The following is a 68,284-nucleotide window of genomic DNA, read 5'->3' on the forward strand; positions in this document are numbered from 1 at the left end:
GTCTCTGTCAGGTTTCTCCACTAACAGTTACTATTTTTTATTTTCCACACATTCCCTCATTAGAAGGGAGTCTTTTCTTCTCCTCCTTATTCTTTTGGCACCACCTTGCAGCTTGTGGGATCTTAGTTCCCTGAGCAGAGACTTCTACTTTGGCAGCTGGCGGACCATTGGATTTCTGCAGCAAGGTGCACTTGAGTGCTGGAGGAGAAGGGATGAGCTCCAGCCTCATCTCAGTGGTAGCAATGTGTTCCTGAAGCTGAACAAGCTCAGGCCAGTTTCGTTCCACCCTCAGACACCAGCACCAGGTGAGCAGCATCCACCCCGAGGCACCTCCTTGGTTTTGTCTCCTTTAGGTCTTTTTAGTGGCTGAGTCAACAATTGGTTCATATTGTTAAAATAACTTGCCTGGTTTATGTTTCCACTTGGACATGACGAATAGACAGGAAATTTCTATTGAAATGCAGTCTCAAAACTACACTTTTAAATCTTTTGTAAGGCTCTGCATTAAGTTTCATTGTCCCTTGGTATTTCACATCAGCAATGGCCACTGGAATGCGCTACATGCCCACCTTTGGGCTAAATAAAACATTCCAGGCTAAGACCCAGGGTGGTTTCTTACTTCCAAATCTAAATCTTTGAATTCCAACACTCCTCATTCCAAATTCAGAATTAAAATTAACAACTATATTTTGGTATTAAAAATGTAAATTAAGTTTTGGCAATTAATATCAATTAGAGAACAGCTTTCTGATATTACATTCATGTAAATGATACTGGCAGTGTCCGGACTCTTCCACGTATTTTGTTCTGGAATGTACTTAAAACAAAGACTCACGTGCTGAAGGGCAGAAGCAGCAAGCAAAACACTACTAGTATCCCCATTTTCCATTGTATTAAAGAGTCCACAACCAGGTCCTTGCTGATATTTTCCATTTATTACCGCAGTAGACAATTGCTCTGAAAGTGCAACACTAAATCACTCTTGTCACAGCCTCTGCTCCTCCACTGGCAAATACTTGGAAATTCATTCTTGGAGCATCGTGGACCACAAGCGTCTCTCTGGGTGGAAAACTGTCACTGCCAATGTCACAGGGCAAACACACACACACATGAACAGGAGGGTAAGAGGAAAAGAGCACTGGTGAGGCGTGGGGCCAGTGTCTGGGGGTCCTGGGAACAGCCCACCTGGGCACACTGGACACCCCACCTCCAGCAGCCACCCAACACGTCTGCTAGGTTGGCAAATGCCTGGTGCACCTTTTTTTCCCTTTTTCTCTGGAAATGGTGATACCATAACTGCAACTGTGTCCTGTCTCAGCGTCACAGAGGTCCATGGAGTCATTAGGAATTGAAAAGACCTCGTAAGCTAGTGTGGAAAACAGGTGGTTTGGAGAACTGACTCTTTGATCTCTGATTTAAAGCTGTTAGGCAGAAGATCTGGAGAGTTCTAGGGAAAGACACTGCTTAGCAGAAATAACTCTTGTTCTAGCCAGCATATTTTTGATGGGGAAAAAATAACTTTCAAATACTGCAAAGACAAAGAGGAATGTGGGGGGCGGGGAGTGACATCAGCAGCTCTAGAAAACACAAGAGACTAAGAAATTAAAACGAGACCCCCCCCCCCGCCCCCAAAAAAACAAAAACACAAGTATGGACAACTAAGCACTCGATCTGACAAAACCTTCACTTGTGAACATGTAACAAACATATGCACCCACACACACATGCTAACAGTCAGTCAGGTAGATGCCCAGAGGGCAAATCCAAACGTCCGCTCTCTTTGGGATTTTCAGGGCAAATCTGAGTTTAGGCATAAGTGAAGACCTCCCTGGTGTCTAAACTCAGGAGGCAGCGTTTGTTCCCTGCTTGGGCCAACGTTGCTCCTGTATTTGTCTGAGCCCTTCACAACTGTCTGGGCACTAGAGTTCACTCTTCATACTCCTGGAGTTTAAATTGCTGCTAGACTTCTCTGATCTAATTTCACCTGCAATGGAAGCACCTCCCTTCTGGCCCCTATACGCCTCTGTTCTTTTAGGAATAAGCACCCCAAGACAGTGGTAATGAGAGTGTTCAGGAGCTGGAAAGTAGGAAGAGTTAATATAAATACCAGAAGGAAATGCCTGTTACTCTCCTATGACTTCTCTGAGACCAGGTGGCCAAGGACCCTGGCCTGCAAGGATAGGTTTTAGGGGAGGCCTTAATTTAAGGTACTGCAATCTGTGCTCACAAGAGCCAAGTAAGATGGCACTCCTCGGAGGCTGCTGAGGACTGGTCCTTGGCACTTGGTCCAACCCTAGGTGTTCTCTGACCTCTCTGACTTCAGTCCTTCTGGAGTCAGATCACCCGGCTTCTGTGGCGTGTGCCTAGTCATTTTTAGAGCCTGCCTGCAACACCCAACAAGGTTTGTGTTGGGCTTCCTGGATCAGCACACACCAGCTAACATATTTACCAGATGATGAGGACTGACAGCAGATTTCTCTACCACTGCAGACAGGCAGAGCTGTGCAAAGAAAGCCGTCCATCACGGTCACCTTTTCTGCAGATGTCCTAGTTTTGAGATCACAGAACTGACCATGTTAACACCTGGCAGCAGCCAACTTCTGCTTCCCTTCTTGCATGAGGGGAATGCAAGAACCCACAACAACAGGCTGGACACAACAGGTCCTGCCCATCTGGGAACCTGGGTCAGAAACTGCCCTCAGCTCCAAATCCTGCCCTTGGAACCCCTAATACAACCTCGCTCCTCATCAAACTGCAGTTTGGTGCAGTTTAATTTACAATCATACCTTCTAAGCCGCCTCAGTGAGACCTGTGTGGTCCACTGGTTACAATTCTAAGTGCAGCAGTGCCTAAAAGGAAAGAGTCCCACAGGAGGGAAGACTGGAGGGCATAAGGCAGGAGACTACAGAATCAGTAACACACGTTCCGAAAGGGTGGCCTTGGGGGACAAAGGTGTGAAATAAACAAAATGTCCCAATAATTTAGTGGCAGATCTAGAAGAGAGCATTTATAGCTATTCTGGGACTCTCCAACAAAATGCTTTTCCTGGATGCACAGACATTCGTAATACTGCTCACTCTCAGTCGACAGCTCTGGCTTGTACACATGGTCACGACACCCTTCGTACAGCAGAGGCGAGCACGACAGAGTGCCCGGGAGGCACCTGGACAGCGCACATCAAGACAAAAGGCTGAACTCCCCCCCAACAGAACCCCGTTAAAAAAAAAAGTCTGTCTATTACAAAGTCACGTGTTCCGTTTTTTTCCGCTTTATAAAGTCAGCGATGCTGGAGGGTGTCTAGCGGAATCCGTCCTCCAGGAATGAGTGCAAAAGGGGAGCACGCAGCTCGGGGACGTCCCTTCAGTGAGCAGATGGAGGGGCCAGCCGGAGACCTCCCATCCACTTCGGACAAACACACACATACAGGAAAGGATTATTGCCAGCTTGTGTACTCTCACAAGGTGATTTTTGTATTTCGAAAGCTTGAATTGTCCCTGAAAGAAAAAATGGGAGAAAAGAGAGCATTCAATACACAGTGTCGTCTCTAGGCAACACACACACACAGGGGGAAACCTGAGCTCGGCAGCTCTGGGGCCCACCTGACACCCTGGGACATTCCTTCCTTGCTCATCTAATGCCAGCATGGCCACCTGCCCCACAAGTCCCTTCAAATGCTTGGGCTCAACTGGTTGTAATAGCAAGAGGTCAGAAACAACCCACATGCATGTGAACAGGGGACTAAATATTAATGGGATACTGTGCAGCTTTTAAAAAGGGAGAAAGAAGCTCTCTACTGAGACTTCTGTAAAGAAGTCTTTCTCCTAGAGAGACCAATAGGGTAAGGTGCAGAATAGCACGTGCACGTGACACACGACTGTCTGTGTAAGCAGAGGTGGAGGAAATACGGTTTTTATTTGCCTCGAGTTAAGCCATACATACTAAAACGCTGTAAGGCTCCATGGGAACCAGTAACAGTGGCTACCTGGGGCGTGTGCTGGCAGAGGAAGGGGACTCTGGAAATTGGGCCGATGGAGAACGAGTGGAAGGGAAACCTCTTTTTTGGTTTTCTTACACACACATATGCACACAGAAAATGTTTTAAAACCTGAATCATTAATTTGTATTATATACTCAAAAAAAAACCAACCAACCAGAAATCCCTTGGTTCAAAACTGACAGCTGCTTACAAAAGGATATTCCAGGAGGTGAAATCTGGACACCCTTCACTTTAAAAACTTGGCATGTACATCCATGTGTGCATGTGTGTGCAAGTGTGCGTGTAACAGATCACAAGACATCTTCTTAGTTGCCTTCTAGGGGATGCAGACAGGTTTGGCTGCCCACTAGTAACCTCTCCTGTTTCAGCCTAGAAATCCAACACCTTAGCCATTTTAATCCCAAAATCTCAGGGCTAGAAGGGGCTTTAAAAGTCATTGCACCTACTGCTCTGGCCCCAGGCTTCAGACTTAAGTTTGTGTGAACTTGTGAGACATAATTTCTCATTAATCTGATTTTGGAATCATTTCTTCCATTTAATTTTAATGGCACATTCTAGAAGCTCTGGTTTTCATTGACCTGTCGGAGAATTGCTACAATTGTCTGGGTATCTGGCAACTGGACTGGAGAGAGTTAATACTGACGAAAACGTACGCTCAGCCCAGCCAAACAGCAGCGTCTTCCTGCCAATGGCTAACCAAGTCTCCCCCGTGATGGTGGCAGGCTGACAGTAACTTACAGCCCTCACTACACAGACAAGTTAACTGCAGATAAGAACACCGAGAGGGAAACCGGAGCTGGCATGGGTGAACTCTGGCTGGGAAGAAACTGATATTATCTCAAAAGCCCACTGGCAATTTTGTAACTGACACGCATGACCATGCAGCTCCATGATCAATGCTACTAGAGTTTGAATGATTCCCATCTAAGGAGTTGACTGAACACAAAGAGAACTTAGAGGAGTGATCATCTTTTTAAAGGGACGTCTAACAGGACAGACTCCCCTGAGGTGCCGCAAATAGCTAGCGAAGAAGGAGGCGTCTGATAGTAAGACAGAAAAGCAGGAGTCACTGAGGTGTGCCAGTTGAGTACCCCCAGGAACACTGTGCTGCAATACTGAGGGCTGTATGATGGGAACACCTCTAAAAACAAAGACGTGGTTGGGAGGGAAGGATTTGTTTGGCTTCCTTCTTCCCCTTTGATGCCATCTCGATCCCCATGGGCCACCTGGTGGCTCAGATGGTAAAGAATCCTCCTGCAATGCAGAAGACCCAGGTTTGATCCCTGGGTGGGGAAGAGCCCCACAGATCAACTGGATCACAAGTCAATCAACAGGGAGATCAGAAAGGCAGAGCTTCAGGAAGGCAGAGTCAGAGAATCTTCTGACTATGGGAGAAGGATCTGTCTTGAAGTGGGAGAAATGGCAGGCAAATATCTGGACTCAGTCCTTTCACAGCTGTTTAGTGATGTAAAGAAGAGCATTCTCAGGATTAATTGTTCCCATGAGCAGGGCATCTTATCTTCTGAGAGAACTCCTGTGCTGTGCTGGAGCTGGGCCAGAAACAAATTCTCTCGGGTGGCAGGTAAACTAAGAGCTCTACAACGCATTCCCATTCAGAAAGAGGTAATATTTAACTCTACTGTCATAGATCTCTTCACAGAAATCCTAAGAAGTCAGAAGCATTTTAAAGTTTATTTGCAAAACAGAAATGGGGAAGAACAGAGTAACGGAGCTAAGAGAATCCAGCTGTTTTTCCTCCAGAATCTGATATAAAAGAAAAACAGAGAGGAACGAGGGTGGGCAACAGGCTCCTGATGACAGGCTGAGGCAGGCCGGTGGCAGTGGGCCCCTCAGGTCCAGCCTTTGTTTTTTTTTAAAAAAAAAAAAAAAAAGTGGGCTGAGAACAGCCTGGTGCCAAATTTAGTCTGAGGAATGTGTTCACCTCAAAAGCAGCTGGGAACTAACCCTCAGCTGTCCCTCACCCCAGACTGCAGTGCACAGAGAGGCGAGAAGACAGGAAGGGAGAAGGTAGACAGGAAGTGGCAGAGGCCACAAGCAACTTGTTTTCCCCCCTAAAGATGGGTTTCTGTTCTTTTAAAAGCAAATTAAAATTTAGACAATTAAGACTGAGCACTGGAAAGTTAGACCCTACAAGCACCTTGTGATGGGCAGACTGGGAAGGTTTATTAGTTTTGTTTTTTCAGTGGTTTTCAATAATATATAAGACTGTTCAGAAGGAAATGATAACACTTTTTACATCATGGTCTCAGAGGAACATTCTCTGGCTATTCAGCTGCCAGCCCAGGCCAGCTCTGGCTTCCTCCTCGCTCCCTCCCTGCATAGTAAATCAAACGGCAAACCACTTAGGTTCACTCGGGTAAACTTCAATCTCTCATCTCTGCCAAGTGACCACATCAACTTCATTCCCCATCAGTAGAGACCACTGCTCTGCGCATGCCAGTCTAGACATACAGGGCCCAGAATCTCCGCCCCTATTTCCCGGCAGCTAACCGGGACTTCTGCTGAAGCTATGGTTAACAGTGCCATGCTTATTTGTAACGCTAATAGAGGTCACATGACACAGTCCTAAAATATCAGCAGCTACATGGAATGGCACAAAACAGCAGATAAATTGAGGAGAAGTATTTGTGGTTTAAGAATTATTTAACTAGCAGTTTACTCCTTTTACTTGGCTGGAGAAAAGGGAGGGAGGACGAGAAGGCTAAAGTCCTAGGGGGCCTCTGAAACGGCAGCTGGTATGTACTCCTTCTTGGAACACCCAGTTAAACACTTTCAAGGTAAAATCAAAAAACATGAAATAAAAAAATCCTTCTCAAGTCTGTTGTGACAGGGAAGTGAGCTGGGTTTTTTGTTTAGACTCGAACACTCCTCTCATTCTCCCAAGTCTGTGCTTCAAGGAGAATACTTAACCCATTGAAGGAATGCACCCTTCAAGCCTGCCCCATAAAAATGACATGGGGTGGGGTGGGACAACAAAAAGAACAAAGAGCCTACAAAATAGCAATTATGCAAATTTCAAAAAAATTCAAAGGTATTTTTCCTGGGGAATCTAGTGCCAGCTGAAGGGAGAAGGAATAATTTTAAGTTTTCTTCTATTCTGTCTCTTCCAACTTCATTTTAAAGCCCCCTCCCAGGTGCCCATGGAACCTAAGATGCTGTTGAATTTTAAAGGTACCATCATTCTATGTACTTTGAGAAGTAAACACTGCCATTAAACTATGACAAAAACCTTTCTTATCACATTCAGTGTAAAAATCCTAATTTTAGGGATCTTCAAAGCAGGAAAAAAAGGAATTTTATATATGGTAATGCTGTTAAAGGAAGTCCTGTATCGCACCAGGACTCTGGAAATTTTACTTACGGACGTATTTTGAATGTCTGCTATTTCCCAGCCTACAAATCAACGTGTCGGTATTAGAACTAATACATGTTTTCATCCCTCTTTGATATACTAGCCACCATCTTAGAATTCTATATTGAGTATACTTTACAGAGAATTCCTTTGAATTTCAATTCTGAAAACCTAGCATTATCATCTAAAAACTGAATTTGTGATGAAGGAATTAAACTATTTGAAAAAAAGATATGAGTGGCCTGAGTGTACAGGAACTCCAGGACTGTTTGTTACTCAGACCCCAGACACTCGCTCTGTCCCTCACAGGGTCATACTCTTTGGCTCATCTAGGGAAGAAGGCAGGTCTCCTTTCCTTGAAAAAGTCTCCCTTGCTTCCTGTTCTGAAGCGGAGTTCTGAAACAACTATTAGAGCTGGCATGTTCTTTTCCAATTTGAGAAATTCTCCATTTCTTAGGGATGGGGTCGGGGGGTTGGGGGCGGGGATAGTTAACGTCCAGGGATGTGCTTTTGGGCCAGGCACATGCAGACCCTGTCCCTGTAGCCATTCCTCTCATCCAGAATAAATTCATTCAATTCCTTCTGCTAAAGAGACAGACATGGACTGGGAACTCCCTTAACTGAAATATAAATATTCTTAAAAGGAATGCTTCGCTGACCCAGCCTTTGCTATCCCAGGGCCCCTCTCTGCCAGCAAACACGTGTTGGTCTCACCATAATACCGTCTGGAACCATGCTTCCTACATAGCCCTGAAATCTCCCCCATCCCCCACCATTCACTTTAGCCTTTGAAACTTGGAGGTTCCATCACTGTTTCCTCACAATTGATAAATACCACCAGCAAATGAGACACACCTCTCGCCTAAGTCATACAGGGGCCAGAGGAACTGCCCTATTAGTCACAGGACACTGCCAGATAGCTTAAACATGGTCATGTCTGGGAATTGAAAAAAAAAAAAAGACTTCTGGTCCATTTATAGTCATGAAATGTCAGGATCCAGAGACCAGAGATATTAGTCTGTGGAACCTCACTTTCCAGATTAGAAAGCAGAGGTGCAGTGAGGCTCATCGACCTGCCCAGGGGTTAACTGGGAGACACATGACCCAGGGAGGATGGTAAGTCAGCAGCTCTGGACTCAGTGTTTTCCTCCAAGACGGTGGGTGCCTGGAACAGGCTCAGTGTTGGCAGAGATAAGCCTGGGGACAGATGGGGAGGGGCAAGCCCTTGGGAGGAGGGTCCTACGGTTGGGAGGGACATCACAGGGTTACGGAGTAAGATAGACGAGGCCCTACCCTGAGTGTGAGAGACAGAGGGGGAGCGTCCGATCAGCGGCCGCTGCTGTTCACCAGGCCATGAAACTCCTCCCAGGCCCTGGCAAACCAGAGACAAAAAACACAACAGCACATTCAGATCAGAGGCTTTTTAACAGAGAGCAGACAAGATAACCCCACACCCCAATTCAGATACCCTCAAGGTCAGGTGGGGCCCACTGATACCTGGAAGCACAGCAGCGAGGGTCCCCGCCTAGACTTTCCGGTTAAGCAGGGTGGCTGACACCTTTCAGGGGCACCTGGCACTTCTGGCTCATGCTACTGCCCATCTGGCCCTCACTGTCCCCGAGAGGACTTCCACGTCCTTCCAGCCACTCCTTCCACAAGTCTACTAGGGAGGCCACGGAGGTCAGATTAAATTCACACACCATGGGAGACACTTCCCATTCACCGAGGTGAGGGGCAGCAGCGCTTTCTGTCTTGGGGATGTGAGGAGAGGAGGAAGAAATGATTTTTCTCCATCAGGCCTCACCCTGATGAGGTAAAGGCAAGTACCTAACAGCATTAAGATGCTGATGCAAAGACGTGGTGAGGAAATAAGACTGCTTCATCTGCTTCCATACTTCAAACCTTTCAGCTCAGACCCCAAATTCATATCAGGTTCCATGCGTTTCTGATAATACACAAGTAATGATTATCTTAAAAAGTTGTATGTGCCACAGCATTTCCAAGGACCAAACTCCTTTGAAATTGCCCAGGACCAATGCTCAACGCAACTTTAATGCTTATTACCTAAATTTAGAAACTGGAGCTAGGAAGGGATAAGGAATGTGACTGAGGGGCAGAGTCTCTTGGATGACGTTCCACAGAGAATGAGCCTTGGTGGCTGCAGGCCAGACACCAGGAGAAAGGCTCCCTCGTGCCTCCAAAGCCCTGACCCACCTTAAGTTCTCTGAGAGGAGCTGACGTCCTTCCTTTTTGCCTGAGCCATTTTTCAGCCACTTAGGGACAAACTGTCAGGTAACTTCCCTGGGAATTATACATAAAATGGGTAATTTGGGGCCTTCGAATCTAAAATCCCTTACCGTCAATTATTCCATTTGTGGCTTAAAGGGGTGAAATACTCATGGCAACAACATATAGGGTTTAATATGTTAAAATTATTTGCTCACTACAGGTTTAATATTATGGTCACTAAACTACACTTCATCACTAGGTCTCCTACAGATAGCTTTTCTTCTTTTTTCAAATAGGAAGGGATGAAACAAAGACCTGGCCCAATAAATTCATTCTTGCATGCAATCATCACATCAGTTTCATTAGTTATTTCCCTTTTGAAGAGCAACACTTATAAATTAATGACGTAGCTCTCAGAACAAGAGACTGATCCACAGTTAATGGTTTCTTCAGAGTATCGCCAAAATCCAGATACATGTATGTTCACTGAATGGAAGGAAAACGTTAAGAGCGCTCAGTAAGCATGTGTCTTGTCAGTTCACAAACTCAGTTTCCACGGAAAGACATGTTTCACAGCTCTTTCTGGAGAGATGGTAACACGATGAACTTTGAGTCCATCAGTGATGGCAGGAGGTCATTTCACTCTTCAACTCCAAGTGAAGATAAAGAGAATGCAAAATCTGACACCCAGGCAATGACCCAGGAAACCCCTCTTCTCATTCTAAGAGTGAGGTTTAAGTTATATTTAAGCAAGTTAGGTGTCAACAAGAAACTGCATGGCTGTGTTGAAGGTTCACCTCATTTATCCTTTAGTTTCCAGAAAGGCCTACACTAGTCCAAACGGAAGTTCTCTATGTCAAGAACTTACAGAAATAGGGATTTCAGAGTTCCCCTCTAATCCAGTTTAGCATTAAACTGCCCTCCTATTTTCTTCAGCAGTATATTCTTTACATGGAAAACTTCAACATGAAGAATCTGGGCAAAGAAATTTCCTCAGGTGGATTCAGTGGAGATAAAATCACTGCTCACAGTCATTGGTACAATCACTGGTTTTCAATGCTTGACTAAGTAAACCAACCGCCTGAAACTAGGTGCGAATGTTCTGGCTATTTTCCACCTGGCATCCCAGGCATATATGTAATTTTAAAACTTGTTTCTTTGAAAGGTGAACAAAGAACAAGTTAAATGTTATATCTGGCATGTAAACTGAGTTTCCTAAAAACACTTTTTCCCCCTATTATCCTAATACAACCTACAGGGAATTCTAAACAGATTCAAATGACAGGGTAACAATGAGTCCTTTCAAGACCACTTTTTACCAGCTGGCTTACCAGCGAGCAAATTCTAAGGGCAGAAATCTCATCCCTTAACTCTGCATTTGCCCCCACTCTGGCCCAGCCCCACTTCACAGCATTGCCCTCGGCTGGCCCTCATGCTTACAGATGAGCTGGGCCTCCTGCTGATTTGGGCTTTACCTTGCACATCAGCGTAGAGGGACATTTCCCAAAAGCAAAGCCTGGCCAGCAATGATGCTGGGTGATGCAGCGCCCCCAGCTACAATTTAGCTGTGGCAAGAGAAGGGATGGTTGGTCCCTGCCTACCAAGTTCAATATTTAAATACAATGAAATCTAGATGTGGTGGAGTCCCCACAATTTGACCCATTTCTCCTCTAAAACAAATGAATAAAGACAAGTCACCTACCCTCAGCTCTCTGTGCAGAGGGGCCTGGTCAGTCTTCCCAACACTGTGGCCCACCGAGTGTAACAGGCCCTGTCTTCCCCTTCCCATCCCAGGCCAGAGGCACAAAAGGACTCAACAGACTATTCCAAAGAGGAATTTCCTCACAAAAGACACTGCTGTTTTATACGGCCCTGTGGTCGACCCAACTCTTTTCCTGGTGGTCCCATGATTCTGGGGTGCAAGTCTGGCTGTGTTATGAGGCTGTCCGCCTGCAAGGACCCAAATCTCTGAAACCTCAGCCACACACCTAACACCTGATTTGACCATTTTCCCACTTCTCAGTGGGCCCGTGCACCCTTAAGGGACTGACTGTTAGCAGTAAACAAGGGTGTGAGGCAGCAAGCAGTGTTCCCTCTGCAGCAAAGCAGCTCACCATGCCCCTTGCGCAGCGGCAGCAGTCACCTCTTAGCTCAGCAAGGGGTGCTAGCAAGGAATGCAGCAGGAAAAGGCCATGAGCAGTGTGATGAAGGAAGGCTGGGGAACGAGACACTTGAGATAGGACGCTGGAGACTGGATGGAAACACAGCAAGGGGGAGGGACACCTGACTGAGAAAGCTGAGCCACCCCTAGAACACTCCCCTCACCATTTCCAGGACCCCTCATCTCCAGAGTACGTGGGAGAGAATAAGTGTTGCTCTTTCCTCCTCATGTCCCTTCAATTCTCAAGTCCAAGCAGTTGTTGTTCCTTGGCTCAAACACAGCCACGCCTGTGGAAGAGCCATGGTGGAAGGACAAAGCAGAACAGTCCTGGCTTCCGTTCAGATGTGGCAAGGCTCAGAGGGGTCAAGGTCAGTTTGGTGCTTTCTGATCAACTCTTACACTGGTAGGTGGCATCAGGCTCAACCTCTGGACCAGCTATATTAGCTGAAATTAAGATCAATACATGTGGACATCACAGCGGAAGGCAAGAGGGAAAGGGCCATAGAACGTCATTCTTTGACAAACGCTGAAAACATAGAAAATATGTATTTCCACACATCAACCATCTCCATCTTTCAGGAACTTTTAAGTAATTTGGGGTAAGTGATCACAAAAAGCAGCAATGACAGAGCCACCTCCAGGATGCTCAGCTCATGTGCTAGTCCTGATGTGTGGTCTGTGGGATCCCAGGCCTCATGGAGGCGGATGGGCGGTCAGATGGCACAGCTCAGGGCGTCACTGCCAAAATGGAGCAGCACAGCCACTTCGGAGAACTCCACGCTATGCCCACAGCCATCTTCACAGATGCTATCAGGCCACGTGGCCTAGTGTGGGCAAAAGTGGTTTATTTATGGTTTGGGTGGAAGCTCTACAGAAAACCTAAAGTCACATTAAGCCTTGCTAGATTTCTCCATGCAGGTTAGGGGCTTGAAGGCCAAGTTGCAGCACATACATGCCGAGCCTCAAAAACACATGGGGGGCTGGGCCATGCTGTGGTCAGATGTCCTAAGGAGCAAAGTCACACAGGACAAAGACACGTCCCCACCCCCAGGTCCTGGTGCACGACAACCCTAGGGACTGGGCAAAGGGAAGGGCTAGAACTTTGCGAAGTGTATGCAGGGTGAGCTCAGAGAGGAAGATGAGCTGGCTCCAAGGGGAGAACAGAAGGGGAAAGGCTGGCAGAGAGCTTGCGGTTGGGAGGCTTTGGCCGGTGAGGAAAGCCCACTTACACAAAGCAAGGAAGCTCTACACACACAGCGGCACACAGACGGAAGCAGGGCTTTACCTCCAAGCAAGAGATGTCTTTGAAGTAAGACAAATGAAGTCAGCCAAGCGAAGGTCAAGGATCCCCCTTTCCAACCTGATGGACTTTTGAGCTGAATTCTAAATCAGAAATCACTCTGTTCCTGTCCTCAGCATGACTGGTGGAAACTTAAATACCAAAAAAACTGGGGTCTCTTTCTGAGAGCCAGATGTCACCTCAGTGTCAGACCTCAGCGGAGATGGAACAAAATACCGTGTGATGTGATACCATGGGCTTATGGAAATGAGGCTGCATTCCCCAGATGGCCCTCCACGGAGAAGTCTGTGCCATTCCTTAATATGGTGACAGTCAGTCTGAAAGGCCACTTCTTTGATGCACCATAAAGAGCAAGAGCATGAGACAAGCTAGTTTAGCACCATTTATTAAGTGATCTCAGCTGTTGTTGTAGCTGCTGCGTGTCAGCCTGTTCTTAAAACATAAAATGCTCTTCCAATTCCTCTTGTCCGGGACGGAAGGATCTTCCAGGTAGCACACCAACAGAACAAGAGACTCCGATGACGCCGGCTTCAATGACGGTGCCATCCAGAGAGGGAGAGGGTCATGGCACATTCAACCGCGGCTTCCAGAGGTTTTGAAAAAGGAGCCTTTGGGAGCCCAGCCTGCCTGGCATTCTAGTGGAAGTGCAAAAGGTTGGCATGTTGGGAGAGAAAGAGAGGGAGCCGCGAGGGGAAAGTGGCATCTAGGTGTCAAGGAGGGGTTTCTGGCCCCTGTGGCTGCAGGGCTGGAGGACTAGGCAGACCTCTGATAAAGCAGCAAGCAGCAGACTAAGGCACCAAGCCCCAAGGCTAGCCTAGACTCTATGGACCTGTATACATTGCTACAGAAGTCAGGAAGAGCTGCTTCAGGGTATTTGAAAGGGAGAACAGTGGAGAGGGGAGAGTTGAAAAATATCTCTTTCCCTTTCCTATCCGGGTGAAAAGGTTGCTTAGGGGTGGAGTGGGGGAATTGGGGCGGGGCATTTGGGAACACTGAACACAAGAGTCCTAGTAAAAGTAGGTGTGGACCTCTCCAGCCTAGACTGAGTCTGGCTGGAGGACAGAAACTACTTGTATTCCAGAACAAATAAGAAGAAAAACCTGCCAAGAGAAAAACAGTGCTGACCCAGGGCTGCCAAGGCAAGCCCTCAGGGTAGTAATGGCTAATAACTGCTGGTGGCTGTGATGAGCCACACCCAGCCATTTCAGACAGACCACCTCCTATGGCAGCATTCCCAGTTAAAAACTGGAGCTTAGCTGGTATGAGCCAGTTCCACCCACAACATGATCTGTAAATGCATGGGAAAAGATTCCCAAACTATCTGCCTGAGCGCCATCGTTGGGCTCATTACTATAATGCTTGTAATAACAGCGTGGTGATGTTATTACTAACAATGATGAGAGCAATAATCCTTGACCCTGTGAGAGCATTCCCCATCTGAGGACCTTCAATTACAAAGACTGAATCAGCCTCACAAACAAACCTGCTCAGTAAAGCCCTCATACCCCCCACTTTTCCGATGGGACAGGTGAAGCAGAGTGGCAGAGACTTTTCAAAGGCACGCAGTGGTATCTGAGTCAAAGGACAGAACTACACCCATAGGTCCTGACTCCTAGCTGGCTTGCTCTCCCTTCACATGTGAGAAAACTCTTAACAGCCACTCCCCACAATGTGTCTATAACACCCTGAGTTTATTTATGATCTTTGGTCACTGAAGGAGCAACCCCGGCCAGTGATTCTCACTTGTGGACGTCCAGCTCCACTCCCCTGAGTCTCAGGCAGACTGCTGAGCTAACTTCCCCTCTGGCATTCCTGCTCCCCTTAGAGTCTACTCTCACACACACACTGTTCTGCTTCCACTTCGACTTCAGCTCTGCACACAAGGAAATAGAGTCATCATTCCTGGTAAAGAAGTCAATTTCCCGGGACAGAGAGCAGACTGAAGCTAACAAGTTAAAAAGACATGCAAAAGTGGAGTGAGAGACAGACAGGGAGGAGGGCCTCACTGTTCAGTGAAATTATTTTAGAAACCGCAAGAAAAAGAGCACTTTGTCTTTCATTTTGAGACAGTGGTTAGTGAAGTAAAGACAAGACAGCCTGTGTGAATACAGCAAGCCCAGGTGGTTCAGCTGGGACTCTGCAAAAGGGATCTCTCATCCAGAGCACCCAGGGTGCAGGCAGGCAGAGAACCGCACCAGCAGAGAACGGCTATGAGTGGACAGAAGCACTGGGGGAAGACTGGTCTGTCCCTTCTCCTTAAGTCAGTCTCCTGGAAGACCATATTCCTCTGGACCCGACTAAGGACCTACTTTTGCTGAACTCAGGGACACGCCCCACACCCCCCCAATCCCCCACAACACATACTTGATGCTGTCGGTGTGGGTTTTGTATTCCATAATGGTGTTGGGAGGTAGGTTAAGCACTCGCCGAAGCGTATCCCGTATGCGGGCCGTGGTGGCTTGATCGCTGGCAGTCTTATTCCATATGGAAATAATGTCCTCCTATAGGAGGGACGACAGAAGGATTCATCAAAGGAAACTGGAGGCAGTGAGAAGAGCAGAGGTGACACACATGAAAGCAGACCTGCCCGCGAGGCGGCTTACCTGAAAGCGGACAGAGACCACAGCCCCGCAGATCTCCTCCCCAACCATGAACTGTTCCCCCAGCATAGCCAAGATGAGATTCTCCCAGCAGCGGGATGCCAAGCCCTTCCGCAGTCGAATTATCCACTTTCCGCCATTTTTATTTGCATCATCCTGTAAAAAAAAAAAGTATTAAAAGTTAAAATATGGTCTCATAGCATTAGGGCCAAGGATCCATGATCACTGAGAAGTCTTGCTGTTTTCCAACTATTCGACTCTATAGGAAAATGTGGTAGGACTACAGGAAGAAACGAGAAAAAAGAAACACAAGGTGGGGATCCTTGCAACCAGCCATTAAAGAAAAACAGCCACACAGACCCTTTAAACCAATCCTCTTTTGGGAACTCCCTGGCAGTCCAGAGGTTAAGGCTCAGCACTTTCAGTACCAGGATCCAGGTTCAATCTCTGGTCGGGGAACTAAGATCCCACAAGCCATACAGTGTGGCCAAAACAAACCAACCAACCAACCCTCTTTTTTGAAAACTACATCAAAATGAAATAATGTCAGATTTCAAACACAGATCATTCCTTACTTCATTTGCTAAAAGTTTATCAAGTGTCACCATGTCCCCAAATACAGACATGACATCACAGTCTCTACCCAGATCCAGTCTAGTGAAGCAGACAAACAAGAAAACTAATTGCAGTAGTGCAGTCTGACAAGTACTGCTGTAACAGAGATACATACAGGAAGTTTATGAAGAACAAGACAGTCAGAAACACCCAGGAAAAGGAAAACATTTCAGCTGGGTTGTAAGGGACACAGGAGTTAGCCAGGTGAAGGGCTCTGTGGGCACTGGGAAGGACATGGCTATGTGCAAACACTGACTGTGAGGCAGAGATGCAAAGAGGAAGATCTAGCTACACTGAAGGGAGGGTCTGGAGAGGACAAGTGACAAGTGCTGAAAGGTAATTAGGAGTAAGATCATGTGTGCAACAGAAAACTGCATAAGATTTTTAATTAAGGTGTGTTTGTGTGTGGCAGGGGCGGGGGTTCCCTGGTGGCTCAGATGGTAAGGAACCAGCCTGCAATGCAGGAGACCTGGGTTCGATCCCTGGGTCAGGAAGATCCCCTGAAGGAAGGAATGGCTACCCACTTCAGTATTCTTGCCTGGAGAATCCCTGTGGACAGAGGATCCTGGTGGGCTACAGTCCGGGGTCGCAAAGAGTCAGACAGGATGGAGTGACTAATGACTAAGCACAGCATAGCACATGTGTGTGTGATCATGTCTGTCTTCTGGAAGAATGCTCTGGCATCAGCATAGAAAAGATGGACTACAGCAAAGAGATCATAGAGCTCAGCTCTGGGTCTCCGGTGACTGCCCCTAAGCTTATTTTTACTCACTTTAACCATATGTATACTATGGTAATGTATAACACACACATAAAACTAGTCTATGGGAAGTTCAGTTCAGTTCAGTTGCTCAGTCGTGTCCGACTCTTTGCGACCCCATGAATCGCAGCATGCCAGGCCTCCTTGTCCATCACCAACTCCTGGAGTTCACTCAGACTCACGTCCATTGAGTCGGTGATGCCATCCAGCCATCTCATCCTCTGTCGTCCCCTTCTCCTCCTGCCCCCAATCCCTCCCAGCATCAGAGTCTTTTCCAATGAGCCAACTCTTCGCATGAGGTGGCCCAAGTCCTGGAGTTTCAGCTTCAGCATCAGTTCTTCCAAAGAAATCCCAGGGCTGATCTCCTTCAGAATGGACTGGTTGCATCTCCTTGCAGTTCAAGGGATTCTCAAGAGACTTCTCCAACACCACAGTTCAAAAGCATCAATTCTTCGGCGCTCAGCTTTCTTCACAGTCCAACTGTCACATCCGAACATGACCACTGGAAAAACCATAGCCTTGACTAGACAGACCTTTGTTGGCAAAGTAATGTCTCTGCTTTTGAATATGCTATCTAGGTTGGTCATAACTTTTCTTCCAAGGAGTAAGCGTCTTTTAATTTCATGGCTGCAGTCACCATCTGGAGTGATTTTGGAGCCCAAAAAAATAAAGTCTGACACTGTTTCCACTGTTTCCCCATCTATGGGAAGAGTAATCCCCCCCCCAAAAAAAATCCTTCAATGTTGCTCTAACACCATGTTAGTGAGAAAACAACCTTTGAAAACCATCCACACGAACAATGGAATCGGGGCTTTTTCCTAGAGTTCCCATTTCCAAGGATGTACCAAACTGTTATGCAGCTTTCAAAGAAGACTTTAACCAACACCTGGCACTAACCCCCAAACCAAACAAACAAAACCCCCCCGAAAGACAGAAAACTTCCTCAGAAAAACAGTCTAAGGCTCTCAGTTCTCACCTCCCACATGGGTTTAATTCCTTCTTTGAAGAGATGGAAGTCGCTGTGGCCTGTCAAGTCCCCGGGACGCACCATGTGGCTGTAAAACCTCCAGAACTGCTCCACCTGCAGAGAGAAGACAGCAGAGTCAAGAGAGGCACCTTCTTTTTCTTTGGGTGAATGTGAGATTTAAGAGAAGAGCATAACCACGGAAGACACTCTGCTAGAGGCTCTACTTTTTGGAGGACAGGTGTTCATTCTGGGGATTGTGGGGGAAGAACAACATCTAGAAGGGAAGCAGACTATCTGTTTTGATAAAAGAATAATGTCATACTGTTGACACAAGAATAAACTCTTTAGGCGAGAATTGCCCAGCCTCAGCCAGGAGCCTTAGTTGGTAAAATGTCAATACGCATCCTCCTGTGGAAGCCGCAGGAGAATCACCACATGCTGTAGGAGGACTTTGTTTTACACAATAAAAACCACTTAGGTTTGAGGTATATTCAGGGCCACATAACCTCAGCTTGAACCAAATCACTTAAAAAAAAAATACAGTATTATTAACATTGTGAATTAACTAGTCATTGTGCTCTATAGTACATGCCCAAGACTTATTTATAACTGCAAGTTTGGGCACTTCCTGATCAGAGGTTTACTGCCAAAATACAGCATTAGCTACACTAAAGTACACTTTATTTCTATAGAAATAGTTATTGAGCATTAAGTGACAGAATCAACCACAGGCACTACTCCATACCATGGTGCCCTTGCTAAGGCCCAGATGGTCCAAAAACCAAGCAGGCCTTAGCTTCCTCACTCAGGGTTTAATTCTCTCTTCTTAGCTATAAAATTTCTCTTTACTCCTCCTTCACAGTCCTGTTAGAAAATATACATATTTCTCTATAAAATGTATGCTTATTTATATTTATCACACTATTTCTGTTTTTCTCACTAGTGATTTGATAAGAAATTACTTCCCTGTGCATAAGCATGCGTTCATGCTAACTCACTCAAGTTGTGGTCAACTCTCTGGGACGTTACAGACTGTAGCCCACCAGGTTCTTCTGTCCATGGGATTGTCCAGGACAAGAATACTAGAGTGAGTTGCCATGCCTTCCTCTAGGGAATCTTCCCACCCCAGGGATCGAATTAACATCTCTGACATCTCCTGCATTGGCAGGCGGGTTCTTCACCACTAGCGCCTAGTGGCGCTTCCCAATTGGGAAGCCCTTGATTACTTTCCTATTCCTCTGCAATTCACAGAGAGCACCTACAAAGTACTTGGCAGTCAAGTGCACACTTTACAAGTAAAGAAAAAATGTGTAACAGTCTGAAGAAAACAGCTGGTATTTGCCAAGAAACTGCTGAAGATGCTCTAAATAAACATGAAGCAAGATTCCATAATGTGCAGGTAAAAACAGGTACCATGCAGACAGAGATTCAGGTCACACTCCCGGATGTGGATAGCAACTGAGGAGAAACCCTAGACTGTGTGAAATGGCTGTGCCTCTCAATCCTCTAGAGCACAGAAACACGGGAAACATCTCATGTTACAAGGAAATTAGGAACAAAGCCATCTGCAGGACTTCATCACAGTATTTCACCTCAGCGAGTGCCATGCTTAATGATACCCAGGGATCTGGGTCAGTGAATGGTCCTATGCATACAACGAGCAATAATCTTTTCCCCACTCTAACAGTGCAAAGAAATGAAGCTCGCCTTCTAGAAACTGTAGCTCACTGTGAATAAGGACTTGATGGAAGTGGTGGGGACAGAGCATACCAATCACCCCCAATCCTCCAGTGGAGCACTGCTTTATTAACAGTTTGGTCTCCACCAATCTGAGAGCCATTCTCTACAATCTTATGGCCAGAATTCTATACCCAAATCACAACAGAGATAAAATAATAGGCAGGTTGAGAAATAGTATTAAAACTTTTTTTTTTCATTCTCTTAAGGCAACTTGCATTTTTAAAACTTTCAACTGAAACCAAAAAATCAATGTTTAGATTCAGAACATGGAATGCAGAAAAGACTTTAGAAATCATCTCGACTACTTTCTTTGCTTTATAATTGAGAAAACGGTTTCAGAACTTGCCCCAGCTCACAGTCAAGCAGCAGAATGAATGACACTTGTGATCCCCAAGTCCAACGCTTTTTTCATTTCAAGATATAGTTTTCTTAGTCACCTCAAGAACTTTTAAATAGTGTCAAATACTAGGACCGAGGACTAGTGGGAAATACTTTAGCATCATTAGTTTCAAAATGTAACTACTTTTCTGTGAGGAATATTGTGGGACACTTCCCAATGCCTCGACTTACATGACACTGGTGAGTATAAAGCAGCATTAACCCAAGATGATGCTGATGATCGAACTGTTCAACTTAGCATATATGCCCAAAGAAAACAAAAACTCTCCTTGTACAAGCTGGGAAAATTCACACATATTTTTTTTAAGCGGGAAAGAAAAATGCTAGAAGTAGTTATAATTATGCTAAAATAATTGAACAAAATCCTGAATGAAAGCTGATTCCCCAGAGTTCAGTTTCTTCTCTGATCCTAAGTGCTTAACCAGTTGTTCATAACACTATGGCTGCCATTTTACCTGAAATGTCTAGCAAGCTATCAAAATTTTTGTGGATTCAGGAATGTTAGGATGACATGGATAGTTTTTTTAATTCTATTGTTCTCTCTTCCAAGAATTCCTTCCTTTCATCACTTGTTCAAATTTTCTGAATTCAATCTTAAACCCATCTCCTTCCCAAAGAGGCTTCTCCAGGCTGAAATGAATCCCTTTACTCTGAACTGCAAGAGCACTCTAGCTATTTATGCACCTCCTAAACTGCCTCCCTGTATTAGAAATTCCTGGGCATGTCTTATTTCCCTAAGGGCAAGGTTTTTTTAGTCATTTTAGAACACTATTATGCCCCAAATTCATTCAACAAACTTTTCTTGAACCAAATATGTACCCGTGCACAGCTACTTCTAATAATTCAAAAAAGTCTTAATTTAACAGTAATAAGAGAGCACAGGCCAACTAATACAAGATCTTTGCTTGTGGCTGAAATATCAACTCAACATAATCAGATGATATGATTATCATTATATATGCATCTGTTTAATAAATATAGCCTGTCTGGTAAACAAACACTTTGAAAAACTGGAGCATCCTGGCATGCATTTGGGTATACAGAAGACTGAAAGAATGTAGGCTTTGGAAGGTGGTTTTTACAGCCTACCCAACCTGAGTCTCAATACTGGTTCCTCCACTTAATCCAGTCAATTATAACTGACTTGAGACTTCAGATCAGATACTTAACCCAAGTCTCATTTTTCTCATTTGTAAAATATGGATAACATCACTGACCTCATAGGGCTATCATAACGATCAAAGGAAACTATATAAGTGACTATTATTGTGTGTCCTTCCTCTTTACTAATTTATTTTAAAGTTTACTGTCTATTATTGTTTCCTTTTCCAGTGTCTGCATTTTAAACAGAACGAATACCTTAATAACTTCAAGAAAATAACGAATCCTGCATTTGATTCTGCCCACAGATCAACTGTACGAAATACATAACAATCTTCACCAAACAAGACTGGCTTTAGTCGCAGACAAGCCTCTCACGGTTTACAACTCTAGTTTTCTGTGAGGAAGATGAGACAGTGCGTGGGCTCACTGTACTGACAGTGCCCACAAAAAAACAGAGACTTGCTTTTCCTTCTGAACACAGAACAAAGACGCTAGTTTATGTGTAATCACTGACATATCTGAAACCCGATGTGAGGTTATTAAAACAAAAACTTTTAAATTTTATTCTCAATTTTACTGACAAGCTTCATGAGGACACCATGTACTATAAAATTTTGTATCTCCCATAACACTTTGCACACAGAAAGGACTCCATAAATACCTACTTAAACAAACCAGTGTTTTTGTACTGTCCCCATCTGATCAATTCCATGATTTATGCACTTATTGATTCTGACATATGTTGCCTACGGATATATAATGAGAAATAGAAGAATGAACCAATTTAGCTTTACAGACTCAGGTCAGTCAACTAAGGAAACCAGAGTCCTATGTAGGTTACCAGGAGGGTAGATAAACACAAAAATGTAAATACAGACAAGAATGTACTACCAAAGCTTACTATGTTAAACCACCCAGTACTCACAGAGGCAAAGGTGCCAATCTGTTTGATATTCTGTTCATAGCTCTGTGAGCTGGTGGGACGGCCGGGGGTTCTCCTGGAGTACCAAAAAGTGTAGTTATACTGCAGTGGGTGCTCGGCCGGCCCAGGGACGACAGCCTGTGAATCAAAGGAGGCGTGTTAATCTGGGCATTTTCCACATGCTCTGAGACTGAGAAAACATTTCCCAGTGTTACCCCTTACCACCTCCATTAAAAAGGATACATCCTCAATTACCTGCAATGGGCTCAAGATTCCACTTACATGGTAAATTAGTGGTTAACTCTAAGTTCCTGTAACACTTTCTGTGTTCTTAATGCTTTCGTAACTTTCTACCTCCTACCATGAGTATTATGCTTATATCTCATCTCAACATATTCCCAGGCCAAACACTGCCTCCTCTATGACACCCTATCACTTACTGGCTCATGACACTGGGCAAGTTGCTTAACCAGTTTGTGCCTCAGTTCCTTATCTGTAAAATAGGGAAAACAATAATGACCACCCTCATGGGGCTGCTGAGAGGATCAAATTAACAGCTGTGAAGTGCTTAGCACCATGCCTGACACATAGGAAGTACTCAAAAAATGACAGCTCCTAGGATTACTGCTACTGTTAAATGTAAGTGCCTTGATTCAGGCTCACTCACCTGTGTCCTTCTAGCATGTAAAATGCCTGTATTTGGAATGTAGTAAATATTGTGCAATAAATGAATTAGTAATTGCTTTAATATTTCAAGAAAGAAACTGAGAGATCTATCTCTCGTTCGCTAAAATTCCTCTCTTCCAAGTCACTTTCAGCCTGAATTATTACCGACTAAAGAGTCGAACATTCTAAGTGATGGGCAGGACTGAAATACGGAACAGCAGCTTCTGAAGCAACTAACACCCTTGCTAAATTCCAGGATTAATCTCCCCACCTCAGGCTAGGAGAATGTTGGAAAGCAAGGCAAGAACTCAAGATCCTGTGGCAAGGGGAACCTTCAAAGTCCCAAGATGAACTCCAGTGATGCAACAATCTTTTTAGAGAACAAAATCAGACACTACAAAACAGGGTGTCATCAAGTGCACCCAGCATCCTTCAGATTTCACAAGATCACCAAGTCCCCAGTCCAAAGGCAACGACATCTGCACAACACAGAACTCACCTTCCTCTTGCTGCTGCTCTGACTCTTGTCTCGTTCCGTTTTTTCCTTCTCACCATCTTTCTGTGTGCTGTTTTCTTCATTCTGATCATGGTCCCCACTGTCATCATCTTTCAATCTGAATGGGAAGGCAAAACAACAGTAACCCATGACTGAGCTGATTCTTGCTTATCTAACAAGGCTACCAGGTCAGATGAACCACCATGTAACCAATCAGAAGTCACTCAAGTCATAGGCAATGAGGTGCCCATGAAAGAAAGAAAAGGAAGCAGAAAGGCAACTGGGAGGATTAAGCAAAAATGAAAATGCCCATCAGCTAATTTGTGAATTACAGAAAGCACCATATTCTAGTTTTCTAAAAGTCTGCACAAAAAAGCAAGAGGTAAACAGTGTAAGGGGTTGTTTTCTATGCCAAAAATAGTCAATAACGAGGAGAATTTCTGGATTATATAACTGTTTTGGCATTTCAAATGAACTTGAGAAACTTCCCTTTCTATCCTGCCACTTCTAACTATCTTTCCTACCATTCCCCGCTGCTACTGCTAGTCATTTAATTTCCAAGCTTAGAACTCTCCACTGTCCTGTGCCCTTCCATGCCCACCATGCAGGATATAATACAAGGAAATGTAAGATCCTCTACAACTCGACTGTCAACTGGCATCCCCTTTCCCTCTCTGCCTCCCAAAGCAACCCAGATTTCCACATCTGTGCTATATGCAAACACCACCCCTCAGCCTAAGGCACCATTCCTCCCACATCTGTTTTTCCTACTAGATAGAGGGGGCCCTAGATTGGTGTCTTATTAACCTTTGTATCTTCAGCAACGATGACATGATGCTGGAGTGATGTTAAATGAAAAAGAAATGAAAGGAAGGAAGAAATGTCTTCTTGTCTTGTAAGTTCAGTCAAAAGTACATCAGGTGCCACCTTTCAGGAGCAGTGAAACTACCCTCAGCGCTGTGTATTGGTTTGCTATGACTTCAAACTCACTTATTTATGACTTAAATGAAGATGCTGTTTTGAGATAACAATGAAGTGTCAGTTCAGTTGTGTCACTCAGTCGTGTCCGACTCTTTGCAACCCCATGCCAGTTTCCCTGTCCATCACCAACTCCCAGAGCTTGCTCAAACTCATGTCCATCAGGTCAGTGATGCCATCCAACCATCTCATCCTCTGTCGTCCCCTTCTCCTCCTGCCTTCAATCTTTCCCAGCATCAGGGTCTTTTCCAATAAGTCAGTTCTTCCCATCAGGTGGCCAAAGTATTAAAGCTTCAGCTTCAGCATCAGTCCTTCCAATGAATATTCAGGACTGATTTCCTTTAGGAGTGACTGGTTGGATCTCTTTGCAGTCCAAGAGACTCTCAAGAGTCTTCTCCAACACCACAGTTCAAAAGCATCAGTTCTTCGGTGCTCAGCGTTCCTTATGGTCCAACTCTCATGTCCATAGATGACTATTGGAAAAACCAAAGCTTTGATTAGACGGACCTTCATCACAAAGTAACATCTCTGTGTTTTAATATGCTGTCTAGGTTGGTCATAGCTTTTCTTCCAAGCAGCAAAGTCTTTTAATTTCATGGCGGCAGTCACAATCTGCAGTGATTTTGGAGTCCAGGAAAATAAAGTGTCACTGTTTCCATTGTTTCCCATCTATTTGCCATGACGTGATGAGACCAGATGCCATTATCTTCCTTTTTTGAATGATGAGCTTTAAGCCCGCTTTTTCACTTTCCTCTTTCACTTTCATCAAGAGGCTCTTTAGTTCTTCTTTGCCTTCTTCCATAAGGGTGGTGTCATCTGCATACTGAGGCTATTGATATTTTTCTTGGCAATCTTGATTCCAGCTTGTGCTTCATCCAGCCTGGCATTTCACATGATGTACTCTGCATACAAGTTTAATAGGCAGGGTGACAATATACAGCCTTGATGTACTACTTTCCCAATTTGGAACCAGTCTGTTGTTCCATGTCCAGCCCTAACTGTTGCTTCTTGACTTGCATACAGATTTCTCAGGAGGCAGGTAAGGTGGTCTAGTATTTCCATCTCTTGAAGAATTTTCCACAGTTTGTTGTGATCCACACAGTTGAAGCCTTTGGCATAGTCAATAAAGCAGAAGTAGATGTTTTTCTGGAACTCTCTTGCCTTTTCTATGATCCAATGGATGCTGGCAATTTGATCTCTGCCTTTTTCTATATCCAGCTTGAACGAATGAAGTCTATCAGGATATTATGTGTAGTCATTCATACACATTAACAGGTCAGTAGGCGAGTAGCTCCTGCTGGGAGCTTATCAGCAAAAACAGATAAAGAAGGGAGCATGGTGAGGGGACATTTAGACTATAAATACTGAGTGTTGTGTAAGGAATATCCAAGTTTCCATCTGAGCAAAGCTGTCCTTTGCTGATCTTGCTCTCCGAAGATTGTGAGCCACTTGCTTCTGCAGTGACCAAGCCAACTCTTTGGTGGGCAGTGGTGTCAAACCCTGCAGCTGTCTCTGAAGAGAAGGGACATCAGCTCTGCTGTGGTAAAGCTGACTCCTTTAGCAGTGGTGACAAAATGTTTAGCGGCCCTGCAAAGATCAGCCTGCCCATAACCACCAGTGCTGGAGTTTTCTAGCAACAACTGACTTTTATTTTTGAGCTGGTAGCTGAACTTCAGTTCCTGATTGGCAAAGCCTTCTCACCCAGTGCCAATTCATATAAAGGTACACCTGGGACTAAATTTGGACTGTATTCCTTTCATCTCCCTGTGTCTGGAACAATACTGTGAGTAATCTACCACTGGTTTGGAATATGTTATGTTATTTCTTTACTAGCATCAGCATGTTACTGGCTTATGAAATTACTGTAACTCCCACAGTGGACCGGTGTTAAATAAACTAGTGGCAAAGAAAATCTACCCCTGAGCATATTCTGTCACCCTCCAAAACAAAATACTAGGGCTCTCAGTGAACCTAAAATTCACTGGATCTAGACAAAAAGATAAATGGAAGGTGAATTCACAAAGATAGTAAAAATTCTGTTCAGTCTAGAGCTGGACCATCAACTTACGGATCTTTTCTGAAATCACTTTTCTGGCCCTACCCAGTCACACAGAATTTGACAATTCTCAGGATAGTTACTAGAAGCGGTCAAACTGTAACTCAGACACAGGAATACCTCAGAGCTATTGTGGGTTTGATTCCACATCACAGCAATAAAGCAAGTATCACAAGAAATGGAGTCACACAGATTGTTTGGTTTCTCAGTGCATTTAAAAGTTAGTTGACGCTACACTGTAGTCTGTTAAGAGGGCATTAGGAATATGTCTAAAAAAAATACGTATCTTAATTCAAACCTTAGAGTGGACAAACTACACATGTGCTGGGGTGCCCACTCTGCCCATTTCACAGCCCTGGCTGTAGGATATACTCCTGAGATCGTGCACTGTGCCATGCCCAGCCCCAGCCCCTCCCTGGCCAAGGCAGGACGATAAAGGGCACTGGTAGCCCAGCCTGTCCAATAACCTACGCCTCAGTGCCTTCCTGACTCCTCCTCAGGTCTTCATCCAGGAGGTGAAAGACCTTACAGATTCAGGAGCTGGTGCAGTCAGTCATATGAGCTGCATGTAAGAAAAGCCATGAGGGAATAAAGACAATAAGCAAAAGCAGAGAAGGCCAGGAGGGGCAAAGGGGATGGAGCAGATGAGCAGAGAGAGAGAATGGGGTTTTTCGTGATGCTGCCATCTCTTTGGCTTCCCTGGACGCCTGGGAGACCTAATGGTGCTTACAGTAACTCCTTCCCCATTATGAAATTTGAGTCCGTAGGGTTTCCTTTTGAAGCGGGGCCTGTCCTAGCATCCAAGTCCCACAATATTACCAGCACACTGTGTGTATCAGATGCTATGAATACCTGACACACAGTCTTTTCCCTCCTTTCCGTCCAGTAGTACCAACCCACTGCAGTCCCCAGCTTCACGCCTCTGTTGTGTTCATCATCTGGTCTTTCAAGGAGCTCCTCTTCCCCTCCTTAACTTGTCCTTTAGGACCCAGACTAAGGGCCACTTTCTCTTAAAAATATTCCCTGATCTCTCTCTAGGCTGGGTTGGGACCCCTTCTTCTAAACATCCCCATATCAATGTTTTACTTGTCCTAGCTATACTGTCAGTTTTTTTGTCTCCTGATTACAAATATTTCATGAGTCTTTGTTTCTTTTTTCTTATTGCTTAGGTCCAAGATAGCTCCTAATTCTCTTCTTTAGGGCATATCCCAGGGACTCAAACCATTTCTCTCTTCTCAGCCCCCAACTTCCCACTATACCATCTGGGGTCCTTTCCCTTCAATCTTGGTTGAAAAGGGCACAGTTGCTCTAGCACCTCACATTTTGCTAGCTCCAAGCAAAGCATGTAAGTTTCTTTCTTTTTAGTGCTTTTGCTGCTAACCACTACTGGGAAACAGAAAAATAATAACAAGAATAATTATGTCAGAGAAGAAACAATGCTACTGTGACCCTGGTCCTCAGCTCCCAACTCCCTTCTAAAACAGTAACTGGAAACCTTAAGGGACCTTCATCTAATGTTGTTATTTCTTGAGGGTGGAGCTCTGCACTCTGGGACAACATTTAAGGCAAGTCATTCATCCTATCTTCAGAGGCTACTCTTCCCAGCTGGATGCTGGATCTGAGCAAAGATACTATCCAGGTGGAAATATCAGTGCTCCTTAGACTCAGGCAGGCAATTAGCATCTGAAGCTATCCATGCTGAGCGGTGCCTGATCAGCTCACCAAGCTTCTCCCCAGGTATGTCCTCATACTCTGACTGGACAATTCACTGCAGGTAGGAAATTGGGCTAATCCACCTTCACATGTCCAGTATCAGGAAATGCGGGCAGAAAAGAAACAAGTTTAACACACGGATTTCTAAAATCAAGGCAATACAAGGCAAAATAAGTGCCAAATAAGTGGTTCAGATAGTAGGTAAGAATGGGCTAAAGCTAACAAAGAGAACAGGGACAAAATAAAATCTGGCACCTGGATTTGAAAACCAAGCTCAACCCAGTAGGGACTGCAATACTTAGAAAGCATCTTAACGGTTTTACATTTGAACAGGATTGATAGCAATGGCACCTACTGACTTGATGGGAGTCGGGGGGAAGGAGGGGGTGTGGGGGTGGATTAGGTTACACATGAAGGCCATACAGAAAAGGAGACTAGAACTCCTCTGCAATCTGAGCCCATCAGATTAGACTAGAATACTCAAGTCCAGACACTGGACTTGTAGGACTCTGGCAAACCAAAACATGTCCACATGTCCTTAGGAGCCAAGTGGTGAACCATATAGAGACCAAACAGGCAACCAGTGGCCTAAAACTGCACTTTTTTGCATTAAAAAAAAAAAAAAAACCCTAAGGGTTGGAGTGCTTTCTTTAATTGCTAATTTCAAATGAAAGACAGTTTACTTTTTTTCTCATGAATAGCTAGAAAACAGATGTTTAAAAAAATCTGGCTCAGTATAATGAATAGTTAATAATTGGAACTAATTAAAAATGACCCAGGTTAGGGACTTCCCAGATGATCCAGTGGTTAAGATCTCACACTTTCAATGTAGGGGGCTCAAGTTCAAACTCCGGTCAGGGAACTAAGATCCCATGAGCCACAGGGCACAGCGGAAGGAAAAGAATCCAGGTTAATTTTTGTCAAGATGTGCTTGAACCAACGTTAAACAACCTGGGTATGAATCTCACCATATGTGGCCCTTCCTGTTGTGGGCAACTTATTTCATCTCTCTGCTAAGTCACTTCAGTCGTGTCCGACTCTGTGCGACCCCAGAGACAGCAGCCCACCAGGCTCCCCCGTCCCTGGGATTCTCCAGGCAAGAGCAATGGAGTGGGTTGCCATTTCCTTCTTCAATGCATGAAAGCGAAAAGTGAAAGTGAAGGTGCTCAGTCGTGTCCGACTCCTAGCAACCCCATGGACCGCAGCCCACCAGGGCTCCTCCGTCCATGGGATTTTCCAGGCAAGAGTACTGGAGTGGGGTGCCATTGCCTTCTCCATATTTCATCTCAGAGAGTCTCATTTTCCCTATTTGTAAAACAAAGCAACAAGATCCCCCTTACAGGGTTGTTTGAATCAGTTAATATGTGAAAAGCAGCAAAGTGCCTATAGAAGCCATTATTGCCATTTTCAAATTAGCTTGCTGCTGCTGCTGCTAAGTCACTTCAGTTGTGTCTGACTCTGTGCGACCCCATAGAAGACAATGGCACCCCACTCCAGTACTCTTGCCTGGAAAATCCCATGGACAGAGGAGCCTGGTGGGCTGCGGTCCATGGGGTTGCTAAGAGTCGGACACAACTGAGCGACTTCACTTTCGATTTTCACTTTCATGCACTGGAGAAGGAAATGGCAACCCACTCCAGTGTTCTTGCCTGGAGAATCCCAGGGACAGCGGGGCCTGGTGGGCTGCCGTCTATGGGGTCGCACAGAGTCGGACACGACTGAAGCGACTTAGCAGCAGCAGCAAGCTAATTTGAAAATGGCAATAATGGCTTACTGCAGACCAAAAAATGGAGAAGGAAATGGCAACCCATTCCAGTGTTCTTGCCTGGAGAATCCTGTGGAGGGGGGGAGCCTGGTAGGCTGCTGTCCATGGGGTTGCACAGAGTCGGACACAACTGAAGTGCCTTAGCAAGCATGCATGCATTGGAGAAGGCAATGGCAATCCACTCCAGTATTCTTGCCTGGAGAATCCCAGAAACAGAGGAGCCTGGTGGGCTGCTGTCTATGGGGTCGCAGAGTCGGACACAACTGAAGCGACTTAGCAGCAGCAGCAGATCAAGAAATATTTGGGTAGGAATGGACCAGATGACCCATAAAGTATCTTAAGATAAAATTTTGACTTCTTCAGTTTGGTGGAGAAAGGAGTATAGGGTTGGCAGAAAGCTCCACTGAGACAGGACTCCAATCCAGAGCTAAGACTTGAAGGGCTTAGGATGGGGTTTTTGTTGTTCAGTCGCTAAGTTGGGTCAGACTCTTTTGCAACCCCATGGACTATAGCCTGCCAGGCTCCTCTGTCCATGGGATTTATCAGGCAAGAATACTGGAATGGGTTGCCATTTCCTTCTCCAGCGGACCTTCCCGACCCAGGGATCAAACCTGCATCTCCTGCATTGGCAGGTAGATTCTTCACCAGTGAGCCACCAGGAAGTCCCTGGAGATGGGGGGTGGGACAGTGGTAATCAGTATAGGGATGTGCTCAGCTACACAGTGGGCTACAGAAGCAAAGTCCCAAAGACTTTTTTTCAAGTAGTAGAGCCCTCTCAGCAACCAGGAAACATTCCTGAGGAGCTGCCAAGAGTGCTGGAATCCAGGATCTATGAATTTGCACACCAGCACTCACTGTCCTGGAAAAAGTCCAATTTCCCCTCAGCAACAGTGGGTCACAAACTAAACTAATGGTAATTCCACTTTACATGTATATCTCTCTATTTAACACTTTACAAAGTACCTTTAAGCACTGCTGAATGTGATTTGATCCTTATCACACCCAGTGCAGCAACAAGACACTAATCACTAATGCAGTTTGGATTAACAGAGGCTCAGAGACTCGGTAACTTTCCTGCTGTCAAATAGCTGGTAACTGGTGGGTCTGAGGCTGGAAATCTAGGTCTTCGGAAAAGAAGACAGATTTACTGCTAGACTATTAGAAGAAAGCCAAGAACAAAAATCTACCTCCAGATACAATTGCTGGAGGGAAATGTGCAAAAATTTACGCATTTCCTTTCTGCACCTCCAAAATGTTTGATGCTAGAACTAGGACTCAAACAATAGATAAGGTTCACCCGTTGGGTAAGAAACTGAGTTCTGGGAGAGTATGTTGGAAGAGGGCGAAAAGAGGAGGAAGAAGAAAGGAAGTAGGAAGGAGTCTCAGGAAGATGATGAAAATTCCGTAACAGAGCAGCCGCTGCGCTAATGCGCTAAACGCGGCAGCCACATTACCTCACTGCATCCTCGCAACTCTGTAACATGGGCTCTGTTACGGTCCCTACTTTGCAAATGAGAAAACTGAGACTCAGAGGAGAGGTGACCTGCTTAGGCCAGAGAGGTGTGTGAGAAATGCTGAATTCAGTGGCAGGGCGGCCAGGCTGCGGAAACAACCAAACGGCCGAGGTCTCCGCCCCTCCACGCCGCGGGTAACCCGCACTCGGGCGGGGCGTCCCAAAATCTCCTTCCGGGCCGCACGGCCACCTCCTGCCCCCAGGACACCGCACTTCGCCCTGGGTCCGTACGACCCTGGGGTCCCCGAGACCCCCGCATCCCTCGTCCCTAACCCCCTCATGCCCGCTGGCCGCACAGGGCCGGCCAGACCGCAGCCCGAGTCAGAGATTGTGGCCTGTGCCGCAGTTTGCGCCGCCTGCAGTGCGGGCGGGGGTGGGCGCAGGGAACAGTTGGGGGGAAGGGGCCCCGGGGGACGGCCACGCGCCACTCACGCGTCGAACTTGTTGTTCATCCTCTCGCCGCCACCGTCGCCACTGCCTCACGAAGTGACTTCCGCTCCCCCAGGTCCCTCCGCCTAGGGTCCGGCCACTTCCGGTTGCTCAGGGCACAGCGGAACGTTGGCGCTTTGGCCGGGTAGGGGGCGGATATCCCGGGACGCTTTCCTCCTGAGCTGAGGCGCTCAGGTTTGGCGCCTGTGTGGCGTGAACTCGGGTCTCGGTTCCTGTGCCGGTCCTTGTTCCTGCCTGCCGCCCGCTCTGCTTAGCCGAGGGCGTCCTGACCGCCTCCCGAGGCGGGCTCCGAGAAGGGCAGCTCCGAGTCGCTGAGGGAGCCGGCTCTTGCTAAAAATCCCGACTCCACCTGCAGTGGAGCTGCGCGATCCTGGACTCTTTCCTAACCTCCCTGACGCTGTTTCTTTGGTACTGACCGTCCTTTGATATACTACCCGTATCTTCACGTTGCCTTGTGGATTGATCGAGATAATCAGTGTCAGGCTCTACACAAAGTTGCCCTCAATAAACGGTAGCGATTGTTCATCTTTGCTTACTTGTGCCAGGAGCTACAGAGCTCCTCTCCACCTTCCGAGGCAGAGAGGGTGAGAGACTCACCCCAGGTGGCTGAGCTTGTAAGAGGCTTACAGGAACCAGCAGTGGTCCCTTCATCATCGAATTACCTGCTGCTCCAAATACACAGCAGTGCGTGCAGCGCACACACACGCTCTGGAGTAAATGCAATGAACCTGCTGATGAGTGATTTCGAAAGCCAGCAACCCTGGCTATTTCCGGGGTCTTGCTCCCCGCCCCCCAACAATGTCCCGTTGTCAGGATACTGTAACATTTTTTTAATCTTCATCGGCACCTTTGATCCTGTGATGAAGGTAGATAGGAACTGATATCTGTGCCCATATTTACAGATGAAGACACAATTTCAGGAAGCACAAATGTGCTCGTGTCTTGTCACCAGTAGAACTCAGGGCTCAGGCTCCAGCCATACTCTAAAAGCATGGCCTTCCCCAAAGACCAGCTAGCCTCCTTGTTTCCCAACTAGGGCCAAGGGAGGCTGGTCAGGGTCTCCTCTCAGGCTCCCTACTTCCCTCCCTAGCTCTTTCTTGTCTTAACCATCCCTTCAGACCAGTGCAAATTCCCTGGCCTTTGAGAAGAGAAAGAAGAGGGGTCCATTTTCCAAGCCATAGAACTTTCATAGAATGTCTAAGATTGGGTCAGAGTTGGGAATTCTGAACTCCAAACCTTATTTATCCACCATTGTTCTGGCAAGCCCCTCTTACTCTAGGCCCCAATTTGCCCAACCTAAACACAGGGGAATAGTGACTCTTGCTTATCTGTAATGCTATGAGGAGCTTTTGAGAATGAAAAAAAGAGAATAAAACTCATAAAATGTTTGATGCCTACAGCCCCCATAAAGCAGGCAGATGCCACCTGAAGTGGGCTGCCTCCCTTTCAAGAGAGCATTGGCTGCCACTCTTCACTTCTCTCATGACTCCCCTCCTTTAAGAAGCTGCAGGGAACTTGCAAAAGGGAAGAGAGGCCCAGGCCTGGAGGGCTAGGAACTTGTCTAGCTGGGGATAGGATAAACAGAGTCCTTAGGGTTTCAGAAGTGATGGGAGTTGACAACACTTTGCTGAAGTGAGGGCAATGCCAGGACAAGCAAGCCAGTGCCACGTGCATGCTGATTCCACTAGTGCACTCTGCCCACATCCCAGCCCCAACCACTCTGGGGTTCCAGCTCTGTCTCTTTATTTCCCCAGCTTTTCTCACATATCCCCCAAGAGTGTTTCCCAAATAGTATACTCATGACCTCAGGAGCAGAAAACAGCTGATAAGACTCCACGTGGCTAGCAGCAATTGGTCAGCTCAGTCAGATGAGGGCAGATAGGAGCGGGGGTCCCCAGGAAAAGGCAGGGCAGGTACTCGGTTGTAGTGGGCCATGAGGAAGATGCCAGCAGTGCCACAGACAAAGAGCGAGAGCATGGCCAGGAAGCAGACTCGATCCAGCACTCGGCCCACCAGGAACCACTCCTTGTTCCCCTGAGGGTGGAAGGCAGGGTAAGAGGTGACCAGAGGTGACACCAAGGCTGGATCTCTGGAGCATCCTTAGCCACCCAGCAGGCTTCTGCTCTTCATTTCCTTGAGCCCTTCTCACCTACTTCAGGTCTGACCCTGGCTTTCTCCATGGTCCCATGGTGTCATTCCCAATTCCACTTTTTCCATGCCATTGCCATACCATGGCCACCCCACTCATCCTGCCCCCATCTCAGGTTCAAGTTTGCACACCAGGTGTGCAAACCCTACCCCACCCCCTGCTGACTTACACTGTCAAAGTGAGTCTGCTGGTGCCGGGCACGGGCAATGAGGTTGCAGGCCTCCACGCAGGCCTGGATGGCCGGGGCGGCCTGCTTCAGGCTGCCACACCATTCTGGGCTCTGCCCTGACTCTGGGCCTTTCTCTGTTGATGAGGAAGGGTAAGGTTTGGGAGTAGAATGGGGGAGGAACAGTCTGAAAAAGTGGCCCCCACTTTCTTAGGGACCCCAGCCCCTCTCTTCCCAACCTGGACGTTTGCCGACCCCTCATCCACTGTGCCTGGCACCTTGGTCAACAGATGACCCTTCCTGTCCATCACACCCCCTGCCTTACCAAACTTCTCCAGCGCTGCCCTCACCAGCCCATTGTGCTGGCGCTGCCGGAAAAGAAGCTCACTGCGGGGCAGGCAGAGGGCCACCTCCTCCCCAGCTGTGATTGGCCACCCTGAGGAGGAACCATTCTGTAGACGGGGGTGGGCATCCTGCACAGCCACTGGGGCCAGTGGGCGAACGTGCATCCGTAACAGCTGGGGCAAGAGCTGCAGGAACACCTGGAGAGATGTTGTGCGCGGCTTAGCCTAGTGGATAGCAGAACTTCCTGGGTGACCGGGCTTGGGAGCAGAAGGTAACAATTGGCACAAAGAGTTCACGTGATGGGGGCCCGAGGCAGCCTGGCAGGGGCAGTGGCTTGGCCCTGCTACGGCTTACCTGTCCTGAGCCAGACACTGACCTGGAACCCCCAAACTTTTGTCCACATCAGAATCACCAGGACACTTGTCATGAACACAGGTTCCTGGGCCCCACCTCTGACCCAGGATGTCTGGGGCAGGCCTGGGAATCTGCCTTTGTAACAAGGGTCCCGGCTGATTGCTGCAGGTGGGCCGCAGCTCACACAGGCACTGGAGCCACTCGGCCCGGGGAGAATCCTGCCTCCTCCACTTTCTTGCTGTGCAACCTCGTCTGGGATACTTAACCTCTCTGTGCCTCAGTTGTCTCATGTATAAATGGGAGATGAGACCAATACCCATTTCACAGAAGTCTTAGGAAGGTTAAATAAGTTAGTATACGTAATATGCCTCCCACAGAGTAAGCACTATATTATTCTTGATCCATCTGGGCATGTTCAAGATACACATGGGGCTGGTCTGTTGCTGAACTTGGTGGGTGAGGAATGTGCCCAGGGCCAGTAGGGGCATGTGAACAGACAGGGCAGGAAGAGGCTGAAGTAGGCAAGGGTAGGGAGCTTGCCTTGCGGACCCCTCGGGCCATGGAGTGTGTGTGGGGGGACCGCAAAGACACGTTGAGTACGACCACAGCGTTCACGACAATGAGGATGGTCACCACCAGGAGGAAGGTCAGGTACCTGCAGGGCGGGATAGGCAGGTGGTGGGGCTGGTTGCTTCATCTCCAGATACCAGTCCCACCCCTCTAGTGGCTGACTCCCCCACATCCCTGGGATTGAGGATTGTAGGGAGTGGCAAGAGGGCAGTACCCTGTGTTCATGAGAACGGAGGAAAGGAAGTGGGCTCAAGCATGAGAGCCAGCCTTACTTGCTGATGAGTGGCACCGCCTGGGAGGTCTCGGGCACCTTCTTGGCCACGAGGAAGAGGAAGACGGTCTGGGCCAGGAGCACGTTGATGGCGACGGTACACTTCTGGCCCCCCGCTGCCCATGACCAAGAGGCCCTCAGAGCGGATCTCAACCTCCCCACCATGGGGCAGTCCCCTCCCCACAAGGAGTCCACGACCCTGGTGCCAAGTCATAGTGCCATTCTGTCCTCCCTGCTCCCTGTGCCGCTGGCCGGGCCATTGCCCCCCTCCCACCAACACTAGGTACCCTTGGCAGGAAGGAAGTAGATGAGGATGGCTACAGAGGAGATGAGGACACAGGGCGCGATGATGTTGATGACATAGAAGAGGGGCTTGCGCTGGATGAGCAGGTAGAAGACGACCTTCTGGTGGCCTGCCTCCTCTGCTGGGGCCGCCTCGTCCAGCAGCATCTTGGCTGGCCGGTGCCGGATGGCCCACTCCCCATTTTCTGCAGGCAGCAGGCGGGGGTGGGCACAGGGACTGGGGGCGAGCTGATCCCGGCAGCCCACGGAACCCAGTGCCCACAGGAGCAGCACTGTGCGGGGAAGGATGCTTGACGCCCCTCCCGCCAAAACCAGAGTCACTATCAGTGAGGAAGATCAGCTTTGCTGGGCCTTTAAATGACATGCATTTTATGGTTTATGGGAGCTTTCACCTTGAGTGACACGGGGGGGCGTGGTCTCGGTCTGGCTCCGCCCCCACAGCCAGGTCCTGCATGGACCTTGGATGGCCATTACCTGTGAAGGCCTCGGGGTCGATGAAAATCCATTCGATGGTCTGACCGTCTTCCTGGCTCAGCTGCAAATTGATCTCATTGGTGCTGTAGGTCTGGGACCTGGGAGATGGGGGTGGGAAAGAGGATAAATTGGAGTGTGTGTAGATTCACCCAGGAAGTCACACAGACCATCTCCTGAGGGCACCTGTGGGCAGTTTTGCCTCAAAAAGCACAGTCAAGAATTTCTGAGCTCTTCACAAAGCCTTGGCATGAGATGGGGCGGGGCAGGGCGGGGCGGGACGGGGCAGGGAGTCCGGTTTTCGAAGTCTGGGGAAACTATAGATTTTAAGGACCAGGAGGTTGCAGCCAGAGCCAAGGGCCATCTGGGGTCCCTTCCTTCCGTTGCCTCCAGGGCAGAAGGGGCCGATGGTGAGAACAGGAAATACAGCCTATACCTCTCTGATCTGTTTTTACTGAAGAGGGTCTCCTGATAGGTTCCCTTATTTAAAAAAAAAAAAAAAAAGACTGCTTCTCTAAAATATAGGGAACCCCTCCCACAGACCGCCGTCCCCCATTGATGGAGGAGGACACTGAGATAGCCCTGGCCTCTCCGTGGATCTGAGGGTGCAGTGACCTAAAGTGTGTGTGCATGGGTCTGTGCACATGTGTCATGGGCATGCATGTGCCTTCTCGCCCACCCACGGCAGTCCCTGATGGCTGTCTTTGGCGGGGAAACTGAGGCAGTGAAGGAGAATGAGTGAGGGGTCTGGGGCTTAGCAGAGAGGGTCGTGGGCATCTCCAGATGTCTGGGCCCCAGAGAGGTGGAGCCCGGCTCCCCACCCCTGGCCGGAAGCCTCAGATCCCCACCTGGCCAGGACCCCTCTTTGATCCGCTCGGAGAACCCCCCACCCCCATGCGTGGGTCTCCTCACTGGAAGATGAGGGAGCAGTTCTGCCAGTCGAAGGGGAAGAAGGTGACAGAGACGGGGCAGGAGGAGCGGAAGATGGCCGGCGGCAGCCAGTACACACAGCCATCGGGAGACACGAGCACGTTGCAGTAGAGGGCCACCTCGAACACGCCATCCACGCTGCGGACAGGCCAGGGTGTGGGGCTGGGGGCCCGCGCCCCGACAGTCCCTGCTAGACTGAGACACCCCCCCCACAACCCTGACCAGTCCTCTGCCCCGAGTGGATGGGGCCCCGGGACACCAACCCTTCCCAGCCACCATGCCCCTGCCTGGTCCCCCGCTACCCCAGCCTCGGGGACCACTGCCTCCTCCAACAACCTCCCACAACACCCACCCTGCAACACCCACCCCAGCTCTCCTCCATACGGGTCATGACCACGACCGACAGTGGTTAAGCTCCCCGCTTGTCCTGTGCCTCCCGAGGGAGCTGTCCTTGTACCCACGGTAGTGGGGAGAGCAGCCACCCAGGCGCCCCAGCCCTGAGGCGGTGGAGCCGGGGTTGGATCAGTGCTGCTGGTTCCCGGGCCCCACCCTTAGTCCCCATGCCCTGGCGCCCTCAGGGGCCCCAGCTGCACCCTCTGTTCACCTGTCTCTTTCCCGGAGGCCCCCTTGTCCTGTGGGCCCTGCCCTGCCCGGGCCCCCTCCTCACTTGTTCTCCAGCACGATGTCTGGCCGCCACACCATGGTGGATGGCACCCGCAGCACCCACAGGCCGCCGTAGTCTCGAGGGTCCCAGCGAAGCCGGTAGTCACACCACTGCTGCAGGGGGAGGGGCTGCCAGACCCCATCCTGCCCCCAGGACCCGGGCCCCCTCCAAGGGCAGGGAACGCAGAAGAGGCAGGATGGGGTGAGAGGGAAACAGGCAGCTCTAAGGGGCCTCGGGGGCCTAGAGTGGAGCTGATGGAAGGAGGAGGGCAGTCTAGCAGCTTCTTACCATTTCTATCCAGACGTTGGTGGTGAGGGCCTCCTCTCGCTCATTCTAGGGGTGCAGAACAGAGGACAAAGTCCCCATCATGGACTGACTCCCCAGACATCCCTACAAGACCCCAGCCTCTTGGGCAGCCCCCATGGGAGTTGGCCAGCTCCCTGGTGGGCTGCCCAAGCCCTCTCTCTCTCCCCTGTGGGCCCTGCCTGTTCCTGCCTGCTGGAGCCACCCCTTCACTCCCCAGCGGGGTCCCGGGGGAGCAGTGGGCTGCCATCCCTGCCCCCACCCCCAACACACACACACAGGCCTGTGCTCACCAGGGAGATGAGGTTGGTAAGCGTGAGCTTCAGGCTGACATTGACCACGTCCGAATCGTGCTCAGCGGGTCTCAGGTGGGGGTTGTAGCCTTGCATCAGGTCCCCGAGCAGACGCTCCTCCTGGTTCCGGCCCTCGGCCCCTGGAGCAAACAGCGGTGAGAGCCTGGGACACGGCCTCTGGGGCAGATCAGGGCGGGGGCGGGCCACGGGAGCAGGGGACATGGAGAAGTGGAGAGTTGGGGGGTGGGGGACAGGCCTCAGTAGCACTCCTCCCCAGACCCTCCGTCCCCTGAGTCCTTGGGCTCCTGGTCCCGGCCTCCCCAGGAGGACCCGCTGTGTCCACACCCAAGCAGACAGCCAGCAGCGGCAGAAGGAACAGTGGCCTCTGGCCCCCGCACATGGTGCCACAGTTCTCCGTAGGGACGGGGTGGGACTGCAGTTCCCCCCCGGGGCTGGGGGTGCAGCCTCCGGGGCTCATGTAACAGCCCACATTCTCCCACCCCAAGCCACCCTGGCCAGCCCAGCCCAACCCCGCCAGCTGTCTGACCACAGCGCTGTCAGCTGTCCCCGGGTGGACACAATGCCGGGCTCAGATTACCCAGGCTGGGGAGGACAGAGGGGCTCCATCTGCCCAGACCGTCCGGCCTCTGTCCCCACTCTCAGGCTCAGTTGACCCAGTCCTCTGTCCTTGTTCCGGCTGGGGGCTGAGGACACAGCTGGGGATAGATGAGCATGGGACAGAAAGGCGGAGCGCTGAGGAAGGGTCCTGATTGGCGCTCCCTCCTCCTGCTCCCTCCAGCTTGGTCAGGATTTGGGGAGGTGGGAAGGCCGATGGGTAAACATGTTTGGTGCTTCAGTTTCTGTGTCACATGGTTGAGGTCCCCAAACCTGAACATAAATGAGAGCACCAGGTGTTGGGGTCCCCCAGTCTCTGAGGCAGGGAACTCAGGTCTGGTGAACTTTAAAGAAAGGGGGACCAAGGACGATTTGGGATGCAGGCCCTAAGAAATAGGACAGTTCCTGAGTAGGGGCTCCTTAGTGGGGCCTCAGCATCTGTGAAATCATCCATTCATGGAGTCCCCAGCTTGTGGGGGGACATAGCGAGGCCAGGGGGACCCAGGGATAAGCCTGAACTGCTCATGGGAACTCATGGTCCAAGGTGGGGGCAGGCAGGATGAAGGCAGTGGCCCCTGTAGAGTCTGATGAGGTGACCCAGAGGGCCCAAAAAGGCTTCCCTTATAGCTCAGTCGGTAAAGAATCTGCCTGCAATGCAGGAGACCTGGGTTCGATCCCTGGGTGGGGAAGATCCCCTGGAGGAGGAAATGGCAACCCACTCCAGTATTCTTGCTTGGAGAATCCCCATGGACAGAGGAGCCTAGCGGGCTACAATCCATGGGGTCCACTAGAGTCAGACATGACTTAGCGACTTAACCAACCAACCAAGAGGAGCCAGAAAACCAGCCCCATCCGCACTGTGGATTGTGGTCAGCGGGAGGGCGGGCTGAGGCTGATCTAGGCACCGAGGGCCCTGCTGCCAGTGACCACCTGTCTTCTGACCGGCTATTCCCAGCAGACAGCTCAGCATGACCCAGTAGGTGGGCAGGTTCCCAGACGTGCCGCCCACCCTTATGCACGCTGGGGGAAGGGTGGGGGAGGTCTCTGAGAGCTGGAGAGAAGGCACCATCAGAGGATGTGTCTCCCTCCCCCTGAGTGAACGGCGTCTTTGGCCATTTCAATGTGTGACTGTGAAGCAGAAGTCAGCCCACGTGCCCTGTCCTTGGAGATCCAGGTGAGGTTGGCTCAGACCCCAGCCCCCTGCATCGGGCCACAAGGCCCTCCTGTCCTTGCCAGGACTTTGGGGTTGGGGAGTAACAGCAGTTGCCCCTGCCTTCCCTGAACTACCTCGATCTCTCATTTGGTCCTGCTCTGGGCCCTGCGCTCGGTTTTCCTGGACAACCCTGCCCCCAACCTGAAAAGCTTCCCTCTCACCACGCATCTAGGTGTGTAGCCCACTTTCCCTGGAGTTTACCAAGCCAATGGCTCCTTTTCCCCACTTTGCCCCCGGCCCCCCCCAGACTCAATTCCATCACCTGTTTTGCAAAGCAGTACCTCTCCTCTTCTCTGTGCTGTGCTAAGTTGCTACAGTCATGTCTGACTCTGTGATCCTATGGACTGTAGCCCCCCAAGCTCCTCTGTCCATGGGATTCTCCAGGCAAGAATACCGGAGTGGGTTGTCGTGCCTTTTCTCCAGGGGATCTTCCCGACCCAGGGATCGAATCCATGTCTCTTAGGTCTCCTGCGTTGGCAGGCGGGTTCTTTACCACTAGTACCACCTGGGAAGCCCACCTCCTCCTCTCTGCTCACCTCCAAGATGATGCTTTGCCAAAGATCATTAATGGCTTCTTCCCCATAATCATGGACCACCTACTGCCCACCCTCCTCCACCACCCCCAGGCATAGATGGTCAGCTGATTCTTGACACTTCTGACTTTCTTCTCTACAAGTGTCTGGGAAGGAAAAGGAACACTCTGGAGAGTGACTTCCTTCTGGTAGGAACTGTACCTCCTTCTTCTGGATGCAGATTTTAACTCCCGGTTTCTTCCCTTCTCTCGGCTCTGGGAGGTCTCCTTGGTGATCTTGTGGCATCTCTGAGGAGTGGCAGTTTCTGCCCTGGATGTGTTAAGGTCGGGGTATGGGAACCATTGGACTTCCCTGGCAGCTCAGTGGTAAAGAACTCACCTGCCAGTGCAGGAGACTTGGGTTCAATCCCTGGGTCAGGAAGATCCCTTGGAGAAGGAAATGGCAACCCACTCCAGTATTCTTACCTTGGAAATCTCATGGACAGAGGATCTTGGCGGGCCACAGTCCATGGGGTTGCAAATAAGCAGACATAACTTAGAGATTAAACAACAACAGCTTCAGTTCAGTCGCTCAGTCGTGTCCGACTCTTTGCGACCCCATGGGCTGCAGCATGCCAGGCCTCCCTGTCTATCATCAACTCCCGGAGTTTACTCAAACTCATGTCCATTGAGTCGGTGATGCCATCTAGCCATCTCATCCTCTGTCGTCCCCTTCTCCTCCTGCCTTCAATCTTTCCCAGGATCAGGGAACAACAGCTTGGAACCCATTAAGAGAAAGCCTCTTGTAGTCCTCACTCGCTGTCTAACAACTCTGCCACCTACTCCTCCAGAGGCCTGAAATGCAAAATGTTCATTTCCCAGGCTCCTTTGCAGGTGGGGCAGCCATGTGATGACCTCTTGACCAATGGGGTGTCTGCTGAAGTCAGCTGAGCGGTTTCAGCTTTTTCTTCCTGTTAAAAGGGTCAGAAAAGGCTGACCCCTTTCCTGCCTTGAAGATGATGTGAAATATGGAGCTGTGGCAGTCAAGGTGCTACCTGAGGCTTCAGGCTGGAGGACAAAATCAGCACGTGAAGGAGAGAGGGCTGGGCAGAGAGCACAGAGCCGGGTCCCTCATAGCTTTGTGGGGCAGCTGAGATGGGGAAGCAGCTGCTGTCTCAAGATTCTTCCCATATGAGAAAGAGGAAATCTTGATGTTTAAACCATGAGTCTTGGGGATTTTCTGTTCCGGCACAGGCCGGCACATTTTCCTGATGGATTTATCGCCCTTTGAGAGAGGGGTGGGTAGCTGTGCTGGCCTGGGGAAAGTGCGTAGGGACTCCCTCTGGCTTCATGGGAAGCTGGTCTCCTATGGGTGCCACTTCCTGGGGAGGGAAGGAGATGGGGTTCCATGTCACCTGGAGGGTGAACCAGTCCTGACAGCACCCTGGGGCTGGAGTACTGGGCGAGTGGGTGTTGTTGGGGGACCCACTGTGACCCTGGGAACCTGCTCAAGAGGCATCCTTAGTCGGGAGGGGCATTTGAGGGTTGTGGCTCAGCTGGTAAAGAATCCGCCTGCAATGTGGGAGACCTGGGTTCGATCCCTGGGTTGGGAAGGCAACCCACTCCAGTACTCTGGCCTGGAGAATTCACATATTATATAGTCCATGGGGTCGCAAAGAGTCGGACATGACTGAACGACTTTCACTTAACTTCTCCTCTAGAAGGTTATAGGCAGGCATCTGAGCAGGCTTGACACACTGAAGCCTTGCTACTGGATTGTGTAAGACTTGCTGCAAACAGAGCCACCATGTGGCAAAGAGAAGCAACAACAGTGGTCGAGGGATCTGGTTTCAGCCTTTCCACCCTCACACATCTCTGCGTGGGCTTCCCAGGTGGCTCAGTGGTAAAGCATTGCCTGCAATGCAAGAGACGCCAGAGACGGGTTCGGTCCCTAGGTTGGGAAGATCCTCTGGACTGGCAACTCACTCCAGTATTCTTGCCTGGAGAATTACCATGGACAGAGGAGCCTGGAGGGCTGCAGTCCATCAGGTCACAGAGGCAGACATGATTGAGCACACATACACTACTTAAGCATCTCTCTGAGTGAGACAGAGACCCTTCCCGAGTTGGTGGCCAACTCCAGGGAAGACCCAGACTCCCTGCTCATCTGAAAGGTGTAAGTCTAAGCTAGTTTTCCTATTGAGAGGGGGAAAAAAACTAAAGATGTGTACCTTGAATTTTTGGAAGGTTCATATTGGACAGCAGAAGTAAGTAGGGTCAGTTTTGATTTAAAATGATTTCTCTTCTTTTCAGTTCCATGGAAAGATTAAACATCTTTCCTTCTATATACCTGAGCTCATGAGGTCACTGATTCCCTCTCAGCTGTGGGCTCAGCTGTGAGTCTCAAGCCTGCACATCAAGGAGGTGAAGAATCAGGTTTTCCAACCTGCCTCAGTCCCCTCTCAGTCACCACGCCAGGCCTGGATGTAGAAGGCCCCTGTGAGCTCCCAGGGGCCCGTTCTCAGTGACTGAGGCCCACAAATGAGGAATGAGATAAATAGCCACCGCTTAAATTTGCAGGACACATGTAACATGACTCCTACTAGCAAATTTGATCTTCAGAACACCTCATGAGCCAGACTTAAGACACACTTTGCAGATAAGAAATCTGCAGCTGAGAGGTGAGGGGTGGTTGGCCCAAGGTCACACTGCTAGCATAATGAACAACCCCCAAACGTTGTCTCTCGACACTACAGACGTTTACTGTCTCACACAGTTTCTGAGGGTCAGGAATCCAGGAGCAGTTGAGTGGGTGGTTCTGGCTCAGAGACTTTCGGGTTCATCTGAAGGCTCCACTGTGACCGAAGAGGCCCCCTCGGCCAGAGGATCCACTTCCGAGTCACTCACAAGGCTGTTGGCTGGAGGCCTCAGTTCCTTGCCACGTGGACCTCTCCACGGGGCTGCTCATCATGCCAGCCGGCTTCCCCAAAGTCAGAGAGCTAGCTGACCATGAGTGAGGGTGTAAGAGCAAGCAAGCGAGAATGTGCTGTGATGTCTTTCACTATGTACCCTCAGAAGTGACACCCTATCACTTCCGCCTCAGTCTACGGGTCGCAGAGACCAATCTCAGCACCGTGCGGGAGGCGCCACACAAGGTGTGAGTACTAGGAGGTGGGGGTCCCCGGGCCACCCTGGAGGTAGGTGACCACACAGAACCACATCCTCAAAGAATTTGGCCCTTGGGATAGGATTGGTGGGGGCTTCCTTTGGGGTAGAGTTGTCAGATTTAGTCAGATGTAGCAAAATAAAATACAGTGTTCCTAGTTAAATTTGAATTTCAGGTAGACAATGAATCATCTTTTTTTTTTAGTATATGTACGTCCCAAGTCTTACCTTGACAACCCTACTTTGGGAGGAGGAATAAGCCCCCGTCCCTGGGGCGATAGCTGAGTCCCAAGGCTTTCAGATGGTGTGTCTGACCTGAGCTGGACAGGCTGACCTCCGGCTTCTGTGGATGCTGAACCTGACCTTTCCACCCCCACCCTCAGCTTCCCAGAGGGACCCAGAGAGAGTGGCGGAGGCTTAAAAGCCTGGGGAAGGCCATTCTGCAGTCCTGAGGCTCCCGAGCCTGCCAAGAAACTCCTTCCTTAGAAGACCTGGAAACAGAAGCAGCCCCAAACTCGGCTCCAGGTGGGGCCTCAGATGCCCAAGGCTTAGGGGTTGGCAAGGGGGGTGCTGGAGGAGCAGGGGAGGAAAGGTCCAGGATCCCACCTGCTCCACCCCCCACCAGGGGGAGGGGGAGGCTAGAAGATGCCTCTGTCTCTCTGACCCCTCACAGAATGGTCCAATAGGCCGGCTCCAGTGCAAACTTCCTGGTCCCTAAGCCAGCCCACTGCGGGCATGTGTGCTAAGTTGCTCAGTCCTGTCTGACTGTTTGCAACCCTATGGACTGTAGCCTGCCAGGCTCCCCTGTCCATGGGGATTTTCTAGGCAAGAATCCTGGAGTAGGCTGCCATGCCCTTTTCCAGAGGATCTTCCCAGCCCAGGGATTAACTCACGCCTCTTGCATCTCCTGCACTGGCAGGTGGGTTCTTAATCACTAGCGCCACCTGGGAAGCCCAAGCCAGCCCCCTGCCTCCCCACAAGTCACCTTGCCCCACCCCCAGCCAATGTCCACGCGCAGACCTTCTCCAGGGGGTCCTGGTTTTATTTGCAAAAGAACCACCGTTGAGACATGGGCTCCCCTCCAATCCTGGACCTCAGCTGTCTCTGCCCCAGCCTTGCAAGGACCAACTGGGCTCGGGTCTCAGGGCCAAGATACAGCCACCCCAGGAAGAGCTGGTGGTCTCTCAGAGGCCCCTATCCACACAGCTACCCGCCCCACCCCGACCCCCTGCAGGCCCATCCCTTTCAGGCCAACCCCCTCCCCGCTACTCCCAGAAACGGCCTTGGTTGCTGGGCTGGGCCAGGGGCTCTAGATGAAGCGCTTGTCCTTCTCGAGGTAGGAGAAGGGGTCCCCAGGGAAAGGCTGGGGCGGAGGCTGGTTGTAGGCGCCCTGCAGGAAGATCCAGGCTGTGCCCACCACCATGATGGGTGTCACCACGAACAGGCAGAGTCGGTCCACGGTGCGAGCAACCCGGTTCCAGGAGTCCTTCTCCTGGGGCCAAGGGTAAGAGACAGTGGGGTGAGAAGGGCCCCCAGACCACAGACTCCCACCCCAAGCTGGGGCCTGGTGACAGACGCACGGCCTTGGCATAGCTGTGGGGGCTACCTCCGGCTTGCAGCAGATGGGAGATGCTGGCGTGTCTGCAGCAAATACCCAGCCCCCTCCCCCTGCTCCCCAGCAACTGGCAGGGCTGGTTGTCCTATCTGTCCAGGAGACAGAGAGCAGGGCCGTGGCCTCCCCCCAGCCACGCAGTGCTGCCACAAGCCTGTATGTGAACTGAAAAAAGTGCCCCTATCTCAAGAGAGAATTTTTACAGGTTGTATACACTAGGGGTAAAGAACCTGCCTACCAATGCAGGAGACCTAAGAGACCCGGGTTCGATCCTTGGGTCAGGAAGATCCCTTGGAGGAGGGCATGGCAGCCCACTCCAGTATTCTTGCCTGGAGAATCCTATGGACAGAGGAGACTGTGGAGGGCTACCGTCCATAGGATCACAGAGTCGGACATGACTGAAGCGACTTAGCACATACGCACACGTACAATATTGAACAACCATATAAGGCAGGCTTTTAAGTGTCTGGCTTTGTCTGGAGTTTCAGGCTTGGAGTTGAGCAGGGACAGAAAGTGACTGGCAGCTAGGAGAAAGAAGGGACCTTAAGGGAGGTCCAGAGTATGGCCCCAACAGGGCAGAGCTATGCATTTGCATGTATACCTGAGTGTGTGCCTGGCCACACACACTGCTATGAGGTTATAAGCAGGGGCTCCCACTCCCTTACAGCCCTGGAATCTGCACTCACCATTCACTCCTTCATCTAAGTTGGCAGGTATCTCAGAGGGGAGCTGTGCCCCCTTAAGATAGGATATGCTTGATTAGTGCACTACTGGAACACATGGCAACACCGTGGCTACTCACCTCATTGTAATTGTTCTGGTCCTTCATGTGGTTGACAATGAAGTTGGCCCCATCCACAGCTGGCTTCAGCTCACTGAAGAGCTCCTGCTGGGCCTGCTCCGAGCCTGCTGGAGGCCGGCCTGTGGACACCAGGCCAAAGGTGGGCATGAGGCCTGCCCTTACCCCACGTCCCACGGATGGGCCAAACTCCAAGCCACTGGAGACTCACGTGCCGTGGTGAGGCGCCGGGCCAGCCCATGCCGCTCTGACTGCTTCTCAAACATGAGGTCACTTCGGGACTTGAGTGAGAAGTACTCCTCTGCCTTGGAGATGTAGCCCAGGGAGCTGCTTCTCCGGATCAGGGTCCCGGGGCTGGGCCCGTCCTCTGCCGGACGGGACATGTGCAGGATCTCGGGAAGGGTCTCCAGGAAGAGCTGGGCAGGTCAGAGGGGCCATCATACAAAGTGGATCACCTTCACTCATCCAAATATCGGGGCTCCACTCCCGGCTGCCACAAGGTGTTCCCCAATCCATCATTTATCCCCCCGATCCCTAACTGATGGACACTTAGGTTGCTTCCAGTTCTCCCTTATTACTCAGCATAGAGAAGAACTAACTCATTGGTTGAAAATGAATTCCGGGTAAAAAACAAAAAGTCAGAAAAATGCCCTGACTGCTGAGCTAAGACCAGAAAAGTTGCTAAACGACCCCCCTCAGCTGTCCCCAAACAACCAGGCAGCCCTGCAGAGGCCAAGAGGCAAGGACAGTACCCCTCCTGGGGACCCTGCCCCCACAGTTCTCACTGTGTTTTGAATCGAGGTATACCAATACACAATAGAATCAACAAACTGTCCTCGTATAGCCGGGAGAAATTCTTCAAAAGCATTTCGCTGTGTAAACACCTCTCAGATAAGAACTTTTCTAAGATGTTCCCTCCTGCCTGTGTTGTGTGTGAGCTGCTCAGTCCTGTTTGACTCTTTGAGACCCTACGGGCTGTAACCCCCCAGGCTCCTCAGTCCATGGCATTCTCCAGGCAATAATACTGGAGTGGGTTGCCATGCCCTCCTCCAGGGGATCTTGCCAACCCAGGGATCGAACCTAGGTCTCCTGCACTGTGGGCACAGATTATTTATCTGAGCCACCAGAGAAGCTCCCCTCTTTCCTGCCTGGCCGCCATCAATTCCTACGCAGCCCCAGAGGGAATCACCACACCCTGACTTCTAGCACTAAAGACTGGTTTTGTCTGTCCTTGAACTTCACAGAAAGGAAATCTTGCAGTCTCTTTAAAGTCTGACTTCTGGGTAACATTCAGCCTGGGGCGAGTCGAGAAGCAGTGCATGTACGCATGGGCTCCACCGCCGCTGGGTACCACCCCCGGGTACCACCCCCGCGTGCCCGTGCGTGTGTACGCATGAGCCTCGCGCATTCCGCTGCAGAAAGGCACTGGACAATCTCCAACTTTTGGCTACTGAGCCCTCACCTTCTTCACCGGCTCAGACAGCACGTGGGTGCTGGGTGTGCGGAAGTGAATGTTGAGCACGATGACACAGATCACCACGACCATGGTCACCAGCACCATGCCAAAGAGCAGGAACCTGTAGGCGCAGGTACAGTCTGGAGCCCCTGCCCAGGGTGGGGAGTGGTAGGGTAGGGTAGGGGTGGGCGGTCGGGGAGGGCTGCTCACTTGCCGATGAGGGGGATGGCCATGGACGTGGCTGGCAGCCGCTTGGAGATGAGCAGCAGGAAGACAGACTGGGCCAGGAGCACCGAGATGGCCATGGATGTCTTCTCACCACCTGCGGGAGCCTGTCCTTAGCTATGACCTCTGGCCCGGAGCCTGGAGGGTCGCACGGTGACCCCTGCACTACTGTCCACAATGCCATGGTGCCCAGGGCTCAGGAGCTAGAGCGCTTGGGTTCCCATCCATCTTTCTCCTTATTGCTAGGTGACCTTGGACAAACGGCCTAAGCTCTCTGTGCCTCACATTCCTCAACTGTTAAATGTTGGGAGGATAGAGTGAGAGTATGTCTTAAATGCTCCGACTCTGCCTGGCAGTGGGTGAGAGCTCAAGGAACACTTGCCATCCTCGTCAGCCAATCGCCTGCCACTCAGCTCTCCTAGACCACAGATCTGCTGTGTCCTGCCCCGCGTAGAAGCCCCAGGATGTCCTCCCAGACCCCAGCCCAGCACCGCCCTGCCCTGCCCATCTGATCCCCTGAGAAGTGCTGGGCGTGGGCCTCATGGTCACAGACCCCTGGGCCCCCGCCCCACTGCCCCTTCTTCATCTGCAGTGTGCCTCACAGCCTGGCTCTGGTTCCCACCCCACCACCCCCAGGCTGTACTCCCAATCCTGTATTTTCCACCCTGTCTGCCAGGGTCAGGGCTGGATCATATTTGTCTCTGGCACTCACCATGCCCTGCTCATAATAAATGTTCCGGAGCCAAGTGACCACAGATGACATGTGACATGATACCTTCTAGAATCAGGTGAGTATAGATTGTATGCCCCCTGCCCTGGCTTCCTAGAGACCCTGTGATCCACCCATTGGCTCTGCAGCCAATCTCTCCCCAGCAGAGGGAGACTCTAGTGTTCTCCCTAGGGTCTTTGGGAAGCCCAGCATGAGAGGCAGAAGTGAGGTCCAAGAGGGATGGGACTCCCTGGGGCCTTGTCTGCTTAAGGGATGTCCCACAGGGACACAGAGCCCTTCCGCTGACAGGCCACGTGCTCTGCATGCAGGACCCTGGGCAGGGAACCCCAGGAGTGGTGACCGCCCCCCAGCCAAGTGGCTCCCGGGGAAATTGAGGGGCAGGGCTGGGGCGGCCAAGCTTAGGGGCCCTTGAGGAGGGGGTGCCGGGTGCTGGGCTCACAGTCGGCTGGCAGGTAGAAGACCAGGTTGATCATGAAAGAGATGAGCACACAGGGCACCAGGATGTTGATGACGTAGAAGAGCGGCTTGCGGCGGATAATGAGGTAGAAGGTGACGTCCTGGCGGTTAGGACTGTCCAGCGGCACACTGGGGTCCACGTTGACCCTGGCTGGCCGGTGCACTATCTCCCATTCCCCGTTCTCTGAGGGAGACATGTGGACGCCTTGGGGTCAGGCTGGGCAAGGTGGCCAAGGAGAGGCTTGGTGCAGGATGGGGGGCTAGCAGGGACTGAGCCGGCCCAGGGGCTTAGCCAGGCCTGTCTGCAGTGTCCTAAGGGGGCTGGGGGTGGGGACACAGAGGAGGGGTCATGTTCTGTTTGTGGGTGTCTTTCCCTGGGGCTTGGGATGAACATTTCACGCTACAAGGGCAAAGTTTTCCTCTGGGATGGATTTTTTTTCTCCTTGGGAAAAATAAAAGCTGAGGCCATATGTGGTTCAAATAAGAGCCTTGGGGAATAACAAAGCAGTCAGAGGAATCACTACCCCTGCCATGATATACCAGCCTTGGGACGAGCTGGATGCGGGTCTCTTCTGACAGACAGGGGCAAGTGGTTGGGCCCCATAAAAGGTCTGAGCCTGGTCACAGATGGGGGCGGGCGGGCGTTGGGAGGGGGCGGCATACACACCAAGTGGAAGACACGCGGCGGCACACACATCAGATGACAGCCAAAGCCCCAACCACCCCCTGGGCCCTCTGGGGATGGGAAAACTAAACCACCCCCTCATCCGTCGGCCAGATCGACCCCAGGGACCCTGTCCAGACTGGGAAGGGTCTGTGTCCACCTGCACGTCTGTGTACCGGTGTGACCATGTCCCCGTGTATGTACACACACGTGCAGCTCTGTGACTATATCTGTGGGCGGGTGTCCAGGGGAGCCTGGCCACCCAGGAGCTGCTGCTCCTGGCACCTGTGAAGCCCTCGGGATCGATGATGATCCACTCCACGGGGTAAGAGCGGCCATCTTCTTCAGCCTGCTTCAGGCTCAGGGTGATCTCCTTGGTCGTGTACTTGAGCGAACTGGGGAGGGCAGAGGGCAGAGGGCAGAGGGCAGAGGGTGGGTCTCAGCCGCTGGCTGGGGCCATGGTGGGGATGGGGATGGGGCCTCTGCCTGGGCGGGGGGAGTGTTTGCTTCCCTCGGCCCCTGGCAGGGTGCCCTGGAGGGGAGGGGCGGTCAGAGAAGTGGGGGCACCTGAACTTGAGGGAGCAGTTCTGCCAGTCGAAGGGGAAGTAGGTGACAGAGATGGGGCAGGAAGAACGGAAGATGGCGGGTGGAAGCCAGTAGACGGAGCCCGAAGGGTAGATGAGCACGTTGCAGGAATAGGAGATCTGGAAGGAGCCGTCATTGCTGGGGGACATGGACAAGGGCCACAGTGAGTGCTGGCCAGGGTTGGGGGAGGTAGAGGTGGGAAGGCAGTGGGAGGCGAGGAGGGCTACGGCTCAACTTGTTCTCCAGCACAATCTCTGGGAGCCACACCATGTCAGCGGGCAGACGCAGGACGCTGATGTTCCCAAAGTCTTCTGCATCCCACTGCAGCCGGCTGTCTGTCCAGCCCTGGAAGCCCAAAAGGAATGTCAGCAGTGGGCTCTGCTGTTGTCTGGGGTCCCCCACTCCCCCCCTACACCCTGTGCCGACCACTTCCCTGGCTGGGGAGACTCGACAGGATCTGGGGCTGGGACAAAAGAGGTTGGGGGAGATGGGTACAGAGCGGGACTCAGGTCTGTCATGTACAGCTGTATAGGATGTGCACTGCACAACTAAGGGAGGACTGTTTCCATAGTGGACATAGGAGACCAACTGACAGGTAGCAGACAGTGTCTTCTAATAAAATCAAGCCTCTGTGACAGTGTTCCCTGAGATGAAGATCCTAATTCACCTAAGGCTCTATCTGGGCTGTGGTGGCAGTAGCTGGTGAGGGCAATTGGGTCTGGGGTTTCTTGGGAGGCAAGGGCCAGTCTGTCCTGGAGGACAGTGTCTGAAGCAAGCTGGGAATCCCCCAGCAGAAGCAAGCACAGGGGAATTTGGGCCCTGCATCCTCTCTCCCACCCGCTGGCTCTGTGTGGGGTGTTCTCCTTACCTGCTCGATCCACACATTCGTGGTGAGGGTCTCTTCAACTTCTTTCTGTAATCAAACAGGAAGCCGGTGCCCCAGAGGCCGGTACACGTTCCCCAGGTGCCTTCTCCCAGCTCCCACCCGGGGGGAGACCACGATGATGACCTGTCCCTAGCAGTCAGGAGTGGATGGACAGACCAAAAAGCAGATAGGGCACATGGCCTCTTGAAAGTGTCATGTGGCACATGTCATAGGGCACATGCACCCTTGAAAGTGCAAAATGGGGTGGTGGTGGGGGGAGAACCCAGGACTGAAACTGGAGGGGAAGGGGCATCACCTGAGGTCTGCAGGCAGTACGGGGCATGGAGAGGGTCTGAGCACATTTCCAGGGGAGAGGACCTACTGGAGCTGGGGCCGGGGCCTTGACCTTCCTCCCCATGGCCATCCCAGCCGGACCTCCAGGAAGCTGTGGCTGCTGCCCTTCCCCCACCAGCCAGGAGGGGCCGCTCACCAGGGAGATGAGGTTGGAGAGGGTGAGAGCCAGGGAGATCTCCACGCTCTCTTTGTGCGCTGCGGGCCGCAGTTCCTTGTTGTAGGCCTTCTCCTCAAACAGGTGCCGGATCAGCCGCTCCTCCTCGTTCAAGCCCCAGCTGCCTGGGGAGGGTGGGGGACAGGGGCCCAGGGAGGACGCTGCCCTGAGGTCCTGCTGGGCATGCAGTGGGACCCCGGGGGGCGGCCCCTCCAGGGAAAAAAAGTGGCCGTGGGAGTGGGGAGGTGAGCCTGATGCTGGGAGAGGGTGTCCCAGGCGAGGAGGGAGGAGATCATGCAATGAGGACACTTTGGGGAGGGTGATGGCCATTCTTACCACACACGACCAGGGCGGCCAGCAGCACTAGTGTTAACACAGACCCTTCCATCCTGTTCCTCTGACTGGGTCTTGGGTCTGTCCCTCCGGTCGGCAGGGCTGGGGAGTGTGGGTGAGTGCCAAGGGGACAGGTGCAGGGTGGGGGCGTGGGGGGGTGCAAAGGAAAGAGGCAGCCGGAAATGCAATCTGACACCTCTAGGCTCTGCGGCAGGGCAGAGAAACTGGGGCAGGTGATGAGGGGGTGGGGACAGGGACTGGCTGGCTGGGGCAAGAGCCGAGGGACATAAGGCAAAGGAACTCCCCACAGCTACCGGTGAGGGTCGGGGCTGGGCAGAGAGGCTGGAGGCTGGGGGCAGCGCTGGCAACCATGGACAGGGCAGCGGGGACAGGCAGGTGGGCTGCTGCCATTTCTTGGGAGGCAGACCGATATCCTGAGCTGGAGGGTTTGCAGCCTTCCTCCAGTGTCTTTGTGACCTCTATCAGCTGAATCTGGAGGCTGGGCCCTACCCCTTGAGCCCCAGTGTCCACCCACCCCAGTCCCACCCTAAAGAAGCTCTAGAGTGGTCTTTGTGGATCATAAATAATGTTTATTAAAGCAGCTGTGATTTTCTGGTGGTGCATCTGAGAACACATGGAGCCCTAACCCCCTGCCCCCACCCCATTCTGGCAGTGATGGTATGTCATCGTGCTCCTTGATCCCCTCCCAGGCCCTGGAGCAGTGTTTCTGATGAGGGTGGGGGGACACGGGGTGGAGTGGAGACCCGGCTCAGGGCCACCTGACTGGGGGCCCGTGAGGGCTGAGTGGGTGGCGCCCCTTCCTCCCCAGCCCTCGGCCCTGCATTGAACCCTTGCGGGCTCCCTCGGGCTCTGCCTCTGCCAGGGCTGCCAGGCGGAAGGCCTGCAGGGCCTGCAGCAGCAGCCTGGGAAGGCTTCGGGCCAGTGTGGTTGGCTCCAGACCCACCAGGCCACCGAAGACCACATGCCGGTCCCCCAAGCCTGCCCAAACCCAGGCTCGGAAGAGCCCGGTCAGTGTCTTGGAGCCCAGATCTGCCAGGACCTGCAGAGGAGGGAGGCAGACAGCTCAGGGGCCCACAACCCCACTCCTGGTCCCCCTCCTTCTTGCCCCAGAAACTCACAGGCAGAGCTACCCTGTCCCCAGCTCCTCCCGCTAATCCAGCACACTTCCTGCTCACTTGGACACACCTACACTCCACTCCCACCTCCTCTCCACTCCTTCACACCCACCCAGCACCCAGCTCACATTCAGCTGCCCTCCCCATAGCCGTCCCTCCATCCATGGACACCCTCCCCCACCTCCACCCAGGCTGTTGGGGGAGGGTCCCTTCTGTTTCCCCTCCCCAGCATGGCTGGCCCAGGTTAGCCTTCCCAGGCCACTGTGAAGGAGTCTGGGAAGCCTGGGGACCCACCTCATTAAAGTCCATGGCCAGGCGCTCCGGGGGCACCTGCAAGATCCAGGCGTGGGTGCCCTGGAGGGTGGCCAGCTTCTGCCGCAAGGGCTCCAGCCCAGGGCAGGAGAGACCTCAGGAATAAGAGAGAGCTGACGCTAGTGTGGAGTCGGGGTGGTATTCCACCAGAACCTCGGGACACCTCCCAGTGGGCAGACCTCCACATGCTGGGATGGGGCAGCTGAAGTTGAGAGGGGTTAAATGGTAACACAAAGCCCAGCCTCTGTGGACACTGGAGCGGGCCCAAAGTCACAAGTTCCGCCCCCCGCCCAAAGAATCATGCGTCCTGCTGCGAGGGAGGGCGAGAGCGGGTCTGACCGCTGCCAGATGGGGTGAAACTGCATCCCAGCACAGACAACCCCAAGAGTCCCCTCCTGGACGCGGCCTCCCTTGGCCGGCTCCCCTTGAGGCCGCCGGTAGGGGGCGTCATTACCATTCACTTCCCCGCGCCGCTCCGATCTCCGCTTAGAGAACTGAGCGCCAGCAGCCCGGGGAGGCGATCCTGCGGAGACGCAGGGTTAGGGGAACGGCGCGGCAGCGCTGGGGTGGGCCGGGGCCAAGCTGCGAAGGGCTTGGGGTACCTGAGTGCAGCCGCTGCTCGCGGGAGGGGTGCCTGGGAGGATCCCGAAGCGACGGAGCGGGGCGAGCCGGGGCTGGGGCCAGGCGCCGCACCCCCAGGCGAGGGCCGAACAGCTCCTGGGCCCCCCGCAGCAGCTCCAGGAGAGTGTGCGCCAGCGAGCGCAGCTCTGCGGGCGGAACGAGAGTCCGAGCGGCGGTCAGACGTGGGCCAGACCCTGGCTCCCCCTCGGCCCAGCCCCGGGAACCGGACTGACCACATCGCCGCCGGCGCTGCAGACACTGCTGGTGCGCCAGACGCGCACAGGCGCCCGCGGGCCCCAGGCATAGGTGGGCGTAGAAGGTGCAGAGTGGGGCGGCCTCTGTCTGCGGTTCCTCCGACGGGTCCCAAGCCAGAAGCTCCCTACAGCTGGGCTCGCGGCTGAAGGGGGCGGCTGCAGGGGGCGTCAGGGGTTAGCTTACCACCTTCCCCTCGCTTTAAGTCCTAGCCCCCCAAATCCCTCCCGGGAGGAAAATAGGCTTTCCCCACGCAGGAGCCTGGGGGCCGGTGGAATAGAAACGGGCTCGTCCCAGGGCAGTTATGGGGCACTCTGGGCAAGGGGTGCGGGTGGGGGGAAAGGTGCTCACCGCTCATCTGCTCCTGGAGCCAGTCCTTGAACACAGCCACACGGGTGTAGACCCCAGGCTTCCCTGGCTCCCCGCATCCGTCCCCCCAGGAGGTGACCCCGTACAGGACCTCCCTGGGGCGGGGGCCAGGCTCAGAACAGGTCAGGGGGCCTCCCGAGTCACCCTGCAAGGACCAAGAGAGAGGCAAGAGAGAGGGCACTGTGTGGACCCACTTATCACCTCCCCTCACCCCAACGACACCCTTACAGGCAGCTCTGAGCTCTACTGGGGTTACCACTCTTGTACCCGTTTTAGCGATGAGGACACAGAGGTGCAGAGAAATTGAGTGACAGCCTAATTGTAGAAGGAAAGAAGGCGGTCCCGCCGCAGGGGAGTGGCCCACTACCACCCTCCGATCCGGCGGGTCTCATACCTGGCACGAATCGATGCCCCCGGCCAGGTAGCCCGCACAGAGCATGCTGCTGGGGCGTAGCCCTGGTCCCAGGGCCCTTCTGCAGGTGTCGGCGCTGAGCAAGGGCACACGGGCCTCCCTTACCGCCTCGGCCTCTGGCCCATCTACAGGAAAGCCGTGGAAGGGGCTCAGGCCTGGATGGCCGGGGTCCTGTTTTAGGGTTCCCCCTGCCCACCGCCCTCCTTGATTCTTCCCCACTTGGCGAGATGGGCATTATTTTGCAAAGACAGCATCAGAATCCTTCCACGCCAGCCTTCTCAAGCTCCATCACTCCAGACCCCCATTTCCCCCACGCCCCCGCGTGGCTCACCCAGGCCCTGTCCTGCCTAGTACCTTCGAAGAGGGCACCCCAGCCCGCGATGGCGCAAGGAGTGCCCGCGGGGGGTTCCTGGGGCTCCTGGGGCAGGCACACAGGGCGCGCCGCCCCCGTCGGGCTCACCGGGGTCCACAGCTGCACCAGGGCCAGGTCGTTGTGGAAGGTCCGAGGGTTAAACTGGGGAGGGGGTGGCGGCGCCGTGTAAACGAGGCGTGGCCTGGGGGTGCTGTTCCCAAGTCTGAGGGCCTGGGGCTGCCCTCTCACCTTCGGGTGGGCCACGATGCGGTTCACCTGCACCTCCTCCGCCGGTTCCCCCGGGGACCCCTCGGCCAGCGTCACCGTCCACAGAAGCTCGTTCGGGGCGCTGCGGCGCGAGACACGCAAGACAGGAATGCGAGAAGCTTCCCCCTGGAGACCCTGCCTCCGCCCACGGGTACCCCCCAACCCCCAGCTAGCCAGAGGCCGCGGACAGCGCGCCCCGGGAAGACTCCGAGGCGGGGAAAGAGACGGCCGCCGCCAGGGGGCAGCAGAGACCGGGCCTCGCGCGCGGCACCCCACCCCGACGACCCCGGAAGAGTTGGAGCCCCGCGCTGGGGATCCCGGGGCCGGGGGCCCAACGTACCCCGCGAAGCAGTGCGCCGCCGTGAGCACCCAAGACGCGGCCACCAGGACGCCGCCGCACAGAGGCTGCCCGCCGAGCTGCAGCCTCACCAGCCAGGGCCAGGCCCCCGGCGGTGCCGCGCTGCCCCCCACAATGCGGCCGTGCGCCCGCGTCACGTTGACAGCGCCCGGGCGCCTCTCGCCACAAGGCCCTGGAAAGGCCGAAGGGGCACAAGTCAGGAGGCACAAGTCCCGGTCGTCCTAATCATCGAGACCCCTCCAGGGTCCACCCTGCCCTCAGCCCTGCTCCCCTCCCCTCTATCCCACAAGCCTTTGCAAGCTCACCTGGCTCAGGTGAATCCTTCAGGAGGGGGGCTTGAGGCCTGGTTCGTCCAGGTGCTGCTGAGAAACACACCTCTGAGCCTCACGGCCACCCTTCCCCTCTTCTCCACTCCAGGCTCGGCCTGAGCCCTCTCTCCGCCTCAGGGAGCACCCCAAACCACCCCACCCTTACTTATCCTGCCCAGTAGTGTGTGTGTGTGTGTGTGTTAATCGCTCAGTTTCCAACTCCTTGCAACCGCATGGACTGTAGCCCACTAGGCTCCTCTGTCCATGGGATACTCCAGGCAAGAATACCGGAGTGGATTGCCATGCCCTCCTCCAGGGAATCTACCCCACCCAGGGATCGAACCCAGGTCTCCCGCATTGCCAGCAGGTTCTTTGCCCTGTGAGCTACTAGGGAGTCTATTTCAGCAGTCATAAACGGCTCACTGTTCACCAGATGAGCCCAGATTGTGCCAGCCCTCCTGTCTTTGCACCTGCTGTGTGCCCAAGCCTGGTGGGTGTGCCCTTTCACCTGGGGAGACCCTCCCCCGCCTATTCTTGGTTGCAGCCTCACCCCGTCCGTGTGTGTCCCAAAGAGGGGGTGATTTCTGAAGGGAGGGATGGGGTGGACAGGAGAAGGGGCCCCGGGGTAGTTGGGGCAAGCTCACCAGGGCATGGGGTGGTGTGGTTGGCACAGCTCCGGCACTCATGCAGTCTGTGCTGAATCTCCATCACCACCCGATTCACTGCCCACTGGGCACTTCTCTGGGCAGCCTGCAACACCTTCGTCCCCTGGGCGGACAGAGCTGTGGGGGACACAAATCCATCATGCAGGGTTGGGGACGAGCCCCAGGCTCGTCCACCTTGCCCCAGCCCTGAGCCCTGCCTTGGGAGACCCGGGAGGGAGGCAGGCTGGGCGGCCGGAGTCCTGGGAGGGAATGGCACCCAGCACTCAGAGCAGAGAGGATCCGATGCTCGGCCTGAGATAGCTTTGCGATTTCAACAGGGCTGGGCTGGAGTCCTTAAAAAAGGAGGGCCTTTCCTTAAAAACCTTGAAGGAAAAACAGGACCCCAAAGGTGCAGATATTACAGGACACGGACTTACGGACACAAAATGACCATGGTGGGTTGAGTTGCCCACCCTGGGACCCAGGTAGCCAAGGGGACGCTGCCCTGGGCCCCTTCCTCCCTGCTGGACCCAGAACCTTCTGGAAAGCACACCTTTTGGCCAGCTGCCCTCCCCCTCCCCCGCCTCAGTCTCCCCTTTCCTCTCCCACCTGTGTCTCATTTCTGGCCCCTTCTGCCAGTAGAGGTGGGTGACGGGGATGCAGAAGGGGCCAAAGGGCCCTGTGAGTGCAGATAGCAAGCTCAGGGGCCCCCTGCCTGAGACCACCCCTCTCTCCTTGGACCAGCTCACCTTGCAGGGTGCTGGGGGGCACGCGCACGTACAGCGGGTGCCCGTGGGCAGACTGTGGGTCTGGGAGAGGCTGCAGCAGCAGCAGCAGCGCAGCCAGCAGCATGGTGACCCTGTCCCCGGCGCTCCGTCCCCCTCGGGGTCCGCCCTCCAGGCGCTTATCCTCAGTGCCTGCCTCCTGGGCACTGAGTTCTCGGCCCTCACACCATCTGACTCCGTTCTCTCACTTCAAAATGAGCCGCTTCCCTTGGCCCGTCCCTCACCTGGCCCTTTACTCCCAGGAGCCCACAGGGGGAAATGGGGCCTGGGGCTGGGGGGGTGGCACTATAGAGAGGACAGACTGCGGGAGGGGGGCCGGGGTCGGGGGAGGGAACAGGGTAGTGGGCTCACCTTTGAAGTCTCATCATCTGGGCTCTGAGGCCCCCCCCCTCCATCTGTCAAAGGAGCCCTTGTTTCTGCGGCTCCATCAAAGGGGCCTGGACCGGCCAGAAGAGCTGACCGTTGGGCTGGGGGCCAGGCAGAGGGGCCTGGTGGGCAGGTCCCATCTCCAGGGTGCAGAAGAGGGGGTATTCCTATCCTCCTCTATTCCCTGAGGAGTTTACGGCTATGTTGGGGGGGGTGTGTGTGCAGACACTCCTGGAGGGGAGGAGGCAGGGGGTGTCGGAGGGTCTTCTGCAGCCCCGCCCCCTGAGGAAGTGCCCAAGCTCCCAGCCTCTTTGCCCCTAATTGCTTGGCAGCGTCCCTCCCCAGTGTGGCCATTTCTAAAGATGATCAAAGCGCCCTAATTAGCGCAGTAATTGCCGCCCTGGGAGGAGCGGGGTGGGAAGAGACGGAGGCAGGCGGACGCTGCAGTGGCCCCGAGGGGAAGGCGGGAGATGAAAGTCCCCCCCACAGTGGCCCAGTTCAGGAAGGACAGGCCCCAGCAGCCTCTGCCGCTCTCCCAGACCCCCTGCCCTGTGCAGGGCCCGCTCGGGCTGCCCGGGCGGCATTGTTCTCAGTTGCTGTGACCCTGATCTGGCAGGAGAGTCTTCTGTGTCTCATGGGAAGGGCCACAAATGGGCAGCTCTCAGGGGCCCATGTCCCCTACCTGGGCATCGAGGAGCTGCCCTTCTACCCCACAGAATGTCCTGGGACCCAAAAAACCGTCCTGGTGCCCCCATTCATTCTGGTGACCCCAGGGAGCCTTTGGCCCGGCCTGGTGCTTTTTTCAGAGTAGATCTGTCATGACAACTGTTCATTAACATTGTCCTTTCTTCTCCACTTTTGCTCCTTCTGCATAGGTGAACGCAGCCTGATGGGAACCTGTCCCACCTTTGACAAGACAGAACCTCAGACCTGCAGAGATAGCCCAAGTCAGGGGTCCCATGGGGTTGATGGGTAAGAGGCAGAGAGGGGGCAGCTGGATCCAGCAGCTTCTCCAAGTTCCTCCTGTGCCACTGTGGGCAGCAGACAAGAAGCTTGATTTTTTTGTTTCTCCTTGAAATTCTCTTCCCTGGAAGGTTGCAATGCCCCATGAGTTTGGTTCTCCCCAGCCTCCCTGGGGCACTGATCACAATGAGGCTCCCAACCCCTGGAACTCCAGTCTGAGTCAGCTCAGCCCTGCCCCCGAGAGCCAGTCACCAGCATCTCTTCCCAAGTCTGCATTCAGTGACATCACTTCTGTATCCTGAAGTCAGCCCTGGTGGGAATCAGCGAATGCTAACAATCAGAGCTCTTTTTCCCAGGAGAGCCAGTGATTTGGCACTTACTATCATACCACTGCATTGTTCGGTCGCTAAGTCATGTCCAACTCTCTTTGACCCCATGGACTGCAGCATGCCAGGCTCCTCTGTCTACCATTATCTCTGGGAATTTGTTCAAATTCTTGCCCATTCAGTTGGTTATGCTATCTAACCATCACATCCTCTGCCACCCCCTTCTCCTTTTGCCTTCCGTCTTTCCCAGCATCAGGGTCTTTTCCAAGCAGTCAGCTCTTCCTATCAGGTGGCTAAAGCATTGGAGCTTCAGCATTAGACCTTCCTGTGAATATTCAGGGCTGATTTCCTTTAGGACTGACTGGTTTGATCTCCTTGCAGTCCAAGGAACTCTCAAGAGTCTTCTATGGTACCACATTTCGAAAGCATCAATTGTTTGGTGCTCAGCCTTCTTTATGGTCCAACTCACACATCTGTGCCTGACTATTGGACACTGCACACCTTTTTCCCCTGATTACCATCACATCTCATAAAAATAATACCTCTGATTCAGGAATGCCATGAAAATACTGAGTCTATTTACTGTCCCCACCTCCCTTTAGGGTAAGATCCCCACCACTGCCAAAGAACAATTAGGGAGCTCACAGCATGGACTGCAAGTCCGCTCAGACCCCAGCTCACCCTCCTCTGGCTCCTCTGCCACTCCTGTTCCCGTGGCTGGATCACAAGCCCTCCCCTCTCCTGTGCCTTGACACCACCCCAAGTCCAGGTCAACTTCATTCACTTCCACAGGTCACCTCCTGAGAACTTATGTCTACATCCACATCTCATGAAATGATTCTATTATCGGCGATGGGTGCATGCGTTCCTTACCTGCTTCTCCTGTTGGACCATGATGGAGAGGACTTCCGGCCACTGTTCCAGCAGGTCCTCTCATCTCTGTCACCTCACCCTTTCATAGCTTCTTCAGAGCAGTGACTTCTCTGTTGCCAGCTGTCCAGTGGGATTCTACTTGTTTAAGGGGCTCAGTCTCCATCTTCTAGAGTGGACAGCTCCCTCCTCTCCCCACCCCACTGCAGGGCTCACTGCTGCACTCTTGCTAGAATCCACTCCCCCCGAGGGCCCCTCCTCTGAGTGGACTGGATAAAAGGACAAGGGAGAAGGGCCTTTGGGATGGCAGTGTTGGTGGACAGAGTGTCTTCCCTCACAGCTCTAGCCAGGTAGGAAGAGGAGTGGAATTCCTAAAGGAATCAAGGAAACCCTTGCTCCGGAATCAGGGAGCTGGGAGAGGGAGAGACTGGCATTCCAGTGCCCAGTGGAGGTCACCTCAACCAGAGGACTCGCTGACCGGCTGAGGCCTCTGGAAGTGCTGAGTGGGGAGGGGCCTACATCCCCCCACCTCCGTGATGGCTGGTCCATAAGCATTTACAGAGGGCCTTCCACGTGTGTCCACAGGCCTAGAAGTTGGCACCTAGTGCGAATGAGACTGGTGGCTTTTGGAGAAAAAAGGCAGCACAGTTAAGATGCTGCCAGCCCTATGTTGCCATAACGCATGTCTGGCAGGCAGGACAAGCTCCATAAGGTGCTGGGGTCCCCATGCAAAATGAAAACACAGGGCCCCTTGTTCAACAGTTGTTAAGAGTTTCAAGATCATGATACGCTGAATATTAAACCAAGTGTGGGGCCTTGCAGAGCAAGGGCCCTGTGCCCAGGGGAGTCACCCTAAGAGAAACCTCTGTCCGCTGGCAGGTTGGGCCCCTGGCACTTCTCATTTTCAGTGAAAAGGAGCTACAGCAGCCTTAGGGCCTTGACTCTGGTTCTAGGGCTCCCTGGCCCAGGTGAATCAGAAGCAAGGGCCTTGTCTTTCTGCTGATGCTGACACTGAATCTGGGCTTCCCAGATGGCTCAATGGTAACGAATCTTCTTGCAATACAGGGAATGGAGGAGATGCGGGTTTGATCCCTGGGTCGGGAAGAGCCGCTGGAGAAGGGAATGGTTACTCACTCCAGTACTTTTGTCTGAGAGGAAGCTGGTGGGTTACAGTCCATGGGGTCACAAAGAGTCAGATTCGATTGAGTTACTGAAGACACACACACACACCCCAACACTGAATAATGAAGCAGGAGGGGAGACCCCTACTCACCGTCCCACTACCCCACAAGAGCTCCTGGAGCTCCACCTACACTCGGGAAAGGGAGAAGTGAAAGTCGCTCAGTCATGTCCGACTCCTCGTGACCCCATGGACTATACAGTCCGTGGAATTCTCCAGGCCAGAATACTAAAGTGGGTAGCCTTTCCCTTCTCCAGGGGATCTTCCCAACCCAGGGATTGAACAGTCTCCCGCATTGCAGGTGGACTCTACCAGCTGAGCCATGAGGGAAGCCCACAGGAGAGGGAGAGGCGCTTCAATCAAGTGAGAGCCTGGAGTCTCCATGGACGACGCCCAGGAGAAGGCTCTAACATGGAAGGTGGAGAAGGCTCAGAATCTGGCTGGATGTTGGGATGAGAGCTGCTTCCTGCAGTGACAAAAGGGTCTCTGTCCGGCACAGTCTCGGGCAAGCCCGAAAAACTTAAATTGATTTAAATCTACATACTGCTGTGTCGCAGTACCCCCGTAAGCTGGTGGGAGCCACCTGCGGTTGTGAGCTCGGTTCTTTGATGTCTGTCTGCTACCAGGAGGAGGGCTTTCTGCCTCATCCCCATGGTGTCCCCAGCACCTAGATCGGAGCCTGACACTCTGTATTTGCTAAACAGGTGAAGACATGAGGGCTGGCCCGTCTTCTGGCTCCAGGGACTGGCACATCAGCTTCAATCTGTCTGAAGCCGTCCAGGATCTCTAGGTTCCCCAGCCCCTGTGGGCTCTTCCCCATCAGCTGCCTTTCATTGCAGCTGGGTGGGGCCTGGTCTGCTGCCCCCTCTCACCTGGGCCCACATTCACTCTGCCTGGTCTGTCCTCTGCTCTGGAGTACGGGTCTCCCTTGGAGTGCAGGTCAGTGGAGCAAGGCAGGGTTGGGGGTCGGTGGGAACCATCACGTCCCATGGTTATTTCTGAACCAGCAGGTGGCAGAGCTGGGGTCTCCACCTCACCTCCTGCTCCCCTGTCCTTCCTTTTTCCCTCCTGGTTTTTCTGGGGCTGGGGGCAGGATCTTTGTCCAGGGTGCGAGATGAGGAGGGGCTGTTAGTGACACCTGCGGCCCCTGCTTTCCCAGCCTCCCTTCCAGGCCCCAGGCTCCTGCCTGCGAGGTGAGCTGGCCTTGTCTGCTGACCCTCCTGCCATGGGTGCCCTCTGAGGCCACAGTGGCTTCACCTCACCCCTCCTGCAGGTAGGAGCGAAGTCTGAGAGAAGGAGAGAACCTTGGACCTTTTAGTCAATACCTCAGGAAAGCCCCAGCAGGCTCGGGTCGGGAGGCCCCTGTGGACTCTGGTGACCTGGGCCAGCCCTGCAGCCTCCCTGCTGGCACTGGGCCCTCTCTTGTTTTCAGAGGAGGATGGGAGGGGGACCGTGGGCCTTTGGAAATGGTGAGGAGGGACCTAGGCACTTGCCACCCTGGACGGAACTGCCTCTCCAGGTCACTACACTTGTCCTCTGGGGGAGGACCTTTCCCACCTCCCCCATCAGGCCCCTCCAGGCCATGGATGTGCTTGCCCCCCCTCACCCCAAATCACCCTAACCTTCTGGTCTTGCCAGAGGTGGACAAAAGGGCAGCTGGGTTGGGGGAGGGGTGACTAACCCACAGCTGACCAGGCCACCTTTGAGGGCAGTGTCCCAGGACCTGAGGGTAGGACCCACAGCTATGCCGGCTTCTCGGGCCAAACATGGCCAGCTGGACACAGAAGCGCCCATGAGCCGGCTGCTGACATATTGAAATATGAGGAGAGGGGGACTCAGGCTGTTCTTCGGATGACAGGCTGCTCTGGCCGTGATTCAGAGCTCAGGCCTGGGGGTTCTGACTGTACCTCTGGGTGATTTGGGGTGAGTCACTTCCTGTTGAGGGTTGGATTGTGTTCCCCAGAAGATATGTTGTCCTAACCCCCAGAACCTCAGAATGTGACCTGATTTGGAAACAGAGTTTTTGCAAACATAAAAAAACTTGAGAATGTCATACTGGAGAAGGGTGGGCCCTTCATCCACTGCGCTCAGTTGCTTCACTCTTTTCGACTCCAAAGACTGTAACCCGCCAGGATCCTATCAATCCATGGGATTCTCCAGGCAAGACTATTGGAGTGGGTTGTCATGCCCTCCTCCAGGGGATCTTCCCAACCCAGGGATCCAACCTGGATCTCCTGTGTCTCCTGCACTGCAGGCAGATTCTTTACTGCCTAGCCAATGGGGAAGCCCCTGTGTCCTTGCAAAAGAGAACAGATACACAGGGAGAAGCTAGTGTGACAATGGAGGCAGACACTGGAGTAGCGACAAGCCAAGGACTTCTGGCCACACGGGAAATAAGAGAGAGTCATGGGACAGAGCCTCCCAAATAGCCTTTGAAAGAGCATGACCTTGCCAGCACCATGATTCTCTTGGCCTCTAGCCTCCAGAACTGTGAGAGAATAAATTTCTGCCCAGTGTGTGATCATTTGTGATGGCAGCCCAGGGAACCATATACTTCCTGTTTCTCAGCCAGTCTGGGAAATGGGATAATATCACCCATCTTGATGGGAGGTGTGAAGGACACCCACTGGGCTTCCAGCAAAGAGCTGGCAGGGATTGTCATCATTGCTGTAGATCAGCGCTCTGTACATGCTGGGAATCCATAAGATGCTGTCTCCTGGCACAAACATGATGAGAATAGCGAGGGCCCGATCCTGGAAGGCACCAAGGGAGATGCTGGCGCCTCGAGAATGGAAGAGAAAGGGACCTGGGGCAGCAGTGTGGAGTGGGGGAGGGGCCCCCCAGGTCCTGTGTGGCCTGATGCACAGAAGGTGTCTGAGTATTGCGGGTTCCCCTTGCCCCGAGGGCCCTCCCCCAGGCATGGCCTGTCTTCTTCAGCTTGTCAGCTTTAGTTGTTGCTCTGATTTTTCCCGCCCTTTGGACTGTACCTGACTACTCTTTTTTTTTCTTTGGCCACACTGCGAGGCTTGCAAGATCTCAGTTTCCAGACCAGGGATTGAACGTGGGCCATGGCAATGAAAGCCTGGTATCCTAGCCACTAGGCCACTCTTGAGAGTCTCTCAGACTACAAGGAGATTAAACTGCTCAATCCTAAAGGAAATCAACCCTGAATATTCATTGGAAGGACTGATGCTGAAGCTGAAGCTCCAATACTTTAGCCACTGGTGGGAAGAACTGATTCATTGGAAAAGACCCTGATGCTGGCAAAGATTAAAGGCAGGAGGAGAAGGGGATGACAGAGGATGAGACGGTTGGATGACATCACCGACTCGATGGACATGGGTTTGAGCAAGCTCCAGGAGATGGTGAAGGACAGGGAAGCCTGGTGGTGCTGCAGTCCATGGGGTCACTAAGAGTCAGACACGACTGAGCGACTGAACAGTAACAACAGCAACAAGGCCACCAAGGAACTCCTAGGCTGAACTTGACTTTAAAAGGGAGAGGCAAGAGTGCTGCTTGGGGCTGGGGGCAGGGTGTCGAGTCAGGGGCCCCCACATCGACACCCTGTCCTCCTGCAGGCTCCATGGGTGTTTAAGAATGGACAGGTCCTGGACCTGCACGAAGGACTCTCTGTGGTTGGCGAGACCCCTGGCTTCTGACCGGGTATGTTCAGCAGGGGTCACAGGCATGGAAGCACGAAGACCATGCCCTTCATGCCCCCAATTCAGAACCCAACCTTTTGCGTACATCCCATAAACTGTTCAGTCATCATTCTCCTCCACTCAACCCTTTCCTTTTAAAACAGCTGGGAGGAGAAGGGGGTCATCCCCACCCCTTCCCCTCCCCCAGGCTCATTCTGGCCTTCTCCAGCAGGGTCAGCCCCCTACCCTCATCACTGGTATCCTGCGGGGACGGGAGGAGGGTCACAATGCTTTTCCACCGTAACCACAGACTCCAACTTTTTTGTCTTCATTTAGTGAGAAATGTTGGAGAGTTACGGGGAATTTTGCAAAAAAAAAAAAAAACAGGAAAACATAAGCAAAATACAAAAACTCAAGTCCAGATGAGTTCATAGAACATGAGGTCATGTCCTACTAACAGTGTCTGCCCAAGTGGGTACCACTGTGGGCTGGGCAGTTCACCCCTTAAGTTGAACCACATGAAGTTCATCAAAGTGGTCTGATAAATTCAAAAGAGCTACAGTAGATTTTTTTATTTTATTTAAAAAAATTTTATTTTATAGTTTCCCAAGTGGTGCTAGTGGTAAAGAACCCACCTGCCAATGCAGGAGACAGAAGAGACACAGGTTCTATCCCTGGGTTAGGAAAATCCCCTGGAGGAGGGCGTGGCAACCGACTCCAGTATTCTTGCCTGGAGATCCCCATGGACAGAGGAGCCTGGTGGGCTACAGTCCGTGGAGTCGCAAAGAGTCAGACAGAACTAAGGTGACTTAGCACAAGCACATTGCTGATTAACAATGCTGTGATAGTTTCAGGTGGACAGCAAAGGGACTCAGCCATACACACACACATACCCTTTCTTCCCTAAACTCCCCTCTTGTCCAGGGTGCCACATAACATTGAGCAGAGTTCCATGTGATGAACAGTTGGTCCTTGTTGGTTAAATACAGCAGATAGTGCATGTCCATTCCAAACTCCCTAATTATTCCTTGCCCCCACCCTTCCCCCTGGCCACCATAAATTCGTTCTCTAGGTCTGTGAGTCTGGTTCTGTTTTATAAGTTCATTTGTATCAATTCTTTTTAGATTCCACGCATAAGGGAAGTCATACGATATTCCTCCTTCTCTGTCTGGCGTACTTCACTCAGTATGACCATCTTGAGGTCCATTCATGTTGCTGTCAATGGCATTATTCATTCTTTTTAATGACCGAGTGTATATCCCATTGTGTATATGTACCACGTCTTTATCCATCCCTCTGTTGATGAACTTTTATGCTGCCCCCATGTCTTGGCTATTGTAAGCAGTACAGCAGCTTTATTTTAAAATGTCAATATTTACTACATGCCAGAAACTACATCTTTCTCATCATTCAAACATGATAGAAACCTTTAGGAAAGGAGAACACGTGTAGGCAAAACTCTTTTAAGTTGAATACGTGTGCAATTTTGAATACCGTTGTTCAACCCTGTGCAAACCAGTCCACAATTGTGCCTGTTTCCTCTCATTTTCTTCCTTGCCTTTTGTCTTCCTTGCTTGTGATCTCTCTCCATAAGTTTTCTTTTCTCAGTCTTGTTGTCAGCTGTTACTTTGAAATTTGCTAATTTAACGCCTTCAATTTCTACTATAATATTCACATTTCTCCCCACTCCTACGTGAAAGATTCTCCCTAATCAATACTTTTTATTCTTATGGATTTCCTGTCTTTTTGTTAATATGAGATGATCTTTGTAGAACGCATTGTCTCTCTGATGAAGAGACATTTACTAAAGTTTTGTGGTTTCTTTCAATTTCCTTCCATTTATTCACTTATTTTCTTTCATGAAAATAAACTAAAATTAAAAATATATATTTAAAATAGTCAGATCCCTTCTCATAGCAATATTTCTATGCATTTAACACTCTAAATTTATACCTGTATCAGTGCAAAAAGAGATTTCTGGAAATGGTTATTATTCACTGATTATGGCTATTTCTGACAGGGAGATTTATTTTTATTTTGTTTTGCTTCTTACCTCTTCTTTGTGCTTTCTCAGTTAGCTTGAACTCTTTAAGCATTTGTACAAATGCAAAGCATTAAGAGTATAAAAGCAAAGTGCCAGACATCAAGTAGATACTTATCAATGATACAAAGTTGACTTAGTGCAGTATCTCACCCGGTAAATATTAACAGGGAAACAGCTGGAGCATAAGCAATTTCTCGTGGTTCTATGTAATACAATCTATTATACCTTTAATAATAATTATTTAAGCCAAGTGTTATCAGACCCAGTTTGCAGATAAGGCCACTGAGACGCAGAAATATTGCGTGATGTGGCCAAGATCAGATCACCAGACTCTGGAGGAGCAGAGAGGAAAAGCAATCCCACTTGCTGCTGAAGGCCACTCCCTTGACCACTGCCCTGCCCTCCCTCCTGAGCCCACGGGGACCTCCCAGCTGCTGTCAAGGTTCACTGAAGGCTCCTGACACAAAAGTCAAAGGTTCTTCTTGAAAGTATAGAGGGTTTGCCTCCCCCTGGGGGAGACCTGGCTGTGCTGAGGCAGGAGGAGGCAAGGTGGAACAACTGTGATGGCACTTGGGGGAAAGGGTGGCGGTCTACGGGAGGCAGATGAAGCAACGGGTGGGAGACCAGGGGCCTGGAAGAGCTGGAGCAAGATGGGAGACTGGAAGCCAGGGCCTCAAATGCCGCTGAAGTCTTCCCAGCATCCATCTGGTACCCCTAG

At 51.8% G+C, this 68,284-nt stretch overlaps 4 protein-coding genes across 10 annotated transcripts; all 4 read right to left on the reverse strand.

Moving 5' to 3' along the window:
• Positions 1–916: 916 nt before the first annotated feature.
• On the reverse strand, positions 917–31,934 carry EIF4E2 (eukaryotic translation initiation factor 4E family member 2). Of its 4 annotated transcripts, XM_070385118.1 has the most exons (8): positions 31,787–31,934; positions 23,333–23,447; positions 22,171–22,305; positions 18,012–18,116; positions 15,664–15,816; positions 15,425–15,561; positions 8,664–8,742; positions 917–3,494 (listed from the first exon to the last, which is right to left on the reverse strand). In XM_070385118.1, exons 1-7 carry the CDS (start codon positions 31,804–31,806, stop codon positions 8,697–8,699), a joined length of 711 nt encoding a protein of 236 aa, XP_070241219.1. In that variant the 5' UTR covers positions 31,807–31,934; the 3' UTR covers positions 917–3,494; positions 8,664–8,696. The 4 variants fall into 4 exon arrangements, with proteins under 4 accessions (XP_070241219.1, XP_070241225.1, XP_070241210.1 ...); XM_070385124.1 differs by lacking the exon at positions 8,664–8,742; XM_070385109.1 differs by lacking the exons at positions 917–3,494; positions 8,664–8,742 and adding an exon at positions 13,418–13,695.
• A 706-nt stretch (positions 31,935–32,640) lies between these two features.
• Positions 32,641–39,032, reverse strand: CHRNG (cholinergic receptor nicotinic gamma subunit). Of its 2 annotated transcripts, none has more exons than XM_070379640.1 (12): positions 38,969–39,032; positions 38,624–38,763; positions 38,316–38,360; positions 38,031–38,137; positions 37,346–37,501; positions 36,437–36,534; positions 35,947–36,147; positions 35,661–35,775; positions 35,359–35,473; positions 34,445–34,661; positions 34,123–34,256; positions 32,641–33,838 (listed from the first exon to the last, which is right to left on the reverse strand). In XM_070379640.1, the coding sequence occupies exons 1-12, from the start codon at positions 39,021–39,023 to the stop codon at positions 33,665–33,667; spliced, it is 1,557 nt and encodes a 518-aa protein (XP_070235741.1). In that variant the 5' UTR covers positions 39,024–39,032; the 3' UTR covers positions 32,641–33,664. The 2 variants fall into 2 exon arrangements, with proteins under 2 accessions (XP_070235741.1, XP_005911142.2); XM_005911080.2 differs by having other exon boundaries at positions 38,031–38,140.
• Positions 39,033–45,364: 6,332 nt separating this feature from the next.
• Positions 45,365–52,470, reverse strand: CHRND (cholinergic receptor nicotinic delta subunit). Of its 3 annotated transcripts, XM_005911081.2 has the most exons (12): positions 52,364–52,470; positions 52,010–52,152; positions 51,523–51,567; positions 50,890–50,999; positions 50,637–50,792; positions 50,355–50,464; positions 49,389–49,589; positions 48,205–48,316; positions 48,001–48,115; positions 46,750–46,954; positions 46,542–46,660; positions 45,366–45,619 (listed from the first exon to the last, which is right to left on the reverse strand). In XM_005911081.2, exons 1-12 carry the CDS (start codon positions 52,413–52,415, stop codon positions 45,437–45,439), a joined length of 1,551 nt encoding a protein of 516 aa, XP_005911143.2. In that variant the 5' UTR covers positions 52,416–52,470; the 3' UTR covers positions 45,366–45,436. The 3 variants fall into 3 exon arrangements, with proteins under 3 accessions (XP_014338944.2, XP_070235762.1, XP_005911143.2); XM_014483458.2 differs by lacking the exon at positions 52,364–52,470 and having other exon boundaries at positions 45,365–45,619; positions 50,922–50,999; positions 52,010–52,147; XM_070379661.1 differs by lacking the exons at positions 50,355–50,464; positions 52,364–52,470 and having other exon boundaries at positions 45,365–45,619; positions 52,010–52,147.
• Positions 52,471–53,122: 652 nt separating this feature from the next.
• PRSS56 (serine protease 56) lies at positions 53,123–58,243 on the reverse strand. The gene is made up of 13 exons (XM_070379673.1): positions 58,141–58,243; positions 57,419–57,529; positions 56,745–56,798; positions 56,422–56,611; positions 56,064–56,163; positions 55,817–55,976; positions 55,445–55,587; positions 55,033–55,195; positions 54,663–54,839; positions 54,411–54,575; positions 54,263–54,331; positions 53,791–53,903; positions 53,123–53,420 (listed from the first exon to the last, which is right to left on the reverse strand). The coding sequence occupies exons 1-13, from the start codon at positions 58,241–58,243 to the stop codon at positions 53,130–53,132; spliced, it is 1,839 nt and encodes a 612-aa protein (XP_070235774.1). The 3' UTR covers positions 53,123–53,129.
• Positions 58,244–68,284: the final 10,041 nt, after the last annotated feature.

Source organism: Bos mutus, chromosome 2, assembly GCF_027580195.1.
Source record: "Bos mutus isolate GX-2022 chromosome 2, NWIPB_WYAK_1.1, whole genome shotgun sequence".
Lineage (NCBI taxonomy): Eukaryota > Metazoa > Chordata > Mammalia > Artiodactyla > Bovidae > Bos > Bos mutus.

Coding starts and splice junctions, on each gene's coding strand:
- EIF4E2 (XM_070385109.1), bottom strand. CDS start 31,806: ATGAACAACAAGTTCGACGC. Junction 15,817..18,011: donor GAATTAAACCCATGTGGGAG/GTGAGAACTGAG, acceptor TTTTTTTTACAG/GATGATGCAAATAAAAATGG. Junction 15,562..15,663: donor TGGTCTCTGTCCGCTTTCAG/GTAAGCCGCCTC, acceptor TCCCTCCTATAG/GAGGACATTATTTCCATATG.
- CHRNG (XM_005911080.2), bottom strand. CDS start 39,023: ATGTGCGGGGGCCAGAGGCCACTGTTCCTTCTGCCGCTGCTGGCTGTC. Junction 38,764..38,968: donor GCTGCTGGCTGTCTGCTTGG/GTGTGGACACAG, acceptor TGTTTGCTCCAG/GGGCCGAGGGCCGGAACCAG. Junction 38,361..38,623: donor TTACCAACCTCATCTCCCTG/GTGAGCACAGGC, acceptor CTGCACCCCTAG/AATGAGCGAGAGGAGGCCCT.
- CHRND (XM_005911081.2), bottom strand. CDS start 52,415: ATGGAAGGGTCTGTGTTAACACTAGTGCTGCTGGCCGCCCTGGTCGTG. Junction 52,153..52,363: donor GGCCGCCCTGGTCGTGTGTG/GTAAGAATGGCC, acceptor CACCCTCCCCAG/GCAGCTGGGGCTTGAACGAG. Junction 51,000..51,522: donor CGAATGTGTGGATCGAGCAG/GTAAGGAGAACA, acceptor TTGGGCTTCCAG/GGCTGGACAGACAGCCGGCT.
- PRSS56 (XM_070379673.1), bottom strand. CDS start 58,243: ATGCTGCTGGCTGCGCTGCTGCTGCTGCTGCAGCCTCTCCCAGACCCA. Junction 56,164..56,421: donor GCGGCGCACTGCTTCGCGGG/GTACGTTGGGCC, acceptor CTCGCGCCGCAG/CGCCCCGAACGAGCTTCTGT. Junction 55,977..56,063: donor GCATCGTGGCCCACCCGAAG/GTGAGAGGGCAG, acceptor CCCCCTCCCCAG/TTTAACCCTCGGACCTTCCA.